General features: G+C 41.1%; 1 protein-coding gene across 1 annotated transcript; it reads left to right on the top strand.

The window, feature by feature from the left end:
• Positions 1-14,886: 14,886 nt before the first annotated feature.
• Positions 14,887-35,094, top strand: LOC147883172 (uncharacterized). The gene is made up of 6 exons (XM_087399186.1): positions 14,887-15,701; positions 29,857-30,039; positions 33,359-33,546; positions 33,627-33,786; positions 34,201-34,326; positions 34,555-35,094. Exons 1-6 carry the CDS (start codon positions 14,955-14,957, stop codon positions 34,762-34,764), a joined length of 1,614 nt encoding a protein of 537 aa, XP_087255312.1. The 5' UTR covers positions 14,887-14,954; the 3' UTR covers positions 34,765-35,094.
• Positions 35,095-72,089: the final 36,995 nt, after the last annotated feature.

Below are 72,089 nucleotides of genomic sequence, written 5' to 3' on the forward strand. Positions count from 1 at the left end.
GCATCCCTTCTTGAACAAAAAAGATAAGAGAATTGGATGCATCTATTGGCCTCCCATTGACAGTTTGATGACTAGGGGAATCTAAGTTGAGGAGTTAACTCTAGATACAAAAGCTCCATTTCCCCACTATACATGATGGGGATTATAGCTTCACAAATGGTGGTACCTATGACAAATGTGATGATTGAGGGTGATGAAGAGAAAGGAATAGCACTTGGCTCTAGGGTTAACCATTAACAATCATAATGAATAGGTTTAATATTTAAGAGAGCTAGGTGCTATCCACAATCTTCTATCATGATGGACATGGCATTCAATTGATCAAGTACCTCTCCATTCTAAAGTGAAATGAGTTGATCATATCGTGTGTGCAATGTTGTTGGTTATTTGCAAAGTGATCTATTGACCAGTAATCACCTACTATTTGAAAGTTTTTTGTGACTCTTCTAGGTGTGTTGCTATAGGGTTGTGTTTTTGGTAGAAGTTGGATTCACGCCATGCAAAAAACACACCATGACAAAAGAAGCCAATCCCAAGGTTCCTCTTTGTCTTCCACTACAACACTTTTAGTTCATTCCTTTGCTACTTCCTTACCTTATTACAAGTCAACCGTTTGCAACCTTTCATCTAGGTTCCTCTTTGTGTATTGTTCTAAATATATGTCCTTTGATGTAGAGCTATTATCTTCAAATTCACCACATGTAGAGCTACCATCTTCCCATTCACAAGATGCTGAGTTCCTAGTGAATGTTTTGCCCGAGTCCATGTTTGAGCTCGCTTCCTCTTCAACATTGAAGTTAGGTATGCAACTAAAGTATGCATGAAAGCACTCAATCTAATGTGGAGTATCAATGATAATCACATTAATACCCTTTCGCCAGTAAAGCCTCTGTAGCTTACCCCAATCCATAGTAAAGCCTCTACAACTAACCCCATTCCAAATAATGCTACATTCCAACCTTTCATCCAATATGATTCAACCATGTCTTCTATTATGATTTTCTTTTTGATAATCTAGAGAAGAGTGTTCCACTTTTAATGTTTATTTCTCTTGGAAAAGATATTAAGAGACTTTTTTGGAATTCTTAATGGAAGACCATTGCCCTTATGCACAAATGCAAAATGTAGATGCCAAATTGACAAACAATGCATCTCATTGTGTTTTCATGGTAAACGAGACCAATATTTCTCTTTCTTGCCATGCCATAGGACCTTGTATCAAAACTCATATAAGCTCCATAATCCCTCATATAGTAAGGTCTTGTACTTCATCAAAGAAAAACACACATAATATCTCTTAAAAATCAATGCCCATTGCCTTAAATTTGTTTATATCAATCCCTTGATAATGAATTACTTTGAAGCATCTTCTGATGAACCAATGTCATAGGAGAAATTAATATTCTGGTGGTGGGCTTTAGGTTGCATTGTGCTTTTTAAGGAATTTGACTTTACGTCTGCATACATCAACTCCAAGAAAACAGACATCTTTTGCTCATAGATCCTTTGTTGGTGGTGCATCCTTGTCCCAAGATTTCATCCAAGTCATGGCCCTCTTCTCAATCATTTGCCTAGTCCAGATGGTTTCTTCTTGTCCACTTCATATTTTATGTCCATTGACTCTTCATCTAATGTAGTAAAAACACTTTATATTTTATGTCCATTGACTCCATCTAATGTAGTAAAAGCACTAATGACCCACATGTCACTTTAGCTTTCATACTTGGTTTACCATTTCTTTAAGGCTCTCCTATGTGTTCATCTTAGACACATTCACCACTTAATAACTTTTGGAAGAGCACCTTTGCTATCTTATCAATACAGTATTATGATAGCCTTCACTACATCTCTTCATATCTCCTCACTCTCTCTCGGCCCTCACTCTCTGCCCTCTCACTCATTATCTCTCTATCTCGCTATCTCTGCCCCCCCCCTCTCTCTCTCTCTCTCAAATGCAAATGAATTGTAATTTGAAGTAATTTTGAATTTGAATTTGAATTTCAAATTATGCTAACTCCAATTTCAAATTTGAATTTTCAAATTTCAATCATTAGTTTGCTTTTTTAAATTTTAATTAAAAAAGTCAAGAATTCAACTAGGCACCAACGCATGAATCATCTTGGACCCACGAATTACTGCTAGGAAGTCAGAGAATATCGTCTCATACCAAAGCAGCCCCCTCCAAACCCAAACTTTGCAGTTAGATCCATTCTCAATAAACCATTGAACTATTTCCACCTAGGGCAACCCACTGTGGAACAACTTAGGCAAACATTAAATGACTAGAGAGACATTTTTGAGTGAGGGATTTGGAATACCCAACCCACCTTTCAACTTCAAAAGTTTTAGCACCTCCCACGAAACATAGTGCATTTGTTTTCTTCTTGCATCCTTGGCCTAGAGAAAAGTCCTAATACATCTCTCAATGTGAAGCCATTGCTATGAGAAAAGACATAAACAATGGCCACATAAGTTAGCCTAGTAGACAACACGTGTTTGATCACTAGTGCCCTACAACATTCCAACCAAGACTGAGGCCATACTAGGCTTTGAGTTTAGATTTGGTTCTCTCCCAAAACCATTCAAAGATCTGCATTTGAGATATCCCTAGCCCCAAGGGAGCCCCCAAGTATCTGATAACTTCACTCCGGCCAATCCACTGCATTGGCATTGACACCATCCCAACTGGCAAATCCTCCAACGAGGTCCTGATTGCAAATAACTTTTGCTAACTATACACAAATTCAAATGCTAGGCAGAAGGAGGATAAAATATTTTTCAAAGTATTGACACAAACAACATTCTCTTTACAAAAGGATAGAAGGCTGTTAGCAAACATTTGTACACTACAATGAACACCATAGGGGAGATGCATGACTTCTAAGCTACTCGAGAGCACATCTTGCTTCAAACTGTAAATTAGAGGAACCGAAGAGACAACAAATAGCAAAGGGGCAATTGGACAGCCTTGATGTATAGATCTCCCCAAGGGGAAGCTACCAACTATTCCCCCATTCAAGCACACATTGCAAATGCATTCCCAAATAGTGAGTGACTTTCCTAACAAAAGAGGCGCCAAAACCCAACTTCAGAAGCACTTCTTCTATAAAATCCTAGCGTATTCTATCATACGCCTTGTCGAGGTCTATTCCAAAAACAATACACTTCTGGTTAGTGGCACAAGCATAGTCCAAAGCAGCACTAACATTAAGGATATTGTCAAATATATCTCATCCTTTCATGAAGTCTCCTTGTTCCCTATCCACCACTACTTGATTACATATCTCCCTCATCCTAAGAGCAAGAGCCTTAGCCACTATATTATATGAGGTATTGGACATTGTGATCAAACACTCCAGTCACCCACATGGATCTTGATTGGTCTCTTTGGGAATAGTTTGACAAGACTAGTGTTTACATCTGGAGAGAATGTGCCTCTAGCCAGTATTGATGTGATAGTTGCATAGATCTTGAAAACCCAATTATTTTCCCTTTTTGGAGTGTATGCAAATTTTTTTTGGATTGAGAGTTATGGCTTATCGAAGTTTTGATCAAGAAGAGGGGTCCAATTGATGATGTGGCAATGTGAGGTCACATGTAGGATACAAAATTGTGCTTAGCAAGAGGGAACTATGCCTGATTGACACTACACACAAAGCATTGATGTTGTGGCCATTCCATGTGTCTTGCTGACATGACAAGATGGAGTTGTGTGCCATTTTGCAATCTCTAACTACATACTAAACCCAAGGTTTGGCTGACCCTAACCTTGAGGCTTCTTATCTACCATGTACCAAAGAGATAAGGAATCAAGAGATTATAGAGGGGGCAAAGAAACTCTGTGCAAGCAAGCTCAATGATGGCAAAAATGGAGGCAAAGTTCCCTACGTGTCATGCAGTCAATTCAAGCTTGATGCTTGCTCTGATAGGTCACGATTGTTTGGGGTGTCGATGCTACTGGGCTTGCTTAGTCATCACTTGAATTGGCTTACTACCATGGAAGTTGTTTCTAAGCATTGTCTTCCATCTAGCATCGTTGTGTCAACTATCGGGCATCATAGGAGCTTTGCTATTATGTGGCATTGCAAGTGCCGTGCTAGTGCTATCTTTGTAGATATAGAAGTCATGTTGTTATTGCAAATGTTACTAGTGTTCCTCTGCTTGCATCTATTCTTCTGCCGCAACTTGCTATAGTTAGCTTGGTCATCGCAGCTATTGGTTGTTGCAACTAGTTAGATCATGTAGAGATTGCGAGACCTATGAATCAAAGGAGTTGGAGAGAAACATGTTCATAAAGGGAGGGATGATGAGTCCAAGCTAGATCTTGCAATTGATGCTTGTTATACATTGCATGAGTCTTTGGGCTATTGATTATTGGTTTGTGCCATTGTATAGCCGAGTTTTGCCTTTTGCTACTGCATTTGATGTTGTCTCTCTCATGCTTGGTTGTTATGCAATGACTCTATTGGGAGAATATTGGCATCAGGTGTGACTAAGGCACCCTTTTCACCAAAGAATGAGTGCATTAAATTTTATTAAATATAGTTCATAGTACCTGCCAAGCTTGGATTTATGATTTGTGGTTGCTTTGGTGCCATTTGCACTTCCCAAGTTTCCCACAAGATTTTAGGACTATATGTTGTTGGATTGGACCCTTTACCGCTTGTTTTGAATGGCATAGCACTCTTATTGTGGCTGTATCTTTTGTAATAGTGTTCTTCTAGAGTATCTTTGGTTTGTCTCTCGGATCTTAGGTCGTCCCTAGAGTGAGATTTATTTTTGCTATGCACTATAGTTTTTGGTTATTTCAAAGGATGCCACCTACTCAAAACTACCCTTGATCACTAAATTTGTGTTTCTAGACCTAATACAATCTCTCCTCTACTTTTCTTGGTTTGGAGTACTCTTTTGCACTAGATCTATTTTATTAGTAGCTACCGGGAAAAATCTTTTGGCGAGCTTTTTAATGTGAGCTTTTTTACCATTTCCTTTGTTTTTGCGAGCTTTTTTTAGAAATCCATACATGTTTTTGTTATAAGAAAGATGGGGAGGTTAGAAAGAGGGGGAGAGAATATAGGATATATTCATTTTCATAGCATGTGGAAGGGGTGGAAGAGTGTATACTATGCACAAGGGGGGGGCGGATATGAGTGGCAGTAGGAGGCAAAAAATTATGGAAGATATGTCCATATTCAAAGTAGAAGGGAGGAACTATGGGAGATATGTTCATTTAAAAACTGTATGATTTGAAACTTTTGACCTCATATCTGGATTCCTCGTCGAATTCCGGTCATTTTGAGTACCAACATGACCATATTGCGATAAAAATTGGAAAAATGGTGTTTTTGTCATTTTGGCCTGTTTTGGGCCTATTTTGAGTCTGCGCTAGACCTCATATCTGGATTCCTCGTCGAATTCCGGTCATTTTGAGTACCAACATGACCATATTGCGATAAAAATTGGAAAAATGGTGTTTTTGTCATTTTGGCCTGTTTTGGGCCTATTTTGAGTCTGCGCTAGCGCAGACTCGCGCAGACTCAAAATAGGCCCAAAACAGGCCAAAATGACAAAAACACCATTAGCTAGCGCAGACTCAAAATAGGCCCAAAACAGGCCAAAATGACAAAAACACCATTTTTCCAATTTTTATCGCAATATGGTCATGTTGGTACTCAAAATGACCGGAATTCGACGAGGAATCCAGATATGAGGTCAAATCTATCAAATTATACAATTTGAAAATGAACAAATTTCCCATATGCTTTCCCTTCCCCTTTACATTTAGTAGATGAACATAACTTTCACATTCCTCATCCTCTCTCTCCTCTTTGCACTCCTCTTTGCATACCTTATAAGTTCCCCCTCTAACTATGATAACGAATATATATTCCAACTCCCCTCCCCTCCCTTCTCCATGCCACTTTACCCATGCGCCCATCCCTCCCCTTTTCCTTTATCTCCCCTCCCCCCCCTCTCTCCTCTTAACTCCAACCACAACCCAAACTTTCCACCCACCCCACTCCATGACCCCCCCCCCCCCCTCTCTCTCTCTCAGGTGAATGAAAAGCTCGCAATATTCATGAAAATTGAAAAAAAGCTCATGACAAAAAGCTCACCAAAAAATCACATCCGTAGCTACCATGTTGAAGGTTTTTTTTTTTGGTAGGCACTTGCACTCATTTTGGTGCATACAACCAGTGATTGGGATATCAATATTTAAAGGTTTTGGATGACTCTTTGTAATAGTTTTGTAGACAATGTGTAGGAAATACACTTTGTAGAAAGTTTTATTTCTTTGTAGTGAAAATGGTAGGCAATGCATTTGGTATTCTTACAATAGAAGATAAACTGTATGGGACCAACTATCCATTATCGGCGTACATGATGAGGCACTTGATTATGGCCAAGGGCCTTTGGGGTATGGTTTCAACGGAGGATGTTGGACCTCGCCACCTATACATCAGCAAGTTGATGTGTGGGGCTTGGCATTTTGTGAGTAAGTTTTTACGAGTTTTTATTGAATTTTTTCTATAGCTCATGGCATGCCATTAAAGATCTTATGGTGTAGAACTCTTACAACCACCTTGATCTCTAGCTACAAGGATTGATTTGACTCAACCATAATGAATTTTTTTAATGGGAAAATTTAAGCAGAACTATGGATTTAGCAGTGGGAGAGATTTTAAAGACTGTTTTATGCACAACTTGTATTCTTACATGTAGAGGACCCAATACAAACAAACACATCTCCCACAAAACTAGAAATTTATAGATGTTCAAATATTTGAGCTATGGATGACCATCGTTACTCTGCTCCATTAGTACAAATTCCTTGGAACAAAACAAAACTTGAATAGTAGCTATTGGTAAATGCTCGTGGAAAAGCCTGGGAGGTTTGAGGGGGGATGTTGGGTTAGGGAAAAATATGTGGTGGAGTAAGGCTGTTTGTTGCAATGGAATTCCTGGCCTGCTGGCCTGAGAGGATATTCTCTAACTTCTTAGTAGTAATTCGTGGGTCCAAGATGATTCATGCATTGGTGCCTAGAAAGTAGCTATTGGTAAATGCTCGTGGAAAAGCCTGGGAGGTTTGAGGGGGGATGCTGGGTTAGGGGAAAGTATGTGGTGGAGTAAGGCTATTTGGTGCAATGGTGAATTCTTGGCCTGGCTGAATATGAGCTGTGCAAGGAGTATGTTTTAGAAAGGCCTATGCAATTGGCAACAGATATGGGATCCACATAAGGCACGTGGATGCCTTTGGGGGACATCAGCTATCTATTTTTGTTTACAGTCAATGAAACAACCTTTCTACATGAGTATTTAACCTGTGTGATGATCATTGGCCCTCCAATTACATTCTGACTGTGGAGAGAAGACTGCTTCACTGGCATATGGGGAGTGTGCAACTGAGGAAAATTACTGCAAAGGACATTTATAGATGCCTTGTTGAGGAGATGAGACGTCCAATGGATTTATATAGAAAATGGGACTACACCACTCACGAGCCTAGTGGGATAAGAATTTGAAAGACATCTGGAAGGGCTGTCGGATAGGCTAATTTTCTTTCATCCTTTGGAAGATTCTACATCATTGGCTGCCTGTGACATCCAAGTTGGCTAAAAGGTTCAATGTTAACCCACTCTACACTTTATGTGGAAGTTTTTTGGAGGTATTGCAACATTTGATGTGGAAGTGCCCAATTGCTAAAAGGGTGTGGCTAAGAATTGAAAAGGTTGTTCGTGATTCGAGTGTAATGGCAAGGTTTGTCATCTAGTGCTAAATGGAAGCTCACTCTCTTGGGGGACACATGTGACTACTCCTCTATGCTTGCTACTACTTGGACCAGTATTTGAGGTGCTATGTGCTATGCCATTTGGCTAGTTTGCAATTGTGCAGCTTTTGGAGATAAGTCAACAAGGGGTCTAAGGTAATCCCGCATCCTGGGTATAGTTAAAGCTTTTCTTATTGACCTATCTGTGATTCTGACATTGTGGTAATAAGTAGATGTCTTGTTGAGATCAGTTCAGTTTTACGTGGTGAGTGTGAGTTTTGTGGTTGAGGTTCAGCTTTTCTCTTTGAGAATAGGCCTAGGGTTCTGCCCCATGGTGGACCAAGGTTTCTAAGGGTCTTGTAGGGGACTGTTGACCCCTCCCTACTTTACTTTTTCATTTCTTAATAAAAGCTGGTTACTATTATATATATATGTATGTATGTATGTATGTATATCAAGATGGGAAACTTTAGAAGAAAGCAACAATAAGGTATTTATACATACAATACTCACACAATCATTAAATGCAACAATGCTCATGAAATTAGACATCATTTGCTCATCTAAGAAACTAGAAATACATGTTGTAAATCACACATCTTTGAAAATTTTAAAGCTACGTATGATTACTCTAGAGCTCAAATTTGTATACTAATTAAAAACTATATATCGACTGAGCATTCAAAAATGTATACATAACAAGGAATATAGATAACAAATACCAAGGAAAAAAATGATACATAAATTTTAACATATATAACATTTTCATCACATACATTCATTATCTACTAGATTAAATGATGGCATAAATTTTGTATTGATAGGATACTTCAACATCGACATGTCTCCAAAAAATACAATCAACAAAACTAATAAAAACAACAAAAATTTGAACAAAAAACTATATGGAACACATTTAGACCACATTTGGAGTAACAAACTGATAAAAAGTACAAAATCAAGAACCTTTATGCATATTGGACAAATGACTCAGTAACTTATCTTCATACATGATTAAATTTCAACAAAATCGACTACTTAATTTCTTCACAAAGCAAAAGAATTAACTATGGAAAAAATAGCATTCTCGCCTAACAATGTCCATACACATGGCCTCGCATACATTATTTTATCACAAATCAAAAATTTGAGAAAACATGAATTTTGACAAGAGAAAGATAGTAGGAGCTACAATCTTTTTCTTGATAGCTATGAGCTACATCATTGTGAATCCACTTTGATATAAAGAAGATGAAGGTGTTGCTCTCTCCACCCAGAAATTTCATCCAAAGTCATGAGCGGAGTGTTGCCTTGAAACATTATAATTGAAAAGAGGAAAATCATGTTTCAATGAATCATAATTGTTAATGCTCCATGAATGATGATTTTTTGTCCAATGGTTCAAAACAAAACAATCCTAGAACTTGGAAGCTTGACTCAGGGATGGATACCCAAGACTTGTATCAAGAAATCAAAGAGTGCACTAGCAACCAGTAAATATTCCCATAGCAAAAATGGTACGCACTCCAACAAGGGAAAAAACAAACAATATCCTAAAGAACTTACAAAATATAGTTGGATCCCAAAGTAGTAGTTGGTCCAAACAAATAAGAATTAGTTTATTTGTTTTATCCCTTTAATAACATCACTCAAGAAACATGAACTAATCCCAACAAGCACTACAAATTCCATGAAATAAGATATTAGTTGTTTGCTAGAAATTAGAACAAGAATACCTTGTAATATGAAAGTGATAAACAAATGTTCAAATATACTAGCACTAGGAACGTGATAAATGGTTCAATATCAACCAAAACAATTAGACATCAAGGAATAAAAATATCAATAACTAAAATATGAAAAAACAATAAAAGATTCAATTTTTTCAACATATGTAGACTACGAACAAATATTACATGTTTAATACATCAATACGAACTTATATACATGCATAACAATGTGCATGGTCTAGCTTAGGGGGTGATGCAAGTTTAAATGAGAGGATTAGGTGGAGTTGGTTGAGTGATATGAAAGCTTGCCATCGATGCTTGCGACATGTTGGCAACATATTTGGGGTGTTGGTTTTCGGTCATTGCAAAATGCTCGTCATGAGATAGTCTTTAAGGTTGTAGTGGGAGTGGCTTTTAGGGAAAGTGCTACGGTAGCTATGACTAAGTTATGGTAGTTGAAATGAGTCAAACCGTGGGTAAAAGAGATGTGTTGGTGAAATTGTGTCTAAGCTTAGTTTGTCTTTGAGTTAAGTTTATGTGTTTACCTATACAGTGGAGGTCTTGGGCAGTGTGCGCTCTTTTATGACCAATTTTTGCAAATCTTTTTCCTTTTGTATATAATAAAAGCCGGCGTGTGTAATGTTCTTAAAACAAACAATATACCAAGAATCAATTATTGTACTAACCTTACTTGAATCAAGTGTAGGGCTATGGTGGTTTCTCCACTGTGTTTATTAATGGTGATGGGTTTTCCTCTAGTGTTGTGGTCAAGGTTGACCTTATTAGTGTCTTTGTTAATGCTTATTTTTGGGTAGGTGAGCCTTTATGTTGATAATGAAGAGTTTAAGGTTTAATGTTTGGAGATTAAGGCTTAGGTAGACGTCCATTGAATGTATGACAGCTATCAATGTTAAAAGCATGAGAGGTTATTAAGGGTAGGTCCCCTCCCTCTCCCTATTCATTTGCATATTTCTCTCTCCTTTTCTCTCTTCCCAATTTACCACTCTCATGTTCCCTTTTACGCATTCATTGGATGATTTTTATTTTATTAGCATTGCCTCCTTAGAGACTGTGCTACACACTATGAGATAATGTTGTATTGGAGAATTGGATTCTCCTTTGTGAATTCCCTATATATTCTACAATTTCAACTAAATATAGTGTACAATTAGTCATTTGTGGTCTGCTCTCTAGTTGTGCCCTCTCTCCTCATCTCCACTCTTCTCCGAGCATCCCTGTCTTCCGCTGAGACATGGTGATCCTTGTGTGAGAGCGCGAGAGAGATTGAGAGATCGAGTGTTTCCATTCTTTCACTTCCAATGAGTGATAGAGTAAATTCTGTCCATTTGAGAGAAATTTTCATCCATTTTCCTTAAAATATTCTTTGAGAGAGAGGACCTCCAGTCAAGATGCTCTAGTGCCCTTCTCCAGCCACAAGACGCGCAACCCATTGAAGCCTTCAATGCTAGCTCCCTTGTCTTCAATGACTTCTATCAACATAGCTCCAGTGAGCCTCTTCAAAAATGACATCAATAGCCTACACAGCATACAAGCGATTGGAGTGACCGTCTCACACAACTTATCCACCTCCTACCTTGCAAGCAACTACAACGAGGTTCATGTTCCTCCAACACTCCACACCAGAACATTGATCATCCATGCCTTCACCACCGACCAAGCTTGAGCGAAGCAGCTTCAAACGGCCCTCCTAACAATGCTTCTATAGTGGCACAGCCCGCAACGCCATAGGACTAGCTAGTCTCTAGCATCTTTCATGGCCTTCTTAAGTAGTGGTGCTAGCCTCAGCTCAACGGCTATGCCAGCAACAATGCCTTCACCAGCCGGCCAGACCAGCTCCACCACCGGCCCTTGCAAAATAACACCTCACCATACAGCCTTCAAGCCTCCTCCACGATCGACGACATGTCCACAATAGCCTATCCTACGAGCTCCTCCACAATGTAGCTCTTACGGCTTATGACTCCCTCAGACATGTGGTTCCTTCACGAATGTGGGAAGAATGCAGCCACCATAGCTACACCCATCGACAAAGACCCGTGATTGGGCCCCTCTACATGGTCTAGCCTTCAGCAACTACACGACCAAGCAAGCCCACATGCAACAATGCTGCCTCCATCAACCACCAAGCCTCTCATGTGGCTGTTACGCCTCGAGCTCCCATGCAACGCAGACGGAATGTCCAGCCAGCAATGGAATGTGTTTGATTTTGCAAGCATCTGCATGATTCCATTGACCTCTACAACATGGTCCAAAATTTTCCACGTGGTAGTCTATCTTATACGTCATTGACCTCTCACCCCATCTGCCATATAAGCACAGAGGCCACTTCATCCACGTCAACTGCCACCTGTGCAGCCACTTTAGCATACACCTATGTGCCATGGCAGGTATTGTTAGCTGCCATGTCTTCAACTAACGTCAGCATTGCCACATCATTCATAGGCCATGTCATCAATCCAAGTGGCACGGCCACCTCAGTAGGCATAGTCATCATAACCATCTCAATAGGCCCAATCAACATGCCCAATCAGCACTGACACATGGCACAGTGCTAGCAAGGCACACTTGCCTCTTCATAGGCATATTTGTGTTCTGCATTTGACCTCCCACTACCACCTCACCACAGGCCACATCATCATTTTCACCCACCCAGATCAAGTCGCATCTCTTAATCTAGGAAGAATTCGAGGGTGCTCCAAAAAGGAAAAATGCTCAATTTTTTGTGCTCAACGCGTTGTTACATCACGCGGAGATTTTAGTGCAAGTATCACACACTTTTGAGCCTCAGAGACAAATCCACTTCTTGCACGCACATCAACCTCTACATCGACGCATTTGACCCAACAACTAAAACAAACAAAGAAAAGAAAGTATTTGCTATTTTTACATCACTCGACGGTTGGTCTAGATCTAGTTCAAAGTACAGTAGATCATACATAGTGGAGAGGCCTCCAAATTAGCCAATCGAAGCCATGCTAAAAATTTTCTAAATAGTTCCTACTCGGCATCAGTCCCTTCGCTCACATGCGGTTTCACATCATCACATTACTTGAAACCTAATGTTCCACAGTTTAGTGATGTGAGCAGACTTTAGAGTGTTCAGAGGGCATTGACCGATTGTTCACTGGGCAGATAGCACATGATTAGATTTTACACACACATGCCATCATTGTAAAGCCTATTTTGCTATTTTTCGACATTGTGTACTTTATTCAAGCCTTGTAAAGCCTCTTGGCTATCCCCAACATCATTTGCCACAAGCCTTGTAACAGATTGGATTATACATTGCGGTTCTATGTTCACCAACAGTTCAAATTTCACTTAATACAGTCAAGGTTTTGAAGTTGATTCTGACAGTGATTTCATAGACACTTTGAGTACATTTCTTGCACCATGTCTGTGACTAGCAACCTCAATTTGGAGGCATCTGCTAAGCTAGACAACTCCAATTATGGCACATGGAAATATCGAATGGAGACCATTCTTGTACTTCAAGACAAATGGGAGTATGTCGATGGGTCTACACCTAGACCGTTGGACGATCCAGCCAGTAGTAGCTCTACTCCACTTGTTGCCGCAGCACTAGCAATAGCAAGATCTACAGTGGGATCTACAACTACACCAACAGTGACCGTTCCTGAAGTAGCAGATCCTGCCATTGCAAGCCTTAAACATTCAATGTTTTGATTTGTTGAGAAAAAAGATGAATTTCATTCATGTGGCTTGCCCAAGATGGTGTGTGAAAAAGGGGTGAATTGAAAGCTCTGAGAGAGAGAGAGAGAAGAAGAAGAAGAAGAAGAAGAAGAAGAAGAAGAAGAAAAGAGAGAGAGAGAGAGAGAGAGAGAGAGAGAGAGAGAGAGAGAGGGAAGGATTTCAAGGGATACAAATAGTTAGTGCAACTTAGCCCAATCGTAACGTGATGGTGCACAGAAAGGGGGCTAAGAAAGAGAGAAGAGAAGAAGAAGAAGAAGAAGAAGAAGAGAGAGAGAAATGGGGGAGAAAAAGATGTAAGATTTAAGGGGTTACAAATAGCAAGTGCAACTTAGCCCAATCATAAAAGTCCAAATGAGAATTTAGAAAAATTAACATTTTTACCTTCTTAAAGTAGAACCTCTGATTAGACCTTCCCATGAAAAAATCAACGTTTTTAGTTTCTCAAAGTCAAACCTCCAATTAGACCTTCCCATGGGGGCAGGCAAAAAATGTATTCTGTGAACACTACATGAGTATGTTCGCCCCCATTAAAATAGTGCCTCATCCTCTTGCATCTTGGCGTTGCCGCCCACTTTCCTTTTCCAGTTTTGATTAGAGCCTTTGGATCCATAGAGATCCTAGCGCTATCATGCCCTTGCATTGAGATCCATTGGATCTCATTGCATCCAACAATTACGGATGCCAATAGCATTTAGACCAAGTGCCTAAACCGTGTGGGTGTGTATGTGCTGGTCTTGAGTTCGGTCTTGAGTTCAAGCCTGAGAAGCAGCTCAGGATTCTATCTTCGGGGACGCTATTAGCACTTATAATTTCAGTACAACGCAAAAAAAAAAAAAAAAAACGACTTTGCTCGCGATGAACCTCTGCCCTTGATCTAAAAGAGGCGATCTTCGTGCATCGTCAGATCATGAGTCATCCTACGTCCAAAACATGCGTACATGTGGCGTTAAACACCTCCCCATGGCCCTCCATTGGGGGGAATGGGCCGTGGTTGACCATTCTGGAAAGGAAAGTGGTCGAAAATGGCGAGCGGCCGCCTCTCTCACCTATTTGCCTATACGTCCAGAGTTTGCTTTCTGTGAACACTGCATGAGTTTGGCTGCAAGCCATTTTTTAGCCACGTGGTGGCTTTCCTTCTGGGAATGGCCTCCCTAGCGCATTATTCCCCTATATTTCGAGAGTTTTGAAACCCGAAGTTGTGTGATTTGTTGAGAGCACATTCCCATGCAACCGAAACAATTGTTTCAGAATTTTCGATTGCCTAAAACTGTACATTGCAAGTCTTGCACCATTGTTTCATGAGCTCCCACTAACATCGAGGCTTTGAGGAGGAATAAGCATGGTATTCAGTTTCCCTGTAAGTTCGGGACGTTGTAGCAAAATAAAACCATCGGATTTCCCCCTCAAACATCGCTCCTAATGTCAGAATTTTGGTAGCTGAGAAACTTTCTTCTGTTCTCACGCACCTTGCAATTGTGGAGCCTGAAAAATAGTGGACGCTGAGGTGGGCAACGCTCAACGCTCCCGGGAATGCCCTCTCAGAGAAATGCTTTCTCTGAGAGAAGAGGCGAGTTTCAGGGGGGGAAAGGCCTTGGGCGATTCCCCTATAAAAATTTGGCAAAGAATCCCATAATAATAAGAGAACCCAAAAGAAACAGCCTAGTGAAGAGTTTTGAAACTGAGAAAAATGTTTTCTGTGAACAGTGCATGAATGAGTTTGCATGAGCTTGCTCGTCACTCAGTCTGCGAGCTTCGAGCTACAGAGCACCAAAATGCAGCGTGACAAAGAAATCGTGGACCGCGAGCTCTCACCACCTCCTCGTGATGTTTCTGGTGCCAAGATTGCCGCCAGTTTGCACGACAGCGAACGAATCAATCAGAAAATCGAGTCCTCCACCGATCACAGCCGCACCTTCCCTCACGAGGTTGCCAGAGCCCATCGTCCCCCCGATTGCCTCCCGGCAAAACGCAGCGCCAGCGACATCGAGGAGCTTGTCGTCTGGCCTCCCGTCGTGCTAATAGTGAACACTTTAACAGGTCGCGACCCTCACACGAAAGCATGGAAGGGCCTCGAAAATGAGGAGATTCGTAGCTTTTTGAAAGGAGTCAAGGATTTGGAGTATGGAAGAGTCATCGCCTTGTATGGTCCAAAAGGGAATCGTGGAATGTCGTTGGTGATATTTCCACCTACTCACTTGGGGTTTATGGATGCACAAGCTCTGTGCGAATGCCTGGAGAGAGATAAACGGGGCAGACGACACTGGCAAAAAGTCTCTTCCAATCAGGATGCCATGTATGGCTCCGATAGAGAGGGCCTCGTGACCGCTGATGGGAAAAGGGTTATTTACGGCTATTTGGCAACAGAAATGGACATGATGGTCGCAGATCCTAAAAGGAAAATTGTCAAGAGATGGAGTATGGAGCGCTACAAGGACAAAGTCCTTGCACCAATCAAAAGAATAGAGAGGGTATGTTTCCTGTTTTTCTGATCGCCTCTTAGGTACAACCGCACTTTGTAAGTTCTCATGGCTGTTTCTTTTAGTCTCCTCAAATGGTCGACAGGGCTTTACCGCACTCTATGTTGGATCGTGATCTATCTAATTAACAATAGGGCTGACGAGGAGACGTTGTTAGTAGGAATAGAACGGAAAATGATTACCTCAAAGTACCTTGTATTGTATTGAGGTTAAAAAACTGGAGCAGTAAGTTTGACTGAGCTGGTCTTTAAGAAAAGAAAATCGTAATTAGATGACATTTCAATGCATGGACACAGCTGAGGAAAAGTTAGTGGCAAATTCCAACCTTACTCGAGAAACACAACCAGTGGCATAGATATTACGATGGAGTGATCTACCCACTTGAAGTGGGAGCAAGAAACCGGTTGGTACTTATTTCTTGCTTCGAAGAGGAGTCTTCTTTCATTCTGTCATCGTCTATTTTAAAGAGAATTCTATCTTTGTGTTGCATGCAGTGGTTTGGCTGGCCCTCTACTTATGCCCATCTTACATATGATTTCTCTGAGTGTAAGCAAATCATCTTTGCTGGAATTGTGTGTACACCGTAGTTTGGATGCATGTTTTCACCTAGACAAATTTATGTCAGGCATGCATTGAAACAGTGTATAGCACGGTGGTATCAGGGTCTTGTGTAGTAGAGTGTCTTCTAAGCAGTTTCATTGTTAGAAGTGCTCCGTGTTGTCTTAATTCTCTTGCATCAGGCAGGCCATGCGAATGTGGAAGAGGAGCTGATAGAGTCACATAAGGGACTACATGTAGCACTAGCTTCTCCTTAGGTGGGGCCAGCACTTGCTTCAAGGGAGAAGTTGTAATAAGTGTATATCTATAATATGTATGCCGATACGTCTAACTCTGTGGAAGTATATGCATATAAATGATGCGGAAGCTTTTTGCAAAATCATGCGAGAACTGAAAGACAGAGCAGAAGCCAAAGTCATGCACCAGCAGATGGGGTCTGAAAACGCCCTCCATCTGAAGAGGAGTATTTACTTTACTAGGAAGTCGTACAACGGTGCTCACAAATGTGATCCTTGATTGCCTGAGGAAGAGCTTGTGGAACTAGTTTAGAACCTGCTCTGATGGCTGCTGCTGTGTTGTGAAGATTGGCCCCAAAGGATGGCGTAATGGCTGTGAGTGAGGAGTATCTGCTGGAAAACAAGCTGAGAATAGGTGACTGAAAACTGAGGTTATCTGGCTGCAAAAAATGGAGATTTGGCTGCGTTTGACTGAGGTAAAGTAGTATATGCTGCTGCATGTCTGCATGAATGGGCTGCTACCTGATCGAGTAGAGAGCCTGAATTCTGGAGCTGTGGGCCCCCAAGTTCCGGGCATGAGATGTTCCCAAGAATGGCCAGAAATGCCCTATTTATAGGCAGCATGCGTTGTCAACTGACCTGTTTACTGACCTGATTGGTCAACCTTTGATCGATCATTGATTGACTGGCCACCATTGACTTTGATTGGAAGACCTTTGACTTTGATTGGCTTGTCTTCGGCCTTGTTTGGACACGTTTTGGCCTTGTTTTTGGCTTTGCTTGCCTGCCAGAATAATATATATTTCCATCCAAAGCTATGGACACAATACAAAAGAGAGAGATCCAGAGTCCCACCAATGGTGTGGTCCTCTAATCTTACCACAAGGTCCTTCTCCTATCTGCCAGCTATCTCTAGACTTGAACCTGCGTGCTCCACCTCGAGCGTCTGTAGACTTTCTGTCCAGAATGATCTTCTCAACCTTGCTGCCCTGTGTGTCAGCCTAGGTAGGCAGCCCTCTGTGAGCTAAGTCTGCAGCTCCTCAGCCCAGTTCACCTCCTGGTCATAGGTCCAACTGGTGCTCCTCTGCTACCCCCTCCTGCTCCCTGCAGTGCTGCTTCAGAAGATGTGAAATGAGGCCTGAGGCCTCTCCTTCGATAGCCCCCAAGGGGCTGTCATTCTAACCAGCCCTATAAAAGGGCCTTTGCCAGGCCCTTTTGGGCTGCTTCTATGCTCCCTTTGGCCCGCCATGCTCTGCAATTTCCAGGGCCTGCTGCATGTCGATTTCCTGCCCACGATCCCTGCCACCTGGCTTGCCACACAGGCGCATATCTCCTGGGAATACCCTGCCATCTGCTGCTGCTCCAAATATGCATCTGCCAGGCCAAATCCAAGCTGAGCATCCATAGCCGACTTTCTGTCCATTGGCTTCATTTGTTGCAGCCCCCCCATGGCTCCTCCAGGTACCTCTCTTTTCTTCATGCTTTGATTCCTGCCCACATGGCAGACCTTACCCTGCCCATGTGTCAGTCTCTCAAGACCCAGGTCCACCCCCCCCATGCTCTCCTCATATGGGGGCTTACAGATGGGGACGTGACCTTTCCAACACCACCTAGTGGCTCACAATTGGAAGGTTTACCAGTCTAACTAGATGCCTAGCAGTACATTAGTAGTAGCATGCCACATCATCTATAATGGATGTATGTGACAGAATGGTCCATTTTTGACACATTTTCAACTTGAGCTACCAACTTATGGGAAGATGCTTCATGAACAGTCTTTTTGAAAACCACAAGCTAGAACCACTTGATGAGGAACCTGTAGTTGTGGATGAAAACAATGATGATTGTTTCCAACAATGTTGTGCATTAGTTCAGATACGGCTCTAGATGGACAGCTGAGACTCGGTTTAGGAAAGAGGAGCTCCTTCCATTTCTATAATTACCAAGAGGCCCTGAACATGAACATCATATTGATTACTCAGCCACTAGCTGAAGACAAATTGTTAATGCCAGCTTCATTTGTAATAAATACTATAATGCTAAGTTACAGTAAGTGACAAATGAGTACAATGTGTAGCATTTATCATTGAGAGCTTTGAGTCGGTATCTACCACTGATTCCAAATTCTTTAAGGTCAAAAGATGTTGAGATATTGAGCTTCACTCGTGATGTGCCAGGGTGACCGTTGTGCATTTATGTCACTGACTTGTTAGCTGCAGATGCGGTTGGTACACCGTCCATGAATAATAGCTGGATGACAGCTATCCTTATGTACTCCAGTTCGTGGCTCAGTTAGTATGCCACCTTAGTTAGCTGAGTTTGGTTTGAGACCCACATATAGGGTTCTTCTATTTCTTTGTACAAGAGTTCTTTTGGTTTTACAACTAAGAAGAGCCTCCACCTTTGTGTGTATTCCCCCATTGTGTATGTGAGAAAGCCGCAAGTGAGACTCCTTCCTTCTCTCCCACTATCTTCACATGGTATCAGAGCTTGGTTCGTGGTAAGGAGCTCAAGAAAGCAAACCAAGTTCGCGGTGTCTTGGTAAGAGGATCAGTGTTGCTTTTCTTTTTCGAGTTTGGGAGCAAATCTCTGCAGGTAGCACAGCCGGAAGTGCAAGAGTGCACTGCCTCAGATTGAGACGTCCTTCGCGGTGTGACGAGAGGACAGTATATGCTGCGGGACCGTGGGCAAAGCCCTTGGTGACTTTATTTTTTTGATTCGAGGTCATTTCGAGACCCGTTTTGAAGGCAGAAGTTCTTCGCAGGCACTGAGAAAAAGATCCTGTTTTTGCTGTGCGACCACTGCTCTGCAGGTCGGTGAAAAGTTGTCGCAGAAATTGCATCGTATGCCTGTGCGCAGAGATATTGGGAGTTACAGAATCATCCTTATTGCCTATTCATGCAAAATCGTCACTAGGAAGTGACTGTGTGGTCAAATACCACTTTCGTCAGTTTTGCAGATTTGCCTGTGTGAGACAGAAGCTATGTTATTTGCAGTGACAGAATTTTTTGCAGTGTTCTATAATGGCGTCTAATTCTCTTTCACAGATTGTCACTGAAAAGCTTGACAAGAACAACTTCAAAGCATGAAAGTTTAGAATGACGAATTTTCTTATGGGAAAAGGCTATTGAGAGTTCATTATAGGAAATGAAGAAGAACTAGTTCTTCCTAATGTTCTCAATCAACAGGAAATGCAGGCATTTAAAGGATGGCATAAGAGAGCCAGAAAAGTTATGTATTGGCTGTCTATCAGTATTTCGGATTCTATGATTGTGCATATTTAGGATGTAAGTACGCCAAAGGAGGCATGGGATACTTTGGCAAAAATGTACAGCACAAATACGCAAGCCAGAAAAATGCAGCTCAAGCAGAAGTTGCACAATGTGCAGAGAGAAAATATGAGCATCAATGACTACCACATAAAGGTAAAGAAAATTATAGATGCACTTGCTTCCATTGGGTCGCCAGTGGAAGATGATCTAGTTTCTGTGACCTTGAATGATCTAGGAAAGGATTATGCACAGTTCTCGACATCCATTGTTGTCCGTGAAAATTTTTTTGATTTTGAGGAGTTGTTTGCTCTTTTAATTATTGAAGAGCAGAGAAATAGTGGTGCATCTTCTTCAGGAGGAACTTCAAAAGAAACTGTCTTCTACTTAAATACTGGCACTGGCAGAGGCAGAGGCAGAGGCAGAGACAGAGGAGGCCGATTTGGAGGCCGTGGTAGAAATCAAAATATGCAGCAAACTCAAGAAAACCAGTCCTTTGGAGGAGGACGTGGTAACTCTAGAGGTAGGGGGAGCCAAAGAGGTCGTGGTGGATGGCAGAGAGGCCAAAATACAAACAGTAATGTTGAATGCTACTATTGTGGTAAAATGGGTCATATGGCTAAAGACTGCTACAAAAAGCAGAATGACATTATGAATGAAAAATTGCAGCAAGGCAATTATGCATCCTCTAGTAGACAGGGTGATGACAGAAATGAGCATTTGTTTATGGTGCAGCATATGATCAATTCTGTGACAAGGGCACAATAAAGTAATGATGTGGTATGTTGACTCAGGTGCGTCAAACCACATGACAGGTCATGCAAAATGGATGCAGGATGGAAGGAAAATAAAAAAATCAGGATTTGTGGAGACTGGTGATGATACTGCACATTCTATTGTGCAGATTGGTAAAATTTTTTTGTCTATGCAGGATGGGAAAAAGAAATACCTGTCTAATGTATTTCATGTCTCGAATATCATCAAGAACCTGGTCTCTGTTGGTCAAATGGTTGAGCAGGGCTTGAAGGTCAGATTTAATCCTCATGGATGCTTTGTTGAGGATATGAAAAATAACGGTTGCTTGATAGCAAAAGGAAAGAAGAAGGGCAGGATGTTCACGTTGGATGCGGACATGCTTGAATTGAGCGCAGCAATGTTTGGTGTAGTTGCAGATATTGATATCTGGCATAAACGCATTGGTCATGTTAATATACAGCGACTTAAATCAATGCAGGTTCAAAATATTGTTGCAGGATTGCCTAAATTCAAGGTTGCAGAAATGCATAAGGTATGTGAAGCCTGTCAATTTGAAAAACAGGTAAGGAAACCATTTTCTAGACATGTTCAAGAGAGTAAGAAGCCATTGGAATTAATCCACTCTAATGTGTGGACTACTAAAGCTGCATCTATTGGAGGCTATCATTATTTTGTCACTTTTATTGATGACTACAGCAGAAAAGTTTGGGTGTATTTTATGAAAAAGAAAAGTGAAGTGTTTGGGCATTTCAAAGCTTTTAAAGCTATGGTTGAAAAAGAAACAGGCCTATAAATAAAATGCCTAAGGTCAGATGGAGGGGGAGAGTATCTCTCAAATGAGTTTGCAAGGTTCCTGCAAGAGCATGGCATAAAGCAGCAATATTTATGCAGTCATACCTCACAGTAAAATAGACTTGCAGAAAGGAAAAACAAGCATATTGGAGACGTATCTCGGGCCATGCTAAATGAAAGACCTACCAGATTATTATTGGGCTGAAGCAGTTGCTGCAGCAGTTTACATAATGAACAGGACTTCCACTGCAGCAATACATGGCATGACGCCAGAGGAGATGTATACTGGTAGGAAACCATATATTTCTCATTTGAAAATTTTCGGTTGCATTGCCTATGTTCATGTGCCAGATGAGTTGAGGTCCAAGTTAGATTCAAAAGTTGAGAAGTGCATCTTTATTGGTTATTCTTTGCAGCAGAAAGGGTTTAGATGCTATAACCCTTCTACTCATAAGTTTACAGTGAGCAGAGATGTTGTTTTTGATGAGATGAGCAGCTGGTATAAATCAGTAAATATGATGATTGATGTAGATGCACAAAATGGTAATGCTGCACAGAATTCACAGCAGTAATCACAAAATATTAGTGGACCTGCAGTGTCCTCTAGTAGTGGTTCACATACTTCGCCATGGACAAGCAGATTGAGATCAGGAGAATCTCCTTAAAGTAATGCAGATAGTGGTATGCAGGTATCACGAAAAGAAAAAGAGAAGATAGATCAGTCCATGTTTGATGTGAATGCAGATCACTCTTATGTGAATGGTGAATCAAGTGGCTCAGAACAGAGCATTGATGATGAGTTGGGTATCCCTTCTGTTGTTACACCTGGAGTAAGGAAGACCAAGGATGTTTTGAGAGCACCTAGAAGTGAGCCTACTTTGCGCAGGTCTATCAGAGCTAGATATCCAGTGGATAGGCTGAAATATGATGGATTTACAGCCATTCACTATGCCTATATGGTCAAAGTAATATAGGAACCAAAACCCACTTCTTTTGAGCAAGCCATGGGAAAAGAAAAATAGGAGAAAGTCATGGATGCCTTGGAAGCAAATGCTACATGGGAATTGGTGTCTTTGCCTAAAGACAAGAATGCAATTGGCTGTAAGTGGGTTTATAAGGTGAAGCACAATGCAGATGGCTCTGTGAACAGATACAAGGTAAGATTAGTTGTCAAGGGGTATGCACAGACATATGGCATTGATTATGAAGAAACATTTAGTCCGGTTGCAAGGATGGCAACCGTAAGAGTAGTCATTGCTATGGCTGCATCAAAGGGATGGTCTTTACATCAGATGGATGTAATGAATGCCTTCTTGTATGGTGATTTGTAGGAAGAGGTCTTTATGGAGCAGCCACTAGGTTATGTTCATGCTGTTCATCCTGAGTTTGTTTGCAGGAGGTTGAAGAAAGCCTTGTATGACTTGAAGCAAGCATCTAGAGCATAGTCTGATAAGATAGGACAGTATCTTGTCACTATTGGCTTTCAGATTTTCAAGGCAGATTTCTCACTTTATGTGAGAAAAACAGAGAAATGTATTACGTTGCTTATCATTTATGTTGATGATTTGATCATCACAAGTGATAGTGATGAAGATATCCTTCATGTGAAAATGCTATTGAAGCACAAGTTTGAGATGAAGGATTTGGGAGAGCTGCGTTATTTCTTGGGCATTGAGGTGATTAGATCACCAAGTGGGATACAGCTCTTGCAGATGCAGTACGGATTGGACATGCTGTCCAAATATGGGATGACAGGCTGTAAGTCTATTTCAGTTCCTTTGGAGCAGAATGTGAAGCTGAACGCAGATGCAGGTGAGCTTCTGGAAGACCCTACTATGTACAGGCGCATAGTAGGAAGTTTGATTTATATGACTATTACCAGGCCAGATTTGAGCTATGCTGTTGGATTGATAAGTCAGTTTATGCAGGCTCCAAGGAAATCGCATTTGGATGCGGCTAGAAGCATGCAACAATGGCTGCATGTGAGGTAGCTTGGTTGCATAAGCTACTCTATGATATGCATTAGTCTACACATGGGCCAGTTGTCATTTATTGTGACAACATGAGCAGTATACACTTGGCAAATAACCCAATCTATTATGCTAGAACAAAGCACATTGAGGTACATTATCACTATGTGCGGGAGAAGGTTTTATTAGGTCTTATTGATCTAGTTTATGTCAGCACAGAGGATCAGGTAGCTGACATATTCACGAAGGCATTGGGCGTAGAGAAACTGCGCAAGTTCAGAGATCTGCTTGGTGTGCAGGAATTGGGATTGAGCTCGAGGGGGAGTGTTGAGATATCGAGCTTCACTCGTGATATGCTAGGGTGACCGTTGTGCATTTATGTCACCGACTTGTTAGCTGTAGATGCGGTTGGTACACCGCCCATGAATAATAGCTGGATGACAGCTATCTTTATGTACTCCAGTTCGTGGCTCAGTTAGTATGCCACCTTAGTTAGCTGAGTTTGGTTTGAGACTCACATATAGGGTTCTTCTATTTCTTTGTACAAGAGTTCTTTTGGTTTTACAACTAAGAAGAGGAAAATTGTTTTCAGCCTCCACCTTTGTGTGTATTCTCCCATTGTCTATGTGAGAAAGCCGCAAGTGAGACTTCTTCCTTCTCTCCGACTATTTTCACAAAAGATACTTGTAGAGTATAGAGAAAATGGTCAGTTATCAGCTAAATATCAAATGTAAACAGCATCTGTTACATGTTTACTAGCATTTAATGCTAGAAGATATGAGGGGTCATGTGCGGAAGTTGCATCCCTACAAATCCATCGTAATTTCAGTTATTAATACTCACCTTCGGGTTCAAATGCAATACATCAGGCTGCTCCTCCAATCGTTTGTTGTTGTCCTGATTTCCTCTCCTCTCATCAATACATTCCGCTGCATATTTCCAACAAATTGGTATTAGAGCATTGGCACTCGAGATACCTAGACATGAGGGAAGAGTCTAGAGTGATAATCTATGAAGGATGCAGGCCGACCAGGCTGGTTGGCTCCTTGCTGGATGACCAAACAGGCCAACTAGAGAGAAGAGTCAAGTGATAATCTATGAAGGATGCAGGCCGACAAGGCTGGTTGGCTCCTTGCTGGATGATCAAATAGGCCAACTAGGGAGAAGAGTCGAGCGATAATCTATGAAGGATGCAGGCCGACCAGGCTGGTTGGCTAGCCAACCAAGCCCTTGCTAGACGGCCAAAACAGGCCGACCTGCTTGGTCAATGCTGGTGGGCTGCCCCTTGCCTGTAATTCAGAAATACAGCCTGCCCTCCAGCTCTTCTCATCACAACTGAAGACTATGTTTGGCACATATTTGAGAGTGAAAGAGTCATCTCATTTTTCCCTATTATTTTGACACAGTTTTGCTACTGTCCATCCCAGCTTTTAGTGCAGATCTGAGAGGCCTGCTCTGCTGTAATTCAGACAATTTATTTCCAGCTTCAATCCAATCTTTTACTGCACCTGTTTCAGTCAATAATTTGTGGAATTGTTTGTCCACAAGCTGCGCTTAAGATCTTGGGTGTTTGTGGACTTCTTTGCTACGGTTTGTCGAGGCCACCTCTTTTCACAAAAGGATCGCCTACTTTGTAATTGGGTATGATGACAATTTGTGATCCAAGAAGTGGGAAGGCCCTTGCAAAAGGCTTCATTGAACAACTTGGCTAATATTGCGGGGAGTATTTCCCACCCTAAGGTTTAGGAGTTTTGCTTGAGGCCCTCCTGATCCTTGGCTTTTGACATTCTGTACACTTCTTGATTGCCTCGTTTAGGAGGGCTGTGGTGAAGAGTGTGGAGGTTGTGGGGTGAGGCTAGATTAGGTATGGGCTGATTAGGAAGATCATAGAGTGTGTCCATGTAAGTTTTCCAAAGGCTGCAATCCTTGATAGGATATGGTGATCTTTTTTCTAATAGCTTCATGCAAAATTCTTTGGAGTTACTGATTTAAAGGACACTCAAGAGTTCTTACTTGTGGTGGACCAAAAACTGCCCTTTCTTCCGTCTGCACGTAAATTTTGGCCATCAAGTGACCAACCATGATATTTTGGTCTAGCAATGTGGGGATCCTTAGCTTTGTGAATGGGTATAATGGTGTTTGTGGGTAGAAGTGGGAGGATCTTGGTCATCTTTGTGCTCTAGAATGGCCAGATAGCTACCATAGATGTGATCTAGTGAATTTCGAAGTTGTATTGGTAGTGTGTAGAAGAGGTGATCTATGGGTGTTCTATATATATTGGGGGAGGGTCATGCTGAAAGGTAGTGGTATGCTCTTGGCATAAGGTGGTGTACTATGCGCTTAGATATCTATGGTGTGAAAGTAGAGAATGCCAGGATGTAGTCTACCACATTGTGACTACCTCTGTGTGGACAGCATGCATATCTCTTCGATCCTATCCATCTCTATAGGCCCGTTATATATGAGCAGCTCACTAGTGGTGCATACATCTAGCAAATATCTCCCATACTACATAATGGAAGATCCGGCATGTGTATCAGCTGATTTGTGCCTAGACTCTCCAAGTTGAAGATGTGGCAATGCTTGAGGCATCCCCTTGGAAATCCGAGATCTTTGCATGTGTGGCTCACACTGGTAGTGAAGTCCCAATGAGTAGGACCTCACCCAATTGTTTGTATCTCTCAATATGTTCATGGAGTACCAAGAAGGGTGATATCTATATTCTCCTTGATGTAGTCTTAACATGATCCAAAATCTGCCCTCATATGAGCTAACTCCTCCTCCACCCCACTGTGAGAAGTGCAGCATTGTGGAGCGACAAGGGAGAGAAAACAACAAACAACTCACAGAGTAGAACTGGAAAACAGAGAAAACCAAGAGAGGCTTGTACAAGGATTTTAGGAAAAGCCCCTCTACCATTGGGGAAAACCTCAACTGTGATGCACAACTACTGAAGGCTGAGATGCTTCAAGTGGGAGGGAGGGGGCCTTACTTATGGGTGGTGAAATCATGTTAGTAGGAGCAAACGTGCCATCATAGTCAATCCCCGGTCGCTGCGAGTATCCCTTAGTGACAAGTCGGGCCTTGTGCTTATCCACAGTACCGTCCGAGGTATACTTGGTCTTGTAGACCAATTGGACACCAATGACCGAACGACGCCGCTTGGGGCGCGGTACTAACTCCTAGGTCCCATTTCTCTCAAGAGAATCCAACTCCAGCGGAAGTACCTCTAGAACTTTTTACTTATTCCGGTGGGATCTACGGGGTCCGACCGTCCTCTTCTCGAAGCCATGAAGAAGGGATGTCAGTGACACCCGAGTCACGAAGGGTTTCAATCATCTAACTTGGCCTCAAAAGGAGTAGCTTTAGGAACAACGGAATTGGAGAATGGTTCAAGATATGTACTGCGGTGGCAAGGGCCTCAGCCCAAAGAAACTGAGGAACCTCTCGGTGGGCAAGCATGGTGCGATTCTACCACTGTGCAATTCTTCTGCTCAACAACACTTGCTTCTGAGGCAGTGCCCGTATTGGCAAACTCTCCCCGAATGCCATTTGTCACACAAAACGCTTGTAAAGGATGGAAACATAATTCACCACCTTTGTCAAACTGAAGGGTTTTCACATGAAAGTTAGATTCATTTTTCACCAGGGCACACCATTCCCGGATACGAGAGTACGCCTTTTGGGCCAGAAAGTAGATCCACACAAACTTGCTAAAATCATCTACCAGCAGCATGAAATAGAGAGTCCTGCCAAGGCTGGCAACAATCATAGGTTCACAAAGATCAACGTGGACCAACTCTAAAGGAAATGAAGCGTGCAGTGAGGCTTGCTTCGGAAATGCATCGCGATGTTATTTTCCTTGAATATAGGATCGGCACTGGCCATGCTTGCTGCCCACATCAGGTAAACCGTGGACCATTTGTTCAGGGGCAGCATGTCGGAGTGCATCAACATTCAAGTGACCAAAACGAAAATGCCACAGGTCACCTTAAATAGAAGACGTGATCAAGGAAATTGCGGACAGAGTGTAGGTGTAGATGCCATGACTTACCGTACCAGTCTGAACAACCTGACCGGTGGCTTTATCTCTGACCTCCACAAAGTGTTCATCAAACAATACTATGGTACCGAGATGACAAGTCTCATAAGCAGACAACAAATGGAATTTGAGAGAGGGAACAAACAATACTTGGGAAAAGTGCATCCCTCCTTTGCCATTTGGAATTATGTCAAGATTGCCTTCACCACGAACTTTGATGACAGAGCTATTGCCGATATAGACAGTCCCCAGGAGATCAAAAAATCCTTTAGCCCAGCTGGAGAAGGACTCGTATTCCGAGATGCCCCACTGTCAACAATCTAGATTTGGGAATCTCTGGCTTGAAGAGCTAGAACCCCTCTCCAACAGAGGAAGCGAGGGAATCAATAACTTCAATGTGCACAAAAGCAGGAGTTATAGCAGTAGAGGAGGAACCGGTACCCTTGTTGCTAGCCCAAAGAGGGCACTTCCCCCAATAATGGCCTTTCTGGCCATAGTGATTATACGATCGCTTTGCCTTAAGCGCCTCCTTCTCTACTTCAATCCTCGTATCAGGGGTTCGACGACCTTGATTCTTCCCAACTGCGGAGCTGCCAGAGCATCGGAGCCAGTGCCATGGGAGGAACTCTGAAACTGCTCCTCTTAATTCAGCACCATCGGCATTAATTCTTCCCAAGTGAGAGTGCTCATCCTGCCACTAGTGATTAGCAAAGAATAGAAGGTAGAGTACTAGGAAGTGAGATGAGAAAGCAAGGTGATGGCCATATCTTCAGACGATATTTCCTTCCCGGCTTGAAGAATCTCCTATTGAAATTCCTGAAGCTCATTGATATGTTCCCGCATGGATGAAGACTTCATAGGATCTAATATCCGCATCTAAACCTGTATATATGTGTGTGTGTGTACATATATATATTTCTCACCAAAAAAGTGTGTACATATATATATGTGTGTGTGTGTGTACATACATGTGCACGTGCACACACACAAACATGCCAAAACGTCGTGGGTACTGAACAAAAACTCCAAAAATTGGGCCAACTATCAGCTTTGAGTAGTGCCTGATTTTTTTGTTCGGCCACCCCATTCTATTTGGGTGTCTGCACAACGGTGTATTGGTGCAAAGTGCCGTAGAGAGAGACCCTCTTGATAGGGGATGTCCTATTGTATAGGGAGGCCAGGTGCTCCCAAATACTCCTGACTGCCGTCATGGGCTTTACATGGTTTATAATCTGAGGAGTACAGTTCAGAAAGATGAAGGAATGTACCCTTGCATTTAGGCGGTAGCCATATTCTCTGCTTCCTTCTGATCCACCTATTTTTCTTCAAGGGGATCTGGCCTTTTGGCTCCTACCAGAATGAAGTCTGCCAGGTTGTGGGACTGTGATACTGACTCCATCATGACGCGCCAAACGCCAAAATTGTTCCCGTCCAGTTGATGGTCTATAGGGAACATGATTAATACGAGAATTTTCACCTTGTTTTCTGCCAATTCCTGTAGAGAAGCCATTGGGACAGAAGTGGAGAGAATGGGGAAGATCGGGGAGGAGTGAAGAAGGGGTATGAAGGAAGAAGAGAGGAGGAAAGATGGAAGACCAGGCTGAGAGGATTGAAGAGAATTTTTCCTTCGACCTCCGCGAAGATGGTCTTCACATAATCCACTACTTCGATCTGAAAACACCCCTTCTTTGTACTCCAAAAGCAGCCCGTACCTTCTCAACCTCCGCTTTGAACAGATCCCAAAAAGCCTCTATAGCTTGTTGGTTCCAGGTCCTCTCCACAGCACAGGTGTTTTAGCCAACCTTTGGCTTCGATACCATGTGAGAAGTGCAGCGGTGCTGAGCGACAAGGGAGAGAAAACAGCACAGAGTAGAACTGGAAAACAGAGAAAACCAAGAGAGACTTGCACAAGGATATCAGGAAAAGCCCCTCTAAACTGTGATGCACAACTGCTGAAGGCTGAGATGCCTGAAGTGGGAAGGAGGGGGGCCTATTTATAGGGTCACCCCCTGCCCCAAACCAACCGACTAGAGGGGGGTAGGTAGCCGACTAGGGTGGCATTTTCTGTTTTTAGTTCTTCCATGGCTTTGCAAGTCACCTCCGGAGTCCCCTTAATTGCTGCACTTCAATTTCCAAAGCATGTACTTTGCTCTCTTGGAGAGAGAGAGAGTGACTTTGAATTTGTGGATAGGCCTCTCTTAGTCTTGCTGGAGCCTTCTCTTAGCCTTCTTTTGGCCAGGATCTGAATGCCAGTGCAACATCACAATCAACAAGCAAGATAACCCCCTTGACTTAGATAAACACCGTTGGTAACCAGGCCTCAAAATTTGTTGGTGAAGCTACAAAGCTGCATGATGAAGTCCTACAAAGCTGCACATTGCCAGTCGTATAAGCCTATGCAGCACTTTTGGTTGAGCTCTTCTTTTCAACCTTCTGGTTCTTGAAATGTGTATCCAGAGAGAGAGAGAGAGAGAGAGAGAGAGAGAGAGATTTTGTATGCGTAGTCAAAGAACTGCTCTACAGGAAAATGATGAAGCAAGGAAGAAGAGAGAAAAGCTGGCTGAAGAAGCAAAGAATAAGTTCCTGGCTGTAGAGCATACTAAGTCAGAGTTTGGTAAAGTGGCAGCAGAGTTCAAGAAGATCAATGAGGAAATTCAGCATAGGAAAAGGGAGGAGGAGGAGGTGGAGGCAACGCACAGAAGAAATGTATGAAAGCTCTTCAGCACTCATCCTATCTTAAAATGTTTTTCCTTAGTTTTCTGTTCTGTTTTCCAATGGTTTTATTGCTGTTGCCGTTCCACACTTATACGTGCTAGTATTGTACTGCCTGAGAGTTGTGTGCTCCAAGGACAAGGGGTAAATACCGCATTGAATCCAAATATTGTACTGCCTGAGAGTTGTGTGCTTCAAGTAGTATTGTACTGCCTGAGAGTTGTGTGCTCCAAGGACAAGGGGTAAATACCGCATGGAATTCTAAATAACCTATAATGGTACCAGTTTCCAAGGGTGCATAGCTCTAGTCAATTATTCAAGTGAGCAAGACCTATGAAGTTTTGCAAGGCTAAAATGTATGGCCATTCATTGCAAAAGTTTTGGGAATTTCAGTTGTTCAGCATTTCTCATCATTGTTAAGTTTATTACAAGGGAGGTCTACACCACACCAGTAGTAGGTGTGTGAGAAAGCTAGAAGGTTTGCAAGAATTGAAGGTTAAGCTCGCAGTGACAAAATGAAATCGTTTAGACTTCACAAGCAGTTGTAGCTTGAATAAGAGATTATGGACTACTTTTTGATTAGCCTTCTCCTTTAGTGCTAGCCTTCGTCATGGCTGAGTCTGCGCTTCACCTCCGGAGTGCCGACAGAAACTCAGTACAAAGACTTTGTATAAATGGATACTCAAGTGTGGATTTGTATGTGTGAGAGCATATTTTTATACTATGGTCTACACCCACTGTTGGGTGCTGATGACGTTAGTGGGGATGTCATAGTAGCTAGTCCCTGCTATGCGTGATGGAGTTTATGGTTTTCAATCTTATGAGTGACTATCGTGAGATTGAAACTGCACTATGTTGTGTTTTTAGAGGATGGGTTTGGGAATGTTCCTGGGTTCATCTAGGCATAAGCTCGCGGAGATTGTAATTTTTCAGTGTGAAACTCTTTCCCTTGCGCAAATTGTAGTCTTTTTTTCCATTTTGTATGGCGTTAATTTGAATTCAAATTATCATTCATGTGCCCCGCTTTATTGACTGCAAGCACTTAGACTGGGGCATTTCAACATAAAGATGAGATTGATATGATGACTGATTCAGCATGGTGCACGAAAGGTTTTTGTAAGGTGTGTGTCTAACATGTTACCGGTCTTTTGAGGCAGTTGGGGCATTTATGAGGCAGTTGGGGCATTTATGAAGTCCCCATTCCTATCAGAGGCACTTTAATTATTATATATAAGCTTCTATCATATTATATTTCATATAGCTACATATTCAAAAAAGCAAAAAAGCGTACTTACATGTAAACAGGTTGTATGTACAGCTGGATGTTTATTTATTTGTATCCAAAGTGCACTATGTTTGGCCCTGGACCTATAGCACGGTGGATATCTGAGTGCAGCCCATCCTCTTGCTGCCCATTCGTTTTTGTTTTTTGATAGTTTTTGACCCCTATTTAACAGGTATGAAGTTTATTATTAGAGCATTCACATAGGTTAGGAGGGATCAACAGAGGCAAAGGAGAGCAAGGCTCAACCTCACATTTCATGTTGTTCACAAACAGTCCCTATAGGCTTCATTTTCATTCTTGTCAGTTTCTTACACATCATTCCTCCTACTATCAATGCAAGTGGATTAGGGACCTTCAAATCGATGCTTCATTGTATGCTTGCACTCTTTGTAGGTGAAGTACTTTTAGCACTTTTACAGGTCAACACCTCATGGTTTCCCTACAGTAGTTTCTGGAAAAATTGGGGAAGAATAGATAAATTCTGAATATTTAAAGGAAAACATTGACCGTGCTCACTACAACAATCATCTTTTCAGGTGTAATTGTAAAAATCAACTTTTGTCCTCGCAAGTGGTTTTTTGTTTTTGGTTTCTTGGCGTTATGATGTGGGCGACATTTAGTGATGTTGGTGAAGCTTCCTCGCTCGGCTATGGAGTCTTGAGGGCCGTGGGGCATCTTTGGTCTTGCGTCGATCGATTCACTAAGGCCCAAAGTTGTGGAATGTCCTAAATATTGCTGGCACACATTCCCATGGGGAGAGTAATGTAAAACAAGTGTCCAAGAATAGAGGGTGGTAAATGTGTGCACAGGAAATCACAAATGAATGTTGAATGCATTAATGAACCTTCCATGGTGATGGTGTTTATATACTGTGGTGCGAATGTAGCTTTGTCAGACCCATCCTGCTATTATGGATGATGTGAACAAGCTACTTCTGAGCATATAGTTCATTAGGCAGACGATCCGGTTGTGAGCGTACACAATGGAACAATGGATGGAACTGACCTCTCATTCATGATAGAGGATTGGACCATTTTGTTGCCTATCTCTCAGCCTCAGTTCCATCCCTGATTCACCTCCTCAGCTTTTGGTCACTCTATTGTCTCAGCCTGATACACAGCTCTTTCAGATCCAACCTGCTTCCCAGCCCTCATTCAACCCCTCAGATCTATTTGAGTCAGCTCAGTTCAACCACTTTCTCCTCTTTTCTGGGCAGATTTACCATCTTCATTTGGCTAATTCTTCACATGGAGCAGAACAACAGATGTTGGTGTTATTCTGTCCCAAATCCATCAGCTCTTCCTCAGGCAGCCCATTCATTTTCTCAACACCTCTTTAGAAGAGGAATAAATAAAATGCTCCTCTCTGAGAGGAGGCATGTTTGAACCCCATTGGATGTTGCAAGCTTTTGATGAATGCGCCATCTTTCAGTTTATGCATGCTTTACGCTTCCTCATCTTTTGTTATGCGTATTTTGCTAAGTTAGGTGTATGGGTGTACATAGTTAGCACACAGATGTACGCTTATCACAAGTTTGTATTTAGTAAATGTGGAGTGAGTGTAATGGAGGCTCTTAACGAGAACCTTGGTCCTCTGATGGGGGTTGGATGCTCCCCTTGAGTCGGCGAATACTATTCTTTGGGCTTTTGATAGTATTTGGTTGCAAGTGCTATCAATCCACGTCCTTTATCAAGTTTTCATTTAAAAGTTCTCTATGAGTAACATCTTGAAGAACTATGTGATCATGCAAGGGTGATGGTTGAGCTAGAGCCTCTCTCAAAAGGTCTCAAATCTGACTTGATGAGTTGCTCGCACTCGTTGTGTGGTTGCTAGTTGAATGCATTGATCCTTCGTGGTGGTGCATTGAATGAAGGGTCACTTCTTGGACAATGTGGGATGCCATAAGATGGGTTGTTGAACAATCTCTTACCATGGGTAACAGTTTGAGCAAAGCAAGGAAGAATGTAAAGTTGTAAAGAGAGAGAGAGAGAGAGAGAGAGAGGTGTGCCTAACATAATTGGATTACAGTTTGAGCAAAGGAAGAAACAATATGAAGCCGAAATTCTAAAGAAGGTTAACGAATTTCAAAATCGAGAAATCGATATAAGAGCACGCCTTCAGCAGAATAAGATTGCAAAGGAGACAGATATTGTCCAGTTTGAACAAAGGGCTCGATGTTTAAAGGATGACATTGATGAAGAGAGGAAAAAACATGAGTAAGTAGAATATATATGTCTTTAAACTATCAAGTTTTACTGTCTTGTCCAGTGCAGTAATCAATGATCTTCTTTGGCAGGCTGAGACTTGCTCAACAAAAACAGATAGAAGTGATGGAACTCATGAAGTTGGATTCAATTGTGCAAGCCAAGATGGAAGAAAAGCTTGCTTTACTTGAGAGCAGATTCTATGAAAAGCAATTGAAGTTGCAGGAACAGCATAATCAACAGATAATGAAGGTTGGTAGTCAGGAGGAAAGTGACTCATGGACCTCGTGCTCTGTGTAAAAAATTCATTGTACATGCATCGGGATATAGTTAAGGCAATGATTTAAACGTATGAAGTCCAGATTTGATGCTATTTCTGTATTCCTGCACACGTGCCATGTATATGTCAATCCAGATGCTATGTGTTTTTCCCTCCGTTAAGCACTGAGGCTTTGGCAAGAAGTCTGATATAGAAGGGAATCCTGATTGGGAATTCTTGATACTTGTGTTGTGGCAACTCTTTGCATTTGATTTCCCCCTTGATGCTACATTATAGAGGATGCTTTAAGTAACTTCCATTGTTACAAGAGTTACTTATGTATTCAGTTTTTTAAATTGTAAATTGTTATATGTCAGAGAGTAACTTTTAGCTTGTGAAGTGAACAGTGTCGCAAAGACATTGCTGCAGAAAGGGAAAGTTTTCTTGAAAACGAGCTGACAGAGTTAGAGAAAATAGAAAAGGAAGTCAAGATTGCGAAAGAAACTACTGTACAAAAGCAACAAGAAGCACAGGTGAGTCCAAAAGCACATGGCTTACTGCTTGTTTTTCTGTAAGAGCACAATGGTATGCTTGAAGCTTTTTGCATACAATGATCCAGTTCTGAAGTTTTTTGTGCTTTGCTAAAGACATTCATGGGAGGAAACTGGTCACATACCTTACTGCAGAAGAAAAGTGATATAATTGGATGCTGGTTAGATTTGGCCTGTATTAATCAATTGGATCTGTGTCTATTTTTGCAGAAGGAGTGCATTGTGTGCTTCGATGAGTTTGGGTTAGAAAAGATGGAGAGAGCCTTGTTCCAAACATGTGGTCATGCAAATATTTGCTCGAACTGTGCTGATGGTATCTGGAAGAATTCAAAAGAGAAGAAGCAGGCAGTTTTATGCCCAACATGCAAGGCTGTCCAGAAAAAGAGGTTCATGTTACTTCCAGCAAAGATTTATTCCTGATAAACCTGATGACTCACTGCATAGTATGCAGATAAGAGGAGGAAACAGTAGAGAAGGAAACTCGCGGACTCATTGCATAGTATGCAGATAAGAGGAGGAAACAGTAGAGAAGAAAACTGGTGGATATTTGTGTATGCAGGGCTGGCAGCTCGTGATGTTGATACCTTTTGCCCAGGTAATGGAATAGAGGAAGTATTTGGAATGGATCCTTTAACAGAGTTTTGACAAAGTCAGTGTGTATCATCATGTGCATCTGGAGTCGTCAAATGGATAGACTTTTGGCACAGTTAGTTAAAAAAATCCAAGGAAATCTGACTTTGTATGGCTGAAGCTCTTGCATGTTGTTGAGTGAAACCTATCTTGCTTCCAAGGATCAGTCTATGGGTTATCGCCTCAAGGCATGCTGGGTATTTCAGAGCTAAGGTGTTGGAACTAGGCTTTAGTTTGAGTGTTTTGTTTGAAACTATGGATTAAGCACTATGGTCTATGGACTATGGCCTAATGGTTTGTCTTGTGAGGGCTTGAAGGGTCACTTACCTTTGGGGACTAGATTTGATTTGATTTGATTTGTGTGTGACATCATCTATGATGTCAGTGAGATTCTCTCGACTGACATGATTAGTGATGTATTTGTGTGCGGAAGACAAGCCATCCTCTGCCTATAAAGTGAGGCTTGTACTTCCCTATCAACATCAATCAACTTCAGCATTTGCCTCCCGCTTTCTCCCCAACTTTCTGACTCTCCCTTTGACCATGATACTTTTACATGGTATCAGAGCTAGTTCCCCCTTGCTTTCCCAGCCTTGGTGATTGATTGCATCGCTAAGGGGATCCATTTGTGATGATGGTCGATTGTGTGAGTGGATTCTCTGCCTTTGCTCTACATAAAATGAATGCAAGTTGTGTGTGTCAATAAGAGTTCTCTGCCCTTATATTTCTGTCTTTTATATTCTTTTCCTTGCGAGCCGCCTTCTATAAAATATCCAGTATTCTAGTTAGGAATCAGGGGGGGTGACATTAGCAATGGTCTCAGCTAATGATCACAAGCTGATTGAGGAAAGTGGCATGGGAGATGTGTACAGTGAGACTGCCTCTTTGTAGTATTGCAGTGGAGTTGGAGATCGGTTAGATCTTACCATTGGTCTTACCACCCTTCATTCCAAGGGTATTTCGGAGCTAAGGTGTGGAAACTAGGCTTTAGGTTGAGTGTTTTGTTTGAGACTACGCACTATGATCAATGATGTTCTATAGACTATGGTCAATGGACTATGGTTGTGGTTTGTCTTGTGAGAGTTTGAAGGGCTACTTGACCTTTAAGGATTAGATTTGATTTGTGTGTGACATCATCTATGATGCCAGTGAGATTCTTTCAACTGACATCATCTATAATATATGTGGGGGGAAGACGAGGCATCTTCTACTTATAAAATAAGGAGGCTTGCACTTTTCTATCAACATTAATCAACTTCAGCATTCACATCCACATCTGCAATGTCCCCAACTTTTCGACTCTCTCCCTCACCATGATACTATTACATGCCAATTCTTTAAAGAGACGAGGAAAGTCAATCGGAGTTATATTGAAGAAGAAAGATCGGAGAATCTTCTTTCTTCAAGGGTGGAATTCATTATCTTGATTGAGAGCTCGAAACTTGATGTCCCTATGGAATCTAGAGCTTTATTGCTATACCAACGTCATGCACCTCAATCTTAAGGTGAGAAATCTCAATTGTAGGTTTTGGTTGTAGCTTGTACAGCTCGTTATGGCCTTACTTTTGATCCTACTTTGTACAATTAAAATATTGAAGCCAAGAGCCTATTGGATTTGATTCCCACAATACGTTGAAAGTGGTGCCCTGATTTTGGTCAATTTGCAGTCATTTTTGAAAGTTAGTTTAGAATGCCTCAATCAAGCAAGAGTAGAGAACTCACAATCAACAAGATTGTGACATGTTCACATAACTTCATACATGACCACACTCACATGGAATACCTCTCTTGGTAATTTTAGTAACCTTATAATTCTTCTCCCCTTCTTTTGGATTTGATTGCACGTGTGACTCAAAAGCCTTAAAAGTTATATGCCTATCTCGTTGACATTATCTCTCAAGATAGTCATGCAAAGATTCCATCCTATAAGAGGGATGCAACGTGCTAAGTTCGATCAACATCTAGTTTGCTTCTTTCTCCAAATCATGTATTTGTGTTTCCTTTGCTATCCACAAGTGATAGCCTTACTCTAAGGACAATATCCCATAAGTGCCATAAGCAGGCTATCATTCTATGAGTTTCACCAAGCAATGCATTGTGATGGCTTCTAATCATCTTCAATGTCTCCAAGCCAACTTTATATCCACTCCCTTCTAAGTTATCTTTAACTTCACAAAGCCAACCGATTTGGTCATCTTGGCCTGCCGCCTCCTTCTTACAATGGATTTGGATAATTGTATTTTGGATCTCATGACCTCACAAGTATTGAAATCCAAATACAAAACAATAAATGCATAAATAGGTAATGTGTAAAAAATTAGAAATGACGGGCATTGACGTATGGCCGATGAGTGACATGGTTTCTTTGCCTTTCATCTCGACGTTGTTATGGTTAACGATCTCCTCACCATTAATGTATTGCTTTTGTATGAAGTTAATCCGAAGGTCGGCGGTGGTGAAATGTGATGGGGAACCGGCGGATGCGGAGCTGAGAAATTGGTCAGGGGTGGGGGAGTTCTGGGAGCGGAAGGTGAATATGTCTTTCGAGCATGCGAACATGTTGCTAAAACAAGCTCGTCTACTGTGTGCGGCACCGCACACAGTTTTATGACCATTTGAACGATCGTCATTTTCTTCAACGCTAATTGAAACACTAAGAGCATTTTTATACGAATATCCAGATTGTGCTACGATGAAAGGCCTTCTTGGCCTGTTAGCTTGACGATAAAAGGCCTTCTTGCCCATCATCTTGAAGGTGGAGAGATGGTCTATCTGGATACCTGAAGAAAGAAGACTTATCAGAGCTCCAAGCAAGGGCTGAGATCAGAGGGGGGACATCTGCTTGCAACAGAGGAAAGCAAGGCACTAGGAGAAGAATATGAGGGAATAATGTATTGTAATGTCAAAGGATGGACAAGCTATTCTCCTCGCTCAAAGTACCTAAGGACAGGCAACACATATTATCCAAAATGCCTAGATGATTCACGACCAAGGATTACTAATATGAGAAAAGTAAAAAATATGCAAATCTTAAGATTTGTACATATTTTTCATAATATGTGAGGCCCAAGGGGGGGCGTCTTTTGGATGAGGGGGATAAAACAAAAAATACACTAAAATATGAAAACCCATCTTCTTTCAAATTAATGTAACTTTGTCATGTGTTACCCAAATTTCAAGGTGTAAAGACATATTTGAAGCTCTTTTAGTGTAGTACACAACCATGTTAATTTGAATGATTTCTACTCATTGCATATTGTTAAATTCATCTCATACTCAAGGTTTTGATAGGTTTTCTTACTAAAGGGAGTTGTCGTCCCAGGGTTTTCTCTAGGACTTGTAATTTTGCCATGTATGTGGGGAGGGTTAGATGGAGGGGAGGATGAGTGTGTTTAGGAAGAGAGGAAGAGAGGAAGAGAAAAGGAGGGCAAGAGCAAGGCTATCATGTTTGTCTTCATCCCTAGTGAGATCCTTAAAAGGTTCAAGTATGGATTTACACAAGCTTCTAGTCACTGCTATAAGCAAATACCAACCACCCAAGAATCAATATATATATCAAGATTAGATATCCCCCTTTCTCAATACGTTAGCTTTGAAGTTCATAGGGGTAATTGAAGATGCAATATAGTAGCCACAAATTACCAATTCTTTTGTTTTGTACCTATTAGTTAGCACATGAGCTATTAACATTGCATCTACTCATTTGTATCCCAGGTCTTTTAAAAAAACATTGATCATGGTTTCAAAGTGGAGGAAACCAAGAAGAAGCAATATAAATATCAATACATAATTGCTGCACCAACTCAATTGTATCCCAACTCCCTTATAAAAGGTTGATCATGACTTCAAAGTTAAGGACTGAGTTACGGTGTTACTATAGTGGATATATTTTATTTGAACTATCACTAATTCATATTAACAGAATGTTAACATGAGTGGGATGGATGGCATGTAGTAAGCATATGATCCATACAACTAGTTTAGAATAGATCCTACGTCAATTTTAGCATTGAGAAGAATTGCAAGGGTTAGATTAAGTCACTTTAATGGATACCTTGTATGCACAAACCCCCTCTTTGGGATGGATGCTATGCAAAAAGTAAATGATCCCTATAATAGTTTAGAAAAATCCAAAAATTAATTTTAGCATTTAAATCAAATGTGTGCCATATTGCTTCATGCATGATAGAACAAATAGTAAAGCAAGGAGAGTGTATGGCTTGAAAAATTGTCTACAAACATGTAGGAGGATATTTTGCATTGTTTGCAAGCATCAAATAATGTAAGAAAGTATGTTAATATGATATCCAAATGCCTTTCATAGTGAAAAGTAATTGTTGACAAGTTAAGAAAATATATCAAAGTTTTGATGTTGTGTTTATGAAGCATTAGATTCATTGCATCCAAGGATGGAATTATTGTATACCATTATTTACTTGAAAGAATTTTTGCAATATAATAATTTCAAATGATTTTTATTACCCTAGATGACTCTAGACCTTGTTATATTGGGTCATTGTTTGCTTGGGTGTAGCTAATTTTTGTGAGGTTCAGGGAATTTCCTTATACAAGTGTCTTGCATGACCCATAACCTATGCATTGCTCAATGGAATTCAGAAAAAATTATCTTCAAGTTGTAGTATACATTCTAAACTCAAACATGAGACCAAAAAATTATGAAATAAGGATTTGAAATGAGACCATTACAGCATTACAAGTGCTATATTGCATGTGAAGCATGCATCCTGAAGACTATAGGATATAACAATTTATTCAAAAACATAAAAATTTTGTTCTGTACATACATGCAACTAAATACTCATTCAAAATAACACTATGTGAGCTTCTTCTCAACCCAAGTACATGCCTAAATGAGAACATTAGGCATGGGTTAATGGGCCTCTAATGTTGTGCTAAAGTGATGCACACCCATTTAAGGGCATGCTCCATAAACGGTTTTTTGATTTGTTGAAAACAAAACAAATTAAAAATTTAGAATCCAAACTACTGGGACTACTACATGGTGGTCTTAAAACATTGATAGTTGTTGATATTGGTATCTAGATTCACCCTAAAATGGAAGTAGTTAAAAATATGCAATTTGTATATGTGCAAAGATTTTTTAATAAATCCAATACTATTTACAATTTTGAATTGTTTCTTTTTCCATGCACTTGATTGCTATATGTCTCATAAGCATGCCAAAGGTCATTGCATTTCATAATACATGGCATCAAACCCAATAGCATGCCCTTTGACATTTTTGTGTTTTAAAGCATTTTAGGCCACATTGTATTTGTTTGGGATATCCAATTCTGCTGACATGTATCGTTAGAGGGGGGAAACCCTATGGCTAAAAATTTCGCTACTCCCATAAATTTCAAAATTTCACACCTCCTTCCCATTGAATCTTTGAATATTAAGCACTTGCAACCTGCCCTCGCCTTGCAAACGCCCTGCAACCTGCACACACCTCGATGTGACCTTGTGCAAACTTTGGTTTGGCATTGTCTCCTTTCAGGTGAGTTGTATTCTATTCTTTGCTCACCTCACAAGCTAGCTTCTTTGGCTCTATTCTGGATTGATCATGTCCATGTCATCAATGGTAAGATGCAGCTCACCATGGCTTGCAAGAGTAACAGATAGAGGCTGCGAGACAGGAAAGACGAAAAGCCTGATCAAGGCACAAGGAATAGATTGCGAGTCAAGGAAAACAATGGCACGGTATCGAAACGGCAACGAAAGACACTGTTGCAACATTTGCGAAAGGAGAAACAACGAGAAGAAAGAAGACTCCTCATTAGGGGAATTTTGGACTCACAAAGGGCCTCTTGGATTAGTCCCTTAAGATTTGTGATTAGTAAACTAACCAATGGGAAGGCTTGGGCATTAAAAGAATGGAGGATTCCATATTGGCCTCTCATTGGTGGAGAGACTTCCCTTGGTCCCCACTAGGCTCCCACTTGCCTCCTCTTTCCCCCACCACCTCTTGGGGCATTTACTCCCCCCCTTGACTTTTTCATGGTCCCCCTACCCTCCTCCCTCACTCTGTGGGCCCCCAAAATTGCGAGTTTTTTTTCCTCCAAAAAATAAAAAATTTCCAAAAGTGTCCCCAACGCCCCAAACACCTCCCAAAAGGCCCCCCAAACTATCCCCATTGATTCCCGACCTTCCTCCTAGCCTCTTTCTCCTCTTAGTCTCCTCTTAGCCTCCTCCTCCTCCTCTTAGTCTCCTCTCATCCTCCTCCTCCTCTCAACCTCCCCTCAATCTCCTCCTTTTAACCTCTTCCTCCTCTCAGCTTCCTCCTCTCAACGTCCACTCATCCTCCCCCTCTCAATATCCTTAGCCTCGTCTCAACATCCTCACAACCTCTTCTTGCTCTTAGCCTTGTCCTCTCAATCTCTTCCTCTTTTCTTTCTCCCATTCTTTCCATATTTATGAAGTGCTCCTCTTCCCTTGGACCAGATGTAAGACACATTTTGAAGGAGTACTTCATTTTGAGATTGCTCAAAAGGGGCTTGTATGGAAGCAAGGGTAAGAGGACTATGTTGTGGAGAGAGAGAGAGAGAGAGAGAGAGAGAGAGAGAGGAGAGATGGATTCCCATGTTGTGTGTGTGTGTGTGTGAGAGAGAGAGAGAGAGAGAGAGAGAGAGAGAGAGAGAGAGAGAGAGAGAGAGAAAAGCAAATGGATTTCTATGGATCATGATGTAGTGGACATAATAAAGATTTGATTTGATCCCTAGGCTTTGTTTGATTTGAAGTTATTTTGTAGATATTCTGATTTCTATTACTAAGTTAATGATTTTAAATAAATACTAAGATTTACTTATTGCAATTGTCAGGATCCATCAATATTGACCATTTAGGGACGTGCCAAGCACCGCTACTACAATATCTATGAGAAGTGAATTCATGACCACACAATGATTACTATTTTCTTTTATAGATCAAAAAGTTAAAGATTAAGAAGTTATTGGAAAGGCACATGGATGTAATACTATCTTTCATTGAATGGAAGCATTCATGTACATTGGCTAAAAATGATTTTGTATATCTATATTTTGTTTTGTAAATTATCATATTAATTCTTTCAGGTTGTATTACTTTAGGTTAATTGTTGTATTTAGTTAGCTAGGACAACTTTGAATTACTACATGAATCAGTGAGATGAAGAACAATAGGTTGTGCATGGATGAAAGTAGCTATGTTGTTTGTGGGATCTTGTCAATGAGGTGTAGATGTAAGTCTTGAAAACAACTGATGGGGCATGGACTCCTTTAGAATGAAATAATTTATTAGGTAGTAGGTTGTCTTTGGGATCTTGTGGATGAGGTATAGATGTATGTGTTATGTTTGGGATTTTAAATCAATGGGTATATGGTCTTTGAAAATGTACTACATTTAAACATTATGTAGGTTGAGTTAGATATGAGGCTTTATTTACTTAAAAAATTCCAATGGTGCCAAAATACACCACCTCATGCATGGATGAGACAAATTAATATGTGTTATGTTGTGTATATGAAATATGTATGTAGGTATTTACTTCTTGGACATTACATCACATTTGAAAACAAGTAGACATAATTGCATGTGATCACTTGTATTCATTATTTACATAGAATGGGAGTTGGCAACTTAAACCCCCGAGTAATACACGCTTTGATGGAATACTCCAAGTAACATTTTGGGAAGGTTCTACTCTTAGGTATTGCTTATATTTAGAGCTAGATTGATTTTTTAATTCAATTAATAACTTTGACTCATGAATAATATAAGTTAGAGGGGATATTATAATTGAATATATATTAAAAAACTTTTCTTTTATAATTTTTATCAATTATATAACATTTTTTAAAGATCTTCTTCAAATGTACCAAAAATTTGGATGTAATAAACACAATGCATCATTTTTAAATTTAAATAATGTGGAAATCAAGCATGCAAAGGTTCAGTAAGAAGACAGGACAAGACAAGGGTGTGAAAAAAATGTTCAATTTTATTTATTAAAAGAAGTGGAAAGCTTTTGAAGGTTTAGAGTTAACATATCCATCAAGACCCGATGCAAGATATCCATATCATATCCTAATGTTTGGCATCCAAAAGTAAAAGTATTTGGGCATCTAAAAGAAGCAACACCTGTAGATCAATTGTACCATAAGCATAGAACATGTCCATGCATATCCATGCTATTGAATTGAGGTACAATGAGATTATTAGGGGCATACATATGTATAATATCGATGATTCTTGTATAAGATAACAATTATCTGTAATGACAATTGTCTCTAAAATTTTAAGAGTGACACTTGTTCTTATTGGTTTTAGTGCAAACACTAAAACAATAACTAGAGAAGAACATAATACATAAGAAATAAATATGATTGAATTTATGTAATAGATCAATCTTGGAGTATAATATGCATATGCATGCAAAAGTGAAAGGGATGCGCATGGGACATATATAAACCATGGATAGAGTTTGTAGATCAACCTTGTAGAGTATAATATGTGTACTTTTTGTGAGTACCCATTGTGAGGCCATAGGTCATTGCACTGTATTTTTGCTTCCATGATTTGTTTTCACAATTTCATCAACGTATTGAGAGTGAGCACTTTGGAAAGGCAAATATATCTGAGAAGATGATTGATTTTGGGAACAGTCTGTAAGAGAGAGTTGTAGATTTTACACCAAGCTACAACTTTGATACTTTGTGATTTACATGGTTCAACCAGTCAGGTGGGCACATAATGACCCAAAGATGTAAAAAAGTCACTCTAAAGTGTTTTCTTGGCTTGGATTTGTGTGCCCAATTCTAAATGCAAATTTGAAGCCTTAGATGGCGAGTTTGGGAAGAAAGAGATGATGATAAAAGTTGTAGGGAATCAAAAGACTGTTAAAAGTTATACTATGAATTATTTTCATATCTTGCACCATTTAGAAGATATGGGTCTCCAAATAGGGTTGTTTTTTCCCAGTGTAAAAAAAAAAAAAAGAGAACTTGCTAGATCAAATCAATTGCACCTGCATGTGGGCATGGGGACTAGTATTTGGGGCATGGAGAGACATTCCCCCAAAATAAATTTGGGAAAAAATGGCTAGATGGCCCAAATGTGAGTAGGCGCGACTTTTGGCCCATCTGCTCACACTTGGGGCCATCTGGCCATTTTTTTCAAAATTTTTTTGGGGGAATGTCTCTCCATGCCCCAAACACTATTGGGGACCATTATTTGGGGCATAAAGAGACATTCCCCCAAAAACATTTTGAAAAAAAATGGCCAGATGGCCCTAGGTATGAGCAAGTGTGACTTTTGGCCAGATGGGGACCCTAAGTGTGAGCAGGCATGACTTTTGGCCAGATGGGGACCCCGTCTGGCCAAAAGTTGCACCTGTTCACACCTAGGGCCATTTGGCCATTTTTTTTCAAAATGTTTTTGGGGGACTGTCTCTCCATGCCCCAAATACTTTGGGGACCAGTATTTGGGGCATGAAGAGACATTCCCCCAAAAAGAATTTGAAAAAATGGCCAGATGGGCCTAGGTGTGAGCAGGCGTGACTTTTGGCCCATCTGCTCACACCTGGGGCCATTTGGCCATTAAATTTTTTTTTTTTTTTGGGGGAATGTCTCTCCATGCCCCAAACACTATTGGGGACCATTACTTAGGGCATGGAGGGACATTCCCTCAAATAAAATTAAGAAAAAATGGCCAGATGGCCCTAGGTGTGAGCAGGCGTGACTTTTGGCCAGACGGGGATCCCCTAGGTGTGAGCAGGCACGACTTTTGGCTAGACAAAGTCCCCGTTTGGCCAATTTGGCCAAAAGTCATGCCTGCTCACACCTAGGGCCATCTGGCCATTTTTTCTCAAAATTTTACTAGTCCCCACCTAGGGCCATCTAGCCATTTTATCTCAAAATTTGTTTAGGGGAATGTCTCTCCATGCCCCAAATACTGATGGGGCCAGTATTTGGGGCATGGAGAGATATTCCCCCAAACAAATTTTGAGATAAAATGGCCAGATGGTCCTAGGTGTGAGTAGGTGCGACTTTTGGCCAGATGCGGACCTCTCCATGCCCCAAATACTATGGGGACTAGTATTTGGGGCATGGAGAGACATTCCAAAAAAAAAAAAAAGGCCAAATGGCCCTAGGTGTGAGCAGGTGCAACTTTTGGCCAGACGGCATCCCTGTCTGGCCAAAAGTCACGCCTACTCACACCTAGGGCCATCTCGCCATTTTTTTCAATTTGTTTTTTTGGGGAATGTCTCTTCATGTCCCCGTCTAGCCAAAAATCGCGCCCGCTCACACCTAGGGCCATCTAGCCATTTTTTTTCAAAAGTTTTTTGGGGGAATGTCTCTCCATGCCCCAAATACTAGTCCCTAACAGCTCCAATAGTGTTTGGGGCATGGAGAGACATTCCCCAAAAAAAAATTTGGAAAAAAATGGCCAGATGGCCCTAGGTGTGAGCAGGCGCGACTTTGGTCCCCATCTGGCCAAAAGTCGCGCCTGCTTACACCTAGGGCCATCTGGCCATTTTTTTCCAAATTTTACCCATCTAGCCAAAAGTCGTGCCTACTCACACCTAGGGCCATCTAGCCATTTTTTTGGGGGAATGTCTCTCCATGCACCAAATATTGGTTCCCAACAAATCAAGGATGCCTAATAGTTTTTTTTTGGGGGGAGGGGGGGGTCAAGATTGCCTAATATTTTTCCAAATCATCTTTTTTCTCTTTTACTTATTAGGAACCACTGTTTGGGGCTCAATCTTGTTGAAGCCTAGTTCAAGTGGTTGCCTTTCTTTGTTTACATAATACTTATTCTTGGCTAAACTGATTTTTTGTATAGATGTGGGGTGTACTAGTGTTCATTATAGAGAAACTTGCTAATCACTAGGAAGGAGTTGATTAGGGGCAAGAAGTAGTGTCATAAGACACAACAAAGTCCTCTTGGCCAAGCACACATTTGGGCCAAACTTACATTGTTTGATCCAATTGCTCACCCACATGCACATTGAGGCCAATAGGCCTTTTTGAAATTGAGTTTTGGGTAAACTTCAACAAGCAACAAGAATAAGACAGCAATAATAAAATAACACAAATTATGATTTTATTTTATTTCATGAGAATGATAACATTTATTTATTTTAGAATGAAATAATATCAATTACCATAGAAAGGGCAAGTACAAGCAACCTCCATTGGGGAGTGAAAATATAGTGTCTACAAAAGGACAATACAAGACATAAATGTTGATGGGTATAGTGGTAAATGCTAAAGAATGACCACTTCCATCACGTGGAAGAAGATTCTTCCCTCTACCTTTGATTGCCTCAATGTTCTATCCATCCATGCTCAAGTTCCTTGAAATCCAATCGAGATTACTTCCACATATTTGAAAAGAGTTGAATAATGTTTATCCAATAAGCTACATGGAGAAGGTAGTTTATAATCCCTAGATGTAGTCCTCATGCACCATGTAGCTTGCACCTTTTGATTGATTGCTTGCTCCACCGCAACCTGCCAGGAGCACATTTTGTCACATGTGCTTGTAACTCAGGAAACACTTCTACTTCTTGTTGGTAGCATTGAAATGGAATAATGAGAGATGTGAGAAAATAGATTTGAGTTACTGAGTGAAAGTAATTTAAAAAATTAGATTACAAAATAGCTTTGTTGTTACACTATCAACTACCAAGTAGCACATTGTAGGAGAATCTTGCAATGGAGCCATGAGAGGGTTAGAAAAGTGACAAAAAATAATAATGGTGAGAAGAAAAAGGATTCAGGGGTCAGAAAGTGATTAGGTGAGAAGAAGGATTGAGGCATTGGAAAGTGACTGTGGTGAGTAGAAGAAGGATTCAAGGATTTGTGTGCATATGCATGGTTTGGGGGAAGGTTTGGAAGGGTTTCATGTCACTTTTGGCACTTTTGAAAAATTTCAAATTTTTGGGGGGAGTAGTATCCGTGAGATACTTTTTAGGAGCGGGGACCACCTTGGGGTGGTATAAAGAGGGTGGACTTCTTGCACATGGTGTGGATCCTCCAAGTGGGAGAGGGAGGTGCACTTTTTGGGACCACCAAAGCCTAGGGAGGTGTACTTTTTGGACTCATATGGGGATGATGGGACCCTTTATAGACCTTATTAGTTCTTAATCCATTTTGCTAATCCACTGCTTATGTATAGAGCAGCAACATGAAGAAGTTATAGATGCACGTATTCAATCATTGCTATCGGAGATAGAGTGTCACGATTGCTGGGAGCATTTGAGGCAGCAACATCATGCCATTCAGGTGAATACTAGTCTCGAGTCTTTACAAGCTTTAGCCTGTGCTCTAAATTTCGTAGAGTAACAACCCTACCAACACCTCAAGAGATGCACACCCAAGAGGCGATGATCTTTAACCTAAGAAACGGCCTACAAAAACTGAAAGGGATGCATAGCTTAGATCAATTGCAAAGAGGGCGACATTAGCTATGTTGGCATCTTCTGAAACAAAGGAGAAATAGCTTGGGTACATAATGTCAAAGATGTTGTCAATCAGAAGGACCAACATTGGCTCCAATGGTTGAACGTAGAGTAGAAGCAATGCATGATCATCTCGATCCGAGAAGTCTGTGGGATCAATAAAATGCAAGAAAAGGAGAGATAGTCTAAGTGCAAAAGTCATTGTGAGAGTGACTACATTTTGGAACGAAAATATGAGTTTCTCAAAATCTAATTAACATCTGTAAAAATACAGATGAAATGCAAGGTGTTTGAGGAGCACATCATACACATGCTTGATACAATGCAAGTCAGTGGTGCCTAAACTAGCCCGATGGTTGTTTGTGATTGAGCTTTGGGATAGCTTACATGCTTCATTTCTTAAACTAGTCTTGGACTAAATGTGATTGTCCTAAACCAGCCTGGTGGTTGGAAAATCATGCAACCATAGGCTGGTTCAGCTCAAACACTAGTTATGTGATTAACCTGAACCAGCATGGTTGAATAAACATTAATTGTTGACCAGCCTGGTGGTGTGGTTGCGCAAAAATTAACAACAATAGATTTCGCAATAGAAAAGCAAAACATTGTTATTTCCTAAACCAGCCTTGTGCTTGGAATATCATGTAACTATGGCTACTTTAGCTCAATCACTAGTTATGTGATTGTCTTGAACCAGTGTGGTTGAACATACATTAGTTGTTGACCAGCCCAATGGTTGAAATTCTGTGTTTCTATTAGTTAAATTTAATTTCCTACTGTTCGAGTCAGATACCACTTACTTTATAGACTGAGATGGCTTGGACTTAATGTGATTGTCCTAAACCAACCCGGTGCTAGTGCAAGACAAGTAGTAGTTATTAATTGAAATTGTGAAAGTTAAAAATGAAAAGCAATATATTGTTATTTTCTAATTGTGAAATGTTATTTTCTAATTCTAAAATTCAAAATTGAAAAACAATATACTTGTTATTTTCTAATATGTGAAGATGAGACCGTCAGGCTAAACCAACCTAGTGGTTGAAATTGTGACAGTGTCCTAAACCAACCCGGGGGTTGAAATTGTGACAGTGTCTTAAACTAGGCCGGTGGTTGAAATTGTGTGACTGTCATAAACCAGCTCGGTGGTTGAAATTGTGACCATCCTAAACATGTCCTAAACTAACCCGATGGTTGAAATTGTAATCGTGTCCTAAACCACAGCCTAGTGATTGAAATTGTGATTGTCCTAAACCATCTCAGTAGTTGAAATTGTGATTGTCCTAAACCAACATGGTGGTTGAAATTGTTTTGCTTCTAGAAGCTTGATTAGTTCAATTATTAGATGATTAGTTTAATTCAGATTCATTATATACTTTAATTAAACCACATTTTTGTGTGTACTGTGTTTTGTAGTGTTTTGCCTTGTTTTAGTAGTGCAAAAAGGGGGCTCATTGTACTGTTGTTCCATCTAAAAGAGGGCTCACCGTTCTGTTGTTTCCACATGTTGGGTCAGCAGACGGAGCTGTATCTCAAGTTTATGGATCAAAATCCTGATATTTCAATTGGGCAAAAGAGCTTTGAGCATTGTGAGACCTAGTAAATCAGGAAACTCAGAGACATGAATTTTGTTGTCGCAAAACACACATAGACTTTAACCTAGCCCAACAAGCCATGAATGACTTGAGATCTGGTCGTGTTGGAGCATTGCTCCATGGGGATTGATGCCCATGTATTCCTGATGAATGCACAGTATGTAGGCCACCTCGATCCTCATCATGTGTTGCAAGGGAGAGAAGGTTTTGTAGCCTAAGGTCTCTGTGGCAGCCACCAGTGGTTTGTCCAAAGGGAGACCGTGAATCGCACCACATTGAATGCATTCATGGTACATGTAAGCATTATAGTCTAAAGCTGAAGACGAAGACATTTTATGTCTATCCAAATGAAATGAGGAAACACAACCATGTTGCTCTAAAATGGAGGAGATTTGAAAATGTCAATATTGAAGGATTTGATAAAAAGAGATGGCTACTATTGTAGAAGAGCACTATGATGCCAAAAATTGATATTTTTAATTTGGCATTAGTATTGTTTTTCTCTATGTTTGATAAGAGTTTGAGTATCAAGTGATAGCCTAGTAGCTCTCACTTATTTCTATTTTCTATGATATTGTATGGGATGGAGAGGATGAGTGGAATGGCTCATTGTAAATACCATAGGTATGAATTATAAATACCTTGGTATGGGGTGATAGTTATTTGTGTATGGGATATTATGGAGTTTTTTAGAAAATAGGAAGAGTGAGCCATATAAAGAGGTGGGCTCATGTCCATGTGTTCCAATAATATAAGAGAGGCCAAGCGTGTGGAAGGCATGTAGAGGAGTGTGAAGTCAAGAGGAATCCTTCTAGAACTCCTATGTGGAATAAGGAGGATGTGGACATGTGGAAAAGAGAGGGTCCCTATGGGCTCCATGTGAGGAGACTCTTGACTTTCTCAATATTTTAAGAGTCTTGAGCATCTTGTGATGGGACACATGGCAAGAGTAGCCAAAAAGGACATGGATGTAGACATACATGCTTATGTGATTGATGGGGAAAGGAATCTACAGGCAGCAATTGTAAATGGGTGAAGGAGGGTAACAAAATCTCTATAAAAGGAGCCCTCCTCTCCCTTGTTCATCAATCTCTTCCACCATTAGGCCTCATGTTGCTGTAGCTCTAGTCTCCCCAAGCCTCTTCCATGAGCCTTCTCTCCCTCTTGTAGATATTCTCTTATGTAGACTCTTGAGTCTATCTCTCTCTAGTTTATTCTCTCTCTATGAGTAGTCTTGGAGCTTCCGCTCCCTCTTGTATGTATGAAACCTCCTTGTGTTTGTAGTGTTGGAGTGGATTCTCACTCTATTTGTAATGAAGGTCACTTCAGGTTCTCTCTCTCTTGAGTGTCTCTTCCCTTTTCTTTCTTTCAAAGCCTTAAAAGTTCTTTCTATTCGGCTGCTCACTGTGCACACATGGTCCATCTATTTCCCAAGCCATCATGCAAACTTCTTCCCCTCTTCTAGCAAAATCTATGAGGGGTGGATCGTTGATGAAGGTGGAGTCTTGAGGGAGCATCCTGCTCAGGCGAAATTAGCATGGGTGGGGGGCAGTTTTCATGACAGTTTGACCCCCTGTTAGTATTTGCTCATAACTTTTTACTCGATAGTCCGATTTTAATGAAATTTATATCAGCGCGAAGCTCTCTTTAAGGCACATGTTTGTATATGATTAGATTTTGAATCAGATACTGCTGGAAAAAGTGATGATTCTCTATGTCTGACAGTCTGTTTTCATGATAGTTTTTACCCCTGTCTAGTAAACTATCCACAACTTTTTAGCCGCTTCTTTGTTTCTTATGAAACAAATATCAACGCGAAGCTCTCTTTCAGGCACATGTCTCTAGGTGCTTAGATCTTGAATCAGATACTGTTGCAAAATGTTATGAGTCTCTGTGTCTGATAGTCTATTTTCATGACAGTTTTTACCCCCTTCTAGTAAACTGTCCATATCTCTTCAACTGTCTGTCTGTTTTCAATGAAACTTATATCAGCGCGAAGCCCATATTAAGATGTATCTCTTTGTGTGCTTGAATCTCTGATATCATGTCTCTACTAAAAGTTATAAGCCTCTGTGTCTAATGACACTTTGTAGAGTGTTTTAAGCTAAGTGTAAAGGTGTCTATGAAGGAGGTGCAATGTTTCCTTGGAATCTACCCATCTGACCTAATCAGCCCCTTCAAACTCCTCGATATATATCAGTTCATGTCATGTTGAGCCGCAAGATTTTCTTTCAACAACGTATCGCTCTTCTCTTTGGTGCAGACTGGCTCACTGAGATTATGGGCTCTGCTGTTCCTTTCCTTTCCCTATGCTTGATTACAACATCACTTGGGATGTTACCATCTTCATTCTCATCTGAGGGAGGAAAGTATGGTGTGGTATCTTGGCATAAAAGCTTCTTTCTAATGTCCCATTCTTAATGACAAATATCTTTGTCAGTCAGTTCGAAAGTAGCAGGAAGTGAAGAGGTGCGTGAAGTTTATTACCCCCAACTTCATGTCATAGCACTCAGCCAAGGGAGCTTATAGGTCACGTGGTTCAATCCATCCCAAAATATGTGCTTTACAATTTCATAGCCAACTGGTAGGATAAACAGTTCAAGACGTGCCTTGCCAATTTCTACCATGACACTATTGTCTCTGTCATAGATTTTGCTGAAAATTATTCATTTCAAGAACAAGATGAGATAAAAAATGCTCATTGGTACAACAAGCAGATAACAATTCTTGTGCATATTACATAAAATCATTTGCTTGATTCTTCTACGACTGATGCCAATATGCTTGTTGACTTATAGGAGTCCAAGACAGTGCCACGCACATACCATTTCTACATTTCAGATGATAGGAAACATGACACCTTATTTGTGCAACATGCTTTTCTATTGCATTGGGAATGGTTGAAAAAGAAAAATCCCCATGCAGAAAATATAAAACAACATTGGGTGTGGTTAGATGGTGCTGCCTCTCAATTTAAATCAGCTAGTGGATTCTACTTTGTCTCAAGGTTCAAATCCCTGATCGGTCTAGACATGATGTGAAATTTATTTGGGTCTATAGCCATGGTAAGGGTGAACATGATGGATGTGGTGGTGTTATCAAGTAAGATTTGTTTAAACACCAATTAACATGCCCTCAAGAAAAGCTCAATGATGCCCATGATGTTGTAACATGGCTTACAACCAACCTCTCCACAAGCACGTATTCAACATACATTAAACAAAGCCTTAAGAATAGTGTAGTACGCTCAGTGTTCCATGAATTGAAAGTGGATGAAGTGCAAAGGAGAAGCTAGCATGATTGCAAGAAAATTAAAGGAGTTTGTGGTTTGCACAGCATATACGGATTTTCAAACAACCACGTGATTAAAACATGAAAACTTTCTTGTTTCTACAGTACGTACATCATAGGGGATCATGGTAATTGTGAGAACATTACAACTATGAAGGCATGGAAGTGAGTTTAAGTTTTCCCTCTATGTTCAGATGGAGTGACAAACAATGGAGAGACAAACAATGACTCGCCATACTTTGGGGAGAGTTTCGATGACCTCACTAACTATCTAGAAGAGGGGAATAAATTTGCAGTTGTTGTTGCCTCTGGGGAGAACAAGGAAGATGACCCATACTCTGTGTTACAGTGCACAAAACCTAGAGCACAAGGTTGAGGAAGCATTTAAGGATGATTGGGAAAAAACTTGGTTCCCAAAAAATTCGAATGTACCAAGCTGGGATGGCGGCAATACTGAGTTGTACAAATATCCTCTTACTCAACGAGTCTCATAACCTCTCAGCAATGGCTAGATGTAATCTTTTGGCCTCTAAGGCTCTTAGCGATCTTTTGGCTCGCTAGATGTAATCTTTTGGTCTCTAAGGTTCTTAGTAATTACTGAGTTTTTACATTTACGTAATCTCTTTTGTTGAATTTGAGGCTCTCAGTATGCACTCTTGTTAATTTTTATATAAACCACTCAGCAATGGCCATTGTTGAGTGGTTATGGTCACTAGATGTAATCTTTTGGCCTTTAAGGCTCTCAATAATTGCAGAGTTTTTATAAATGTAAGATCTTCTGTTCAATTTTTAGTTAGTATAAGTTGTTAATTTTTATATAACCTGTTATTGGATATAGATGTAATCTCTTTTGCTCAATTTTTACTCTATGAATTGTAGTTGATTGTTTGGATGGCACCATCAGGCCCCCAATCACCATGGTGGCTCGAAATACTTTTGCTCTCATTTAGGATTTATTGCAACAAGGACTAAAATGCTTGTAAAGTAGGACTACAATTTCCTTGGTTTAGGACCAAAATAGTGCTAAATAGCTCCAACAACCCACCGCAGTGGTTGCATGGAGATACATCTAGAAAAATACAATTAACTTTTAGAAAATGCAATTGATGATGCCCTTGAGGGGTCCACTCTTGGGGCAAGGGCCATATCGACATGCATTATGTAATATCGAGGATACCACTGGATACATATGGCATGTCGATATGGCCCTTGCCCCTAAAGGGTACCCCTCAAGGGCCATATCATCAATTGCATTTTTCTTGGTTGCACAAGGAAATACATTTTCCTTGGTGCACTAATATAACTCCAAGAACCAGTACAATGATTGTCATACACCTCCTTCTATTTGCCAGTGTGGTGGTCATCATAGATCTCCTCTGTAATAAGTAAAAGTAGGTAACAAAGCTATAACTCCAAGAACTAGCGCGATCGTCGCTCCAAGCCAGCCTTGAATTTTTCTAATCTACATGAGGGTGCTGCTTGTGACAAATGGCAAAGCTACTGCAAAAGGTTGGGTGGATGACAGATGGTCAGGCTAGCTGTTCTATGGTGGTATTTAGAAAGGTATTACGCCAAGAACCAATGCATTGGTCTCTCCAATCCAGGCTTGAATTTTCATGACTTGCATGGACGCACTGCCTAGTGACAGGTGGTAAAGCTGTAGTAAAAGGCCACACGATGATAGGTGGTCAGGTTAGAGACTACGTTGCATGAAGCAATGCAGAGATGCACAATGTAGTGTAGAGCTAATGTGTGTCAAGCTTTGCGATGTTCAAAATAAATAGATTGCGTCTCATTATTATGCCAGTGTGGCATCATTACGTCAGGAAAATTTTTGGTGAGAGCGTAGATCCACATAAAATTCAAATCTCACCTAGGAGCGTGTTGCGTCGTGGCTCCAAAATGGCCCCAAAAATAGTTTTGGGATTGGCTACACCCAAGCAAACATTGGACCTATTATAAAAAATGCCAACCAAGGGCAGAGAATTAGGACTTGATCATGTGAATAGAATGCATCTAAGAAGTGAATTTAATACCAAAAAATTTCTATGTAGCTGTAATTTTTAGATTGTATCTATAAGAAACTTCTAGTCCTTAAAGTTATTATATTAATGACTCATAGAAATGAATGGTAGCATATTGAAGAGCATGGACTTTGTTTGTACATTTCATTATAGTAGACTATATGGATCATAATTTTGATGGTTGTGATTGCTGTCACCTATGAGGTAGGGTCCATAAAAAAGTAAAAAAAATCTCAAACTCGCTACAAAAAAACTCATCGAAAAAACTCCCCCTCAATGATCTCCCCAAGGTATGCTTCTTCAATTGAAATCTAAAAACAAAAAGCATATTCTATATTGGAAATATGAGATCTCTATGGTTTCTAATGATCTTGCTCAAGCAGGTTGGAAGTCTAGAAAGAAAGAATGCATTCTATATCAAAATATCGATTCTATTACCCTTTTTTAAAGTGAAAGCTCTCATATTTCAATTAATTTTGTATATGCTTTGTGTTGAGAGTTCACGCTCAACATCATGTGATCATGTGTGCATAGCACCATCACGTGATCATATGTGCATAGCACTAACCTTATAGAGTGCTATAAAGGAAAGGGTTAGATCCCCTAACCCTAACCCTAAAAGGGTTTGTATATATTCTATTTTTTCAACTAATTCTAGTGTACAGTTAGTCATTTGTGGTGTGCTCTCTAGCTGTGCCCTCTCTCCTCATCTCCACTCTTCTCCTCTCCCCTCTTCATATTTTGTCATGGTATCAGAGCTCCCTTGTCTTCCGCTGAGACATTGTGATTCTTGAGAGTGTGAGAGAGATTGTGAGATTGAGAGTTCTCTTGAGTGATTGTGAGATTTTTTCCCTTCACTTCCGTTGAGAGAAATTTCCGTCCATTTGAGAGAAATTTCCGTCCATGAGAGGTATTCTCTTTGAGTTTCTAATCCTTCTTCTGTGAGAGAGTGATCTTCTTCGAGAGACTTAGTGAGTTCTTTGAGAGATTTCATTGTGTGTGAGAGAGAGGTAGATTAAATAGAGATCTCTGAGAGAGAGATAGGTGGGAGGATCCAAAAGAAGCTACTCCAAACGTGCACTCCCAGCTCTCGGGCTTCTTCAAAGGCTACTACAGGTGCATCTACTCCATTGACATCTAAGGCCCTCCAGTGATTAGGAGCTTCGATGTGGCTGGCTGACCACCGGCTCTGCAATGAGCCTCTACATACAAGCGCAACTAAGCTTCTCCAACGTGCCTCGCCATAGTTAAACGCAGCCAAGGTTGTTTTTTTGGAGAAGGCCCGACCGGGTTGCTCTTGCTTTGCTGCTGCTAGCCAAGTTTGAGGTCGTAGCGACCGAGCCAATCCTTCTACTCGAAGCTTCTAACGCTCCAGCCGTAGCTCACCCAGCCACGACAGCAAAGCCGACAAAGACTCCAGCGCTACCGAATCCAAAGCAGCTCTTCATCAACAAAGAGCTCCCTGCAAGCACAGCACATGGCATCGGGCTTAGCCTCTTGCTCCACACAGCAAGCTCCTTCACTACACCTTCTACTACGAGCCACTGGCACTCCAAGAGCCCGCAGCCTCCAACTACGACGACGGCCAGCATCGGCAACGGCGGATTAGTGCCAACTAACTCTATCAATGGGCTCATCGCGGTTGTCGACAGAGAAAGCAACGCTGAGGACATCTTTGGTGTGGCCAACGAAGCGACGCTCCATCTTCAAAACACGAATGCTCATGGCTCCAACTGCAGTCTGCTCTCGATCCTTTGCTGCAGTCTGCTCTCGATCCTTTGCTGTAGTTTTCTGCTCTCGACTTCTGCCAACGGGCTCCAAGGCATCGTTTCCAAGCCTCTCCAATTCCTTGGCATCGACGAAGAAGACGACAGAATCCCAAAGATTCCGTCAGAATCCTAGTAGATTCCGGCTTCCCAGAAAGAGACACGTGGCCTTATCACCAACCTTATCCTCAAGGTCACCACACCAGGGCTTGGTCAAGGACCAACCACGTGGCAGACCTTATCTGCCACGTCACCACTGCCATGTCATCACTGCCACATCAGCACTGCCACGTCATCACTACCACGTCACCACTGCCATGTCATCACTGCCACATCAGCACTGCCACGTCATCAATGCCACGTCAGCATTGCCACGTCAGCACTGCCATGTCATCAGTGCCACATCACTTATGCCATGTCATCAGTGCCACATCACCTATGCCACGTCATCAGTGCCACATCACCTGTGCCACGTCATCTGTGCCACGTCATCAGGCCACGTCATCAGTGCCACCTCAGCACTGCCACCTCAGCAGTCCAGACCCCTGCAGGCATAGTCTCTTGCCAGGCACACTGTGCACACACTGCATGTGCACACTCCTGCCACCTCAGCACAGAGCTTCACTGGCACACCTCTTGCTAAGCACAGTGCCACATCATCACTGCATGTGACTCACAGTGACACATCATCATTGAGCACCATTTGCACTCCTTTTGCCCCTCCACCTAGATCAAGTCATATCTCTTGATCCAGGAAGAATTTGAGGGTGCTCCAAAAAGGAAAGTTGCTCGATTTTTCGTGCTCTACGCGCTCGTTACATCATGCGCACATTTTGATGCAAGTTACACTCACATTTAAGCCTCGCCAACAAAACCACTTCCTTCACGCACATTTGCCTCTACATCGATGCATCTGACCCAGCACTTAAAAAGAACAAAAGAAAAGGAATTATTTGCTGCTCTTTCATCGATCGACGGTTGGTTTAGATCTAGATCAGAGTAGACTAGATCGCCATAGAGGGGACGCTTTGAATTCCCCAAGTTGCCAATCTAAGCCATGCCCAAAATTCCCGACTAGTACCTACTCGGAGTCAGTCCATACGCTCACATCCGATTTCACATCATTACATTACCTGAAACCGTACGTTCATCAGTTCAGTGAGCAGACTTCAGAGTTCAGAGGCATTGTAGATTGATTCAGTGGGCAGATAGCACTTGATTTCACACACACATGCCACCATTGTAAAGCCTATTTGGCTATCTCACGGCATCGTGCACATCATTTTTCAGCCTTGTAAAGCCTCTTGGCTATTCCCGGCATCATTGCCACAAGCCTTGTAACACAGATCAGATCTTATATACTGCAGTTCTATCTTCACCGACGGTACAGAGATTTCACTTGGCATCTTCAGTGTATTTGCAGTTGATTCATACAGAGTTTTTCAGGACACTTTTGAGTACATTGTCTGCACCATGTCGACTAGCAACCTCAACCTGGAGGCATCTGCTAAGTTAGACAACTCCAATTACGGTACATGGAAATACCGAATGGAGACCATTCTTGTGCTTCAGGACAAATGGGAGTATGTCGATGGATCCATACCTAGACCATTGGCCGATCCAGCCACCAGTAGCTCTACTCCATCTGTTGTCACAGCACCAGCAACGGGATCTACATCGGGATCTACATCTACACAAACAGTTTCCGCACCAGTAGCAGATCCTGCCATTGCCCGAGCTCAAGCAGAATGGGATAAGAAAGACAAGTATGCCTATCACCTGATCAAGCAGAATGTGCAACATGTCATGCTAGGACAGCTCAACACAGTCAAGACATCAAAAGAAGCATGGGATATGTTCGCAGCTCTCTACGAGTCCAAGAACACATCCAGGATTCTCACCCTAAGAAACCAGATCAACCAGAGTTTCCGCAACAGCAGTGAAACCGGTCATGCTTATGTACTCCGCATCAAAGACTACAACAATCAACTTGCAGCAGCAGGAGAGACTATGAATCCCGTAGAAATAGTTCAAGTAATCCTGAATGGACTAGGAGAAGGATATGAGAATCTAGTCCAGAGTATTGCCATCCAACGGCAAATTCCAACACTGGAAGAACTTCAGTCAGTTCTACTTGGTGAAGAACTCAGGACTCAGACCATTCAAGCACGTAAAGGTCATTCTAATGATCAGGCATTCACAGCTTCAGACAGAAGCAGAGGCAAAGGTAGAAACAGAGGTAGATCATATCAGAAAAGTGGTCATCATCAACAAAATCAAAGTCAGAATCATCATCAGCATCAGCAGCATCCTCAGCAACATCAAAATCAGCAAAGAGGAAATCATTCCAACCGAGGAAGATTCCAAGGACGAGGGAATGCATCCACCAATGTGTCAAACATTCAATGCAACTATTGTCACAAGTTTGGACACTATGAAAGAGATTGCCGCAAGAAGCAGTATGACCAAGGTGGTCAATCCAGGGAATTCCCAAGGAAGAGGAAATCATCGTGGTGGACATTCTAGTCACAGTCATTTTGCAAATGAACATGGCAATATGTTTCTTGCAAATGAGGAATTGCATCAGACTGATACAATGCACCAAGACACTGATTTCAATCCCAAAGAGGATTTCAGCTATCAAGTCGACCAAGTGGAACAGGATCCTTGGTACATCGACAGCGGTGCATCATCTCATATGACAAATCATCAGGAATGGTTCACAGAAATGAAGCCATTAGAAGGTCAAAAGAATGTCATCTACACAGCAGACAATACACCGAATCTGGTTCAAGGGACAGGTGTTATCCCTATGAACAATTTCACTGGTACAAAAGGATTAGTCAAAGATGTGCTCTATGTTCCGAAGCTCAGCAAGAACCTTTTGTCAGTAGGTCAAATGATGGAACACAACTACAAAGTCATCTTCGACAGTGATGAATGCACTATCAGAGACAAATCCAAAAGAGGTCAGCTAGTAGCAAAAGGTGTCAAGGAAGGACGCTTATACAGGATGCTAGCTATAGTACTAGATAAGCATGCCATGTCAGCTCAAATGCAACAGATGCCACTATCCGCAAAATGGCACAAGAGATATGGTCATGTCAACTTCAAGTACTTGTTAGATCTAAGGAATCAGAATATGGCAATTGGGATTCCGAAGCTAGAGTTTCTTGGAAAGGTTTGTGAAGCATGCTGCTTCGGCAAACAAAAGCAAACCAACTTTGTCAGAAGTACCTCTTGTGCATGAGGTATTCTTGATTTGATTCATACAGATGTATGGGGTTATGCCCAGACCTGCAGCATCAATGGTTCACTTTATTACTTGACCTTCATCGACGACTACAGCAGATATTGTTGGGTCTACTTTCTGAAAGAGAAATCTGAAGTGTTTGCCAGATTTCAAGAATTCAAAGCCATGGTAGAAAACCAAACAGGCAGAAAGATCAAAGTCATGAGATCAGACAGAGGAGGTGAATACATGTCTTCAGCATTCATGAACTTTTGCAAAACTCACGGCATTCGAAGACAATTCACATTTGTAGATACTCCTTAGCAGAATGCACGAGCTGAAAGGAAGAATGGGACTTTAGCAGACAGTGCTAGAGCAATGCTTAGTGAAAAGCATCTTCCGAATCAGTATTGGGCAGAAGCAATAGCTACAGCTAACTACTTGCTTAATCGGCTTCCTACCGAACCGATACAAGGTATGACTCCTTATGAAGCATTCACTGGACACAAGCCACGCATTGGGCATCTCCGCATATTTGGTTGCATAGCATATGCCCATATACATGATGATCATTGCAGGAAATTGGATGCGAAGTCACGCAAATGCATCATGGTTGGCTACAGTGAAGAAAGCAAAGCATACAAATTGTATGATCCCATCAACCGCAAAGTCATTATCTCCAGAGATGTAATCTTCGATGAGGAATCAGAATGGAAAACCTCACCTACACAGGAGATAGAAGCATCGACTTCACAGTCATCTACAGAACAGGTTGATGAAGAAGAGCAAGAATTGCCAGCAACACCCCAAGCAGTGCCACAGCAGCTCAGACGGTCTACTAGGGAAAGCAGACCACCAGCAAGATTGACATATGCTCAAAAAGGCAAAGCAATTCAGGTGGAAACCATCAACTATGCTCTTATGACTACCATCATGGCTACAGAAGAGCCAGTGTACTTCGAAGATGCAGTAGATAAGCCAGAATGGCAAACTGCTATGAATGAAGAAATGGATGCTTTGTATAAAAATAACACTTGGGAATTATGCGACCTTCCACCAGGAAAGAAGGCCATAGCCAACAAATGGGTATACAAAGTGAAGTACAATCCAGATGGCAGTATTCAGAGATACAAAGCCAGATTAGTTGCAAAAGGATTTGCACAACAATATGGCCAAGATTATGATGAGACTTATGCTCCAGTAGCAAAGATGGATTCCATACGGTTCTTGATATCACTAGCGACACTCAGTAAATGGAATGTGTATCAGCTTGATGTCAAGAATGCATTTCTCAATGGTTATCTAGACGAGGAAGTCTACATGCAACAACCAGCCGATTATGTTGAACTAGGACAAGAGAACAAGGTTTGCCATCTCAAGAAAAGTCTCTACGGCTTAAAGCAAGCACCCAGAAGTTGGTACAGCAGAATTGACAAGTATTTTGCTGATCTGGGCTACATGAAATCCAATGCAGATCATACTCTCTACTACAAAGTTCAAGGGGACGATATTACTATTGCACTTTTGTACCTAGATGATCTGATTGTGACAGGAAGCAAGGATAGCTTCATCAGAAAACTAAAACAAGACTTATCTGCAGAGTTCGACATGAAAGATCTTGGACTTATGCACTATTGTCTTGGAATTGAGTTCTGGAGAGATTCAGATAGCACATTCATGAGTCAGCTCAAGTATGTTGACAGTCTCCTGAAGAAGTTTCATATGGCAGATTGCAAGATTGCAGCCACTCCCATGGAACAGAGTTTGAAACTTACTAAAGATTTAGAAAAGCCTACAATCAATGACAGATACTACAGGCAACTCATTGGATCTCTTATATATCTGACAATCACACGGCCAGGTATTTGTTATGCAGTAAGCTCACTAGCATAGTTTATGGCAAATCCAAAACAGTCTCACTGGAATGCAGCCAAAAGAGTCTTGAGATACATCAAAGGTACAAGACAATTTGGGATAGAATACAGAGGAAGTCATCCACGGTTGCATGGATACTGTGATAGTGACTATGCTGGAGATCATGAGACCAGGAGATCGACACAGGGATATGCATTTTTCCTTGGTCAAGGTGCTATATCATGGTTGTCAAACAAACAGCCAACTGTTTCTTTGTCTTCGACTGAAGCAGAATATAGAGCACTCACTACAGGTGCATGTGAGGCTATATGGCTCAGAAGACTATTGTCAGAAACAGATTACTTTGATGAGTCAAAGCCAACAACAATATACTGTGATAATCAATCGGCTCAAGCATTGGCCAAAAATCCAGTATATCACTCCAGAACAAAGCACATTGATGTCAGAGAGCAATTCATCAGAGAAAGAGTGTTACTTGGTGACATCACACTGAAGCATTGTGATAGCAAAGAAAATGTTGCAGACATCTTTACCAAACCACTCGGTAAAGAGCTATTCGAGAAACACCGACTAGCTCTTGGTTTGATGCAGAGGAAGGACATTCCCATTAAAGGGGTGTGATGGAATGTAATGCTCAGTCCTTCTTCGATTCCCCAGAATCATCATCTTGAGGGAAGGCCTACTTCATGATGTTGATCTTGAGGGAAGGTGTTGAGAGTTCACGGTCAACATCATGTGATCATGTGTGCATAGCACCATCACGTGATCATATGTGCATAGCACTAACCTTATAGAGTGCTATAAAGGAAAGGGTTAGATCCCCTAACCCTAACCCTAAAAGGGTTTGTATATATTCTATTTTTTCAACTAATTCTAGTGTATAGTTAGTCATTTGTGTTGTGCTCTCTAGCTGTGCCCTCTCTCCTCATCTCCACTCTTCTCCTCTCCCCTCTTCATATTTTGTCACTTTGATCATGGTTTCAAAATAAGTAGTGACTCTATGTCTAATAAAACCCAAGTAGTTTCAATAGCAAACCGTGGGTCAACTTGACATTAAAACTCATCCTATTTAAACTTTACTCATGGACTTGAAAAGAAATAGCCAACAAGTTCATGCTAATATCTTCTTGAACAAGACATGTGCAAGAAATGCATATAACTAACATTAGAGTTTTTTGAGTCATCTTGCTATCTCTTTGTATGCTAGAAAGTAGCAAGGTGTGATCATGTGAATTGCCTTATAGATCTAGCCCTAGAATATTGCTAATAATTATGATTAGGTGGTTTTAATCTTGAGATCATAGAATGTGTAGCTTATGATTGGTTATTAATACATCTTGATGACTAATATGCCATTATAAGTGACGTTAATTTATTTTGATCATCCTTTAAGGCATATTAATTGACATTTAATAGAAATATTCATCCTTTAGTACAATAAATAAAGGATTTAATCTTGTCCCTTTTTAGGCTAAGCACATTTTTTGAACTGTTGTTTACAAAATGGACTATTACAAAGTGGAGTCACCTTGACTGTAATAAGTAACCTTGGAATAGTGATAATTTATGCTTGTTATAGATTTTACTCTCACAAAGACAATATCTAAACCTTAGCCCATTGCTTCTTGTGAGTTTTAGAATACTATAGAAAATTCTTTGCAAAGTAATTTATAGTCATATAAAGTAGCTAGATGTGATTCCCTAATTCTCTAAGCTTACAATGTTATTAGGGGAAAAGTGGACTATGAAAAGGACCTTGTAAGGGGAGGATTAAGGGTTTTGGGTGGCCTAATGCACACCCCTTAGTTGAGCACACAATTTGACCTCCTTAAGCATGTAAGTCTTGCCAAACTTGTCACACTAGCTAGACTTAGACTTAACACACTTGCCATGTGATCCCTTTCTATAACAGAACCCTCCTTCCCCTTCCCCCCCCTACCCCCTCCTCTCGATGCATGCCCACCCCCTCTGCCACCTGTTTACCACATCCACTTCCTCAACTACCCTCTGATCCTCTAGCACTTGCACACTCTCCCTCTCCCCCTTTTGTCATCCCCACCCCTTCTACATTTTCCCCACCCCTTGGTCAAACTACCACATCTAGAGAAGGAGAGGAGGGAGAGGGAAACAATTGCACCACACCTGTCTAGACTACAACATCTAAGAGAGGAACAACTTCACTACACCTCATAGCAGCTTTAGCCACCTTCTACTAGGCTTGCAATGTGCCATAGTCAAAGGTGACAAAAATATCAAAGTGTCAAATCCACAAAGAGAAAGAAATCTACAAGAATAAAGACCTTAAGTGCAAAATCAATACAAGATGATTTAAACAATTTTAAAACAAAATTAAAAACATGATTAAAATTTATAATTCTAGGTGAAAATAAAAACTTGAACTTGAACAATGTACATTAAATATACTAACTTACCATTTCCATCATAGGAAATAGTTAAGGCCATTATCTATTGGGATTACTTTTGTATCCTTCCATCCCATTGAATGTGAGAGTAAAAAATATTTAGAAAATGATTTGCAGACCTTGTACATATATGTGAACATTTGTAATTGATATGATCTCCACTTATGTTAGACAGAAGATCATGACTGACTAAACTGGCTACACAAGCATAGACTTGCTCCAAGAATTGAGGCACCTCATGGGTGCACACAATGTTTATCCATCATTAGAAGAAACTCCCATGATATATAGATTGAATAGCCATGTCGTTTTATGCCAAGAACATCTCCATCACGTTCCAAGAGCTGTTTGCTACCAACACCTCAAGCCTATCACCTTCCACCTCTATTGAGAAGTCATCAATCATAGATGGTCTCTAGGACACTGGCAACGGGTGGAGAAATTGACTCTCATGGGAGAAAAGATCCTTCACAAGCTGATTGGAAAGAGAGAGAAGAAACTCTATGAAAGGCCACACCTCATAAGCAACATCCAAAGTTGCATGCAAGGATGCCATGTGTGGTATCCCCTTTACCACTATTGAACTATAGAGAATGCAACCCCACAAAGTTCACCAAGATTGCCACCAATAATGCCCCCATTGAATTGAGGAGGGTAAGAGAATAAAGAAGGCTCTAAAAAATCAAAACCAAATTATCACCATCTACAAAGCAAGCTAAACTGTTAGAAGGCATAATCATCATCCTTCTCGATATCAATAACTACATCTTTGTTTTTGACAATCTACAAAGCCACTTTCCTGGCCACCTTCTTCTACAAAAATACTTTCTTACTGCTAGTTTCACCAATTTCTTTAGCCTTGAGGTCATAGGATCTTTTGTAATAGTAATTCTCTACGTGGCCATCTCATCCACAATAGTTGCATATCATATCCTTCTTGCATCCATTGTTTCCATTCTTTCTTTTATTTTTCTCTTTGGTAATGTAAGCAGGCTCACCATTATAGTTATACTCATTTTTCTCTTCTTTCTTTGCTGAGAACCATAGACATTACATCATGAAAACTCATTTTTTCTCTTCATTCTTTCTTGAGAACCATAGACACTACATCATGAAAGCTCACACTATTAGAATCCAATCTCAGGATGGTTACAATCTTAGAATACAAGGGCTACACACTGTCACCCAAACAAAAAAAGCAGATGAGAAAAAGTGGATCAGTAGGCAAACTCTTGTGCATGGGGAGGCAAAATCAAAGACAATAAAGGCCTTTAAATCCAAGTCCACACTTATTACAAAAACTAGCCTCTAGACTTGAGAAAAGCAATAAGCAAAAGAGTAGCTTTGGCAGCAATCTACGATGCAAAAAGAAGAGTTTCCAACATAAAGAAGCCACACACCTTGTGCTTCAAAGTTGAGGATTTCTTCAAACTGAAAGTTCCAATTGAAGCTCACTGTATCATATTGTGATTCTACCTCTAAACAAAAATACATTTTTTTGTTTTTTTCATTTCCTCCAGTAACTCCCCTATTGGTATCACTCTATCTCCTTCCACAAAAGTATCTACAGAATTAGACCCACACTCAAATGTCTCTGATATGATATCTACACTCTAGTCTCAGAAAAATTCATACTCTGGTATCATATCTATCTTATAAAATAGATCTCTTAGCCTTTGGCTCTTGGGAAACTCCAATCCTACAACTACCTCATCTATTATCTGTAGAATAAGAATCCACTGCTCCTCTGTGACTTCATTATATATTACTTCATACTGCACATGTCGTGATACAATAATTACCTCTACTTTGTGGTTCATTTCAAATACCAGAAATATTTTAGTTACATCAAGGTTATAAGCCTTTTTAGCTCTTCTAGTCTCACATAAGACTGTTCATGGGAACTTACTCATCTTTTGTCAGAGCAACCATTGCCTTCAAGAGCTATCCCAGGCTCAATGTAAGAGCAAGACACCATCTTGTTACACATGAGAGCATTAATCTGTTCGCACTTTCTAGTACTAGGTACCCTAATCATCGACTTGCAATCATCACAATCTCATCTCGTAGTCAATCTGTTCATCGAACAAGCTTTCCCTACAAAGCACACAAGCTCACGGCCCTCTTGTTTCTATTCGTTAGCCCATCCATCAGCCTGTCTCTTGCGAGCTCACATACTACCATAGTTCCCTAACAGCCAATAGCTTGGACTGTCCCATCAACTAGCTTACCTATGGCACTCTCGCAATCAAAGTACTACCTGATCCAGGCCTCCATATTCGAGACCATCTCCCGTTCAAAATCTCTCGAACAATGTAACATCCCAACTATCAAGCATCATCCCCGTCGCCCTTCATCTTTGTCACCCTACGTACCTCCTTCCTGCTTCTTGACATGAGGCTATGACCAGCACCGTGGCTTCACTCATCATCATAGAGCACCTACTTTCATCGCTCAAGTTCCTCCTGATTCCATCGATCAACAATCTCTTGTTCATGGCAATCACATCCTTGCTAGAGGCTCTAGCATCGTGGCAGCTTCTCCTTGCATCAGACTCTGTTGCCCACAATACTCCAAAACTTGAAGCTCTCCTTCCCGTCTAAAGTACTCTAGGCCTGTAACTGCAATCCCTGTCTATTCCTTCTCCCACTCTCCCTGGTCCTTTAGCTTCCTAGAACCTCCTCCAACTCACATGTAGCTCCCTCTTTGCTCATCAAACTCTCCACTCACCAATCTCCTCCTCGTCCAGCCATAGTCTGGGTTGTCCTACGTGATCCTTCCCTACTTAGCAGCTCATGGACATCTGTCGCCCTTCATCTCCTTCCACCCTCGAACTTGCATGCTCGTCCTTTATTACCCCCAGTGCATCCTCCAGCCTTCCCTTATCACGTAACACCTCCCCCTCCCATGTAGCTCTAGCTCCTCATCTAGAAAACTCTCCATTTCCATCATGTAGCCACCTTGCATGCACATGTTCCTTTCCAAATCAATTCGTCCACCTCAGCTTCATTTAGCCATGTCAACAATGGCATTTTACCATTCTCAAAGAAATTTCTTGAAATTTATATACCAAGCTTAAATGCTCATTTCCCAAACCTTAGACGTTGATGCACATATGGTTCTAGTTCGGCTTTCAACCACTTGCATGCCTCCAACACTTAGTGTTTAGTCGCTCATACACTAATCACATATGATGAACCCAATCCCAACATATAGAAGGTTTACAAGATACCCACAATCAAGAAATACTCATGCATCATACACAAATGATTTGGGGACAACCATGAAGGCATATGTCATCCCACAACAAAAACACCGTCATCCTGAATACCATGATCTGGATTAGCTTGGCGCTCACATATTGCACTTCATCATCTCCCCAAAAGTCCTCGTAGAAGTATCTACCATCTCAAAAAAATTATGTACATGAGTGTAGAGTGTTTTATGAGAGTGTCCATAGCTCAAAGCCATCACCAACTAGCTATGTACATAGCTATGCACCTACCCATCAGCATGCAACAAGTAAAATACATATTTACATTTTTGTCCACACATATCTAGCAACCCCTTTCTTCTGCTGTGACATTCATGTCCAGCAGTGAGCTAAAAAGAGATAAAAGATCCAAATTTTTTTCTTCTTCACTTTGCACTAACAACTTCCACCGGCTCTGCTGCAACTCAATATCTTCATGATCCTTCTTTTTCAGTGCTACCATCTACCGTGCAAAGTATTTCTTGAATTGGACATCATTGACTCTCTTCTTATGTTTCTTACCATCTAAATCAGTCAATTGATAAGTTCCATTTTTAAATTTCTTCTCTACTTTGTAGGGACCTTCCACTTGGTCTGAAAAGCAGTATGAAATGTACTATCTAGTTTGCTCTTGTATCTGAGAACTAAGTCTCCATCTTCGATTTCCTTTTTCTTGATTTTTGCATTTTCCAATTCTTGCCTCCGCATTTGCACTCTGGCATAATGCTCAAAAGCCAAATCCTTGTCTAACTGCATCACTTATAGTGCCAGTAATCTCTCCCTATAACTGTCTACAAGCTCATATCCTTCTTCAACCAAAAATTTCAAAGCTGGTATTTCCACATCCAATGGCAGAATTGCTTCTTTCCCATATACCAAATGAAATGGAGAAAATTGAGTGCTATGCTTCACCGCTACCTTGTATGCCCACAAAACTTGATTCATCTCAAATCCCAATTCTTGGTGTGGCTCCCAGTCATCTTAGTCTCATCATCAATTTGAAATCCCCATTAAAATTCTCATTCAACCCATTGCAGTGAGGATAATATGGGGTGATGTATTTATGATTTATATTCAACTTACTACACAAGTAATCCATCACTTCTCCTCTGAATCTAGGACCACTATCTGAAAGTAACTCCAGGGGAATCCCAAATCTGCAGCATATGTGTTCATATATAAAATTAGCAACCCCTTTGCTATCTACTCTTTTTACTACTTTCACCTCTACCCATTTTGATAAATACTTCATTATAACATTTCCCTCTGGCAGTTCTAGGTAGAGGACCAACTGCATCTATCCCCCATCTTTCAAAAATATCATAAACTAGCATAATATTTTGTGGCTCCATTTTAAGAATTCTTTTTCCCATCCTCTGACATTCATGGTAGGATCTACACTGAATGCTGCACATCCTTTTGTATTGAAGGCCACACATAACCCTCCAGAAATATTTTTTGTAGTGTAATCTAAAAAGCATAATGTCCTCCACAAGCTCCTTTATGACTGGATGATAGTATATAATATATCTCTTCTCTCCAGGGCACTCTCCTCAAAATCTGATTAGCCCCTCTCATGTAAATCTCATCATCAATCATCATATACTGTCTGCTCTTTCGTATAATGTGATACTTCTAACTCTTCTTAAGCCCTTGAGGTAGATGTCCAATAAGTAAGAAATCCACTATGTGAGCCAGGAATTCTCTCCCTCTATACAGTGGATCTTCAAGTCTTACTATCACTAGATCTTGATCACTCATCTCCTGAGCCAATTCATATGCCATTTGATTATCTTCCCTTCGCACATTATAAACCTTTTTAGCACTTCTAGTCTCACATAAGACTGTTCATGGGAACTTAATCATCTTTTGTCAGCAACCATTGCCTTCAAGAGTTTTATCCCAGGCTCAATGTAGGAGCAAGACACCATCTTGTTACACATGAGAGCATCAATCCGTTTGCTCTTTCTAGAACTAGTTACCCCCATCATCGACCTGCAGTCGTCACGATCTCATCTCGTAGTCTTTTTGTTCATCGAACAAGCTTTCCTTACAAAGCACACAAGCTCACGGCCCTCTTGTTTCTATTCATCAGCCCATCCATTAGCCCATCTCTAGCAATCTCACATACTACCATAGTTCCCTAACAGCCAATAGCTTGGACTATCCCATCGACCAGCTTACCTATGGCACTCTCGCAATCAAGGTACTGATCTAGGCCTCCATAGTCGAGATCATCTCCCATTCGAAAGCTTCTGAACAATGTAACATCCCAACTGTCAAGCATCATCCCCGTCCCCCTTCATCTTTGTCACCCTATGTACCTCCTCCCTCCTTCTTTACATGAAGGCTATGACTAGCACCATGGCTTCACTCGTCATCATAGAGCAGCTACTTTCATCGCACAAGTTCCTCCTGATTCCATCGATCAATAATCTCTTGTTCATGACAATCACATCCTTGTCAGAGGCTCTAGTATCGTGGCGGCTTCTCCTTGCATCAGACTCTGTTGCCCACAATCCTCCAAAACTTGAAGCTCTCCTTCTCGTCTAAAGTACTCTAGGCCTACAACCGCAATCCCCGTCTGTTCCTTCTCCCACTCTCCCTGGTCCTTTAGCTTCCTAGAACCTCCTCCAGCTCATGTGTAGCTCCCTCTTTGCTCATCAAACTCTTCACCCACCAAGCTCCTCCTCGTCCAACCATCATCTGGGTTCTCTTGTGCAATCCTTCCCTACTTAGTAGCTCGTGGACATCCATCGCCCTTCATCTCCTTCCACCCCCGAACTTGCATGCTCGTCCTTTATTGCCCCCATCGCATCCTCTAGCCTTCCCTTATCATGTAACACCTCCCCCTCCCATGTAGCTCCAGCTCCTCATCTAGAAAACTCTCCGTTTCCATCACATAGCCACCTTGCATGCACATGTTCCCTTCCAAATCAATTCGGTCACCTTAGCTTCATTTAGCCACCTCAATAATGGAATTTTACCATTCTCAAAGATTTTCCCCTAAATTCATATACCAAGCTTAAATGCTCATTTCCCAAACCCTAGACGTTGATGCACATATGGTTCTAGTTAGGCTTTCAACCACTTGCATGCCTCCAACACTTAGCGTTTAGTTGCTCACAGACTAATCACATATGATGAACCCAATCTTGACATATGGAAGATTTACAAGATACCCACAATCAAGAAATACTCATGCATCATACACAAATGATTTGGGGACAACCATGAAGGCATATGTGATCCCACAACAAAAACATCGTCACCTTGGATACCATGATCTGGATTAGCCTGGTGCTCCCATATGTCACTTCATCATCTCCCCAAAAGTCCCTGTAGAAGTATCTACCATCTCAAAAAATATATATACATGAGTGTAGAGTCTTTTATGAGAGTGTCCATAGCTCAAAGCCACCACCAACTAGCTATGTACATAGCTATGCACCTACCCATCAGCCTGCAACAAGTAAAATACATTTTTACATTTTTATTCGCACAACGTAAGCATAATGCATGACAATGGTCTACACATGAGGCAGAGAGGAGAAAAGGGAGATTATCATAACCTCTTTTGCTTAAAAAATGTAAGGACTGTATTGTATAAAGACTATAGCATATGCTCCTACAAAGAATGACATTTCACAAAGTGCACTCTTTGGACATCAACAACAAATGTAATTCACTCCACCATGCAACCAATTTTGTCATGAACCCATCACAAGTACAAAATTGAGGTAGTCAGTATGAAGGAGCCATAATCTTTGAGGGGTTTGTCTTGCAAAACAAATCATGATGCCTAGAAGCACCACTATGATGTACTTTAACTTTGCAAGATTGAGAGAAGTCCGAAAGTAGCAAAATTGTTGAAAGGTGTCCGAAAAGTAGCAAAATTGTTGAAAGGTGTCTTCTTGGCTGAGAGTCATGAAAAAGAGAGCCCACCGAACGTGGTCCTTGAGGACATGGACAATTACAAAAATGGAGGGATAATGTTAATGCCAAGAATTTGGTGTTAACACTAAAGATGGAAGATATTTGAATGCCATATGATGAGAGCCGATGCTAAAGGATGATGGCCAAAGACCACAAAGCAAGGGTCAGTCAAAAGGACGAAGACCATCGATGAAAAATGAAGGGCAAAAGAGAATGTGCAAGAAAGGGGCGAAAGTGTGCAAAGGAATGATGACCATTGGAGGCAAAAGAGCCATTGGCATGACCATTGGGCTTAGCATATTTAAGAAAGAAATTTGGTATTTTGGGACTAGGACAGAATAAATGAGGATTTTGGCCATTATGCCTTGGGACATATATTTCAATATCTTGGGCATTATGTCTTGGGACATGAATTTCAATATCTTGCCCACGTACTCTCTCTCTTTCTCTCTCTCTTTCTCTCTCTCTCTCTCTCTCTCTCTCTCTCCTAATACCTTCTTAGGCTTCCACCTACATAGCTTAAGTTCCATTCTAGTAGTCTTCTTTTCCTTTGGTCTTGGTAGGTAGCTGAGGGGTGATGGTACCCCCTCAATAAAACCTTTATCTTCATGTTGTATTTATAAAATCAATGTGCTTGCTCCATTAGAAACATCATTCCATTAGGGGAGGATTGGGGTCTCAAAAGGAACTCATAAGGAATTGATTAGGTCTAATGCAAGTGGCATCTAAAGGAGTCCTAACCCCCACAGTTGAGCCCACCTCTTACATCTCTGACACCTCTTACACCTCTTACACTTAGGAGAGGGCCACCTCTTCCAAAGCCAAAATTTTCAAAATTTGAAATTCCAATCCCTCTCCCTCCCTCACTCCCTCCTTCCTCCCTCCTGCACTTCCACATGTCCTATTTCTCCTCCTCTGTGCTTCCACATGCCTCCTCCTCCTACATGCTCCTCTATCTCAACCTCCCTCTCCCCCCCTCGTGTGTGCTTTCTCCTCCTCTTTCCTACTCCTCTTCCCTCTTTCCATGCGTGTTTCTCCTCCCTCCTACTATTTTTGCCTACACCTCCTCCTCCCTCCTTCCTCATGCTCATACATACTCCTTTGCCCTCATGCTCACACCTACTCCTTTTCCTTCTGCTCCCTTTTGCTCATGCATGCTCCTCTGCACTCATGCTCATGCCTTTTCCTCTATCCTCATGCTCATACCTTCTTCTCCTCCCTCTGCTCCTTCTTGTCCCTCCTTATCCCTACATTACA

The sequence above is a fragment of the Dipteris shenzhenensis genome, chromosome 28, assembly GCF_047967505.1.
Source record: "Dipteris shenzhenensis isolate YYH24624 ecotype China chromosome 28, Dip_SZ_1.0, whole genome shotgun sequence".
In the NCBI taxonomy this organism is placed as follows: Eukaryota; Viridiplantae; Streptophyta; class Polypodiopsida; order Gleicheniales; family Dipteridaceae; genus Dipteris; species Dipteris shenzhenensis.

Bases quoted from the DNA above. Each gene is read 5' to 3' on its own strand.
- LOC147883172 (XM_087399186.1), top strand. From the start codon at position 14,955: ATGAGCTTGCTCGTCACTCAGTCTGCGAGCTTCGAGCTACAGAGCACC. The intron at 33,547-33,626 runs GTAAGTAGAATA...CTTCTTTGGCAG, and splicing joins GAAGAGAGGAAAAAACATGA to GCTGAGACTTGCTCAACAAA. The intron at 33,787-34,200 runs GTTGGTAGTCAG...TGAAGTGAACAG, and splicing joins ATAATCAACAGATAATGAAG to TGTCGCAAAGACATTGCTGC.